Source organism: Sinohyriopsis cumingii, chromosome 18 (assembly GCF_028554795.1).
Source record: "Sinohyriopsis cumingii isolate HCF-2022 chromosome 18, ASM2855479v2, whole genome shotgun sequence".
Lineage (NCBI taxonomy): Eukaryota > Metazoa > Mollusca > Bivalvia > Unionida > Unionidae > Sinohyriopsis > Sinohyriopsis cumingii.
In genome coordinates this window covers 89,077,303-89,148,959 of record NC_142978.1, presented here as the reverse complement: position 1 = coordinate 89,148,959, position 71,657 = coordinate 89,077,303, and the positions used below count along the sequence as shown (strand labels likewise).

At 36.1% G+C, this 71,657-nt stretch overlaps 1 protein-coding gene across 2 annotated transcripts; it reads left to right on the top strand.

Moving 5' to 3' along the window:
* The first annotated feature begins 15,199 nt into the window (after positions 1–15,199).
* On the top strand, positions 15,200–71,434 carry LOC149777401 (ras-related protein Rab-34-like). Of its 2 annotated transcripts, none has more exons than XM_089942014.1 (10): positions 15,200–15,311; positions 19,352–19,479; positions 28,217–28,308; positions 36,507–36,572; positions 43,015–43,116; positions 49,370–49,434; positions 55,566–55,693; positions 58,002–58,092; positions 65,598–65,711; positions 66,915–71,434. In XM_089942014.1, the coding sequence occupies exons 2-10, from the start codon at positions 19,402–19,404 to the stop codon at positions 66,983–66,985; spliced, it is 807 nt and encodes a 268-aa protein (XP_089798140.1). In that variant the 5' UTR covers positions 15,200–15,311; positions 19,352–19,401; the 3' UTR covers positions 66,986–71,434. The 2 variants fall into 2 exon arrangements, with proteins under 2 accessions (XP_089798140.1, XP_089798139.1); XM_089942013.1 differs by lacking the exon at positions 49,370–49,434 and adding an exon at positions 46,099–46,163.
* The last annotated feature ends 223 nt before the right edge of the window (positions 71,435–71,657 follow it).

Sequence of the window (71,657 nt, the reverse complement as noted above, 5' to 3'; positions counted from 1 at the left end):
CAGGGCATTTATAGGTGTTTCTCGTCGGCCCAAAATGTTTTTGCCCGTTTGCAGCAAGACATTTTTGCCTGCCCTCAAGAAGGCTTCTTTAGGGTTTTGTTTGTCGATGATGACATTTTGGAGAAATTCTTTGCCTTGCGTCAATGCCGCATCTTTCAAGGCGTGCAATCCTCGTGTCACCATCGGTTTCAAGACTGGGGCCACCGAACGAAAGGCCGATTTTAGCATATTTCCTAAACCGTATCCTCGCTGTCGAGCATCCCCTCGGTACACTGGATACATGACTTACGAATCGTGAGAGAACCGTTTTCTAAAATGGAGTTTCACCGTGACTTTTCCTTTGGTGAATGAAATATTTTGTCCCAGATCTCCTTTTATAGCAACGTTGACCGTGTCCAAATAAGACTTGCTGACAGGCAAATAGTGAGGATGTACAAATTCGCGGTGGACGTGATAAGTGTTTCCACCTTCCTGGTCATTGGTTGTGGCACTATCCACTTTGAAAGGAATGACACGCAGTAACGGCACGGAGGTGTGTCCCACCACGTTATACTCCACCACATCGGAATACACAAAGATCAAATTCAGTCCTTGGTTCAGTTCTACCGGGCTTCCAAAAGCTCTGTAAAAATCCATATTGCTGTTGATCTTGGGGCTCCAATTGTTTGCGACCATTTCTGCATGTCCATCCAAAATTTCAAACAAACTACCATTGAACCTGAGGGACAACGTTTGGGTATCCTGAAATTTCATCAGTAAGCGACGAGCCACTTTATGGTACTCCAGGTTGACCCTTTTTTTGATTCTGTTCAGTGCTTTGCCAAAGGCTGACTCGAACCTGGAAGCAATGGTATCCACCAAATGTTGGCCACTAAAATAATAACCTGAAGGAAATTTCAAGGTGTAGATGCTGAAGGCTGGATTGTTGGCTGGTCTTGTGTCCCTTGAAAACCTGATTTCATTCATGGTTAGTTGCAATTGTTCGTTCAGGATTTCCACCTCAAAACAGTTTTGCTTTTCGGTGATGTTTTTGATTTGTTTTGGGTGAATCATTTCTACTAAAGCCACTTCCCAATGGGCTTCGTGATCTAATGGGATGGCCTGAGGTAATTTGGCCGTGTAACAGCACAACGTGTTGTGGGGAAACACCTCCATGGAACTGTCACTGGGCAAGGTTAAGTAAAATTGGTTTTGGTGACTCATAATTCCAGAGTTCTGTGGCTGTCAGAGGGGTTACTGGACGTCAGAGGAGTGTCTCCGCCCAAAATGGGGTTGTTGTTGTTCGAGTGGTGACTGACACTGGCACTGGACACAAGGTTCCCGTTGTTCCCGTTGGAAGAGAATTTCAGGGAGGGATTGGGAAGCACATAACCGATGCAACTGCTCAATAAAATGGTCCACAATTGTTTGTCTCCTTCTTGCAAACTCAAATTGGCGATGGCTGCACCGATGACACAATACACCACGAAGATTTGGCAGAAAAAGACGATTTGCGTTTTAGGCACACGTTCTCCACACCACACCCACAAAGGTTGTTTTTGTAAATCTTGCAGAGAAGAACTAGGTGAAGGAGTGGTCGACGTAGCTGCGTCTGTGTGAAAGGGCATGATGGTCACTTCTTTTTATAGTCGATGACTTGCGAAGCGTCGATCCAAGAATCAAAACTGGGTGGATATTCTTTCCAACGTACTTTGACTTCTTTGACACGTAGTTTGCCCACTTTACGGGTTCTGCGTTCGAGAATGCTTTCGATGTCGTACACGTCGTCTTCTTTTTTTGGTGACACGTTGTAACTCAAGCAAATAAAACGTTCCTTTGAGCACTTGTCCGTTCATGTCTTCCAATTTATAGACGGCAGGATGACGGCCATGCACTCGTCCAGTGACACGAAACAATTCGGTCGTCCAGTTAGGTAAGTAACCTTTGTCGAAAGTGCGTTTGGTTTTGCCAATGCGCACCCAATCTCCTACGGCCAACTCTCCACTTTTCTTGGGGACAGCCCTCGTCGGGGACATACTAAACAGGCGCTCAAACACCAACACTTCGTTGTCGGGAGTCACTTCTTGCGGGGCACGTCCAATGCTTCGATGGTAAGATTGGTTGTACGCTTGCACCAGGTGCGGTAAGATGTCGATGTACTTCAGAGTGTGGTGATACGTAAAATACTTCCACATGCGCTCTTTCAAAGTGCGTTGAAAACGTTCCACGATGCTGGCTTTGGTTCAGGATTCTCGGTGGTAAAAAAAATGAATGTCACGTTTCTTTAATTCTTTTTGGAAGCTTGGTTCAGAAATTCGGTACCTTTGTCCGTTTGCCATCGAAGAGGGTGACGACCGCTTTGTTTCAACACTCGTTGCAGGGCTCGCACTAACTCGCTGCTCGATTTGGAAGTCAAGGGCACGACCCAGGCAAATTTGGAAAATATGTCCATGACACAAAACAAATATTTGTAGCCGCGATTGTAGCTGGCCAAATGAGAGACATCGGCTAAATCGGCTTGCCATTGATGATCGATGCCTTCCACTCGGGTGCGACTTCTGGCAAACTTGCGTCGAATGCGTTTGTGTAAAGTGTAGGGAGCTTGTTCTTGTAACCATCGTTGCACTTGAGGTAAACGGAGACTTTTCAGTAGCATTTTGGCAGCACGATACAATTTTTGAACTCCTGCGTAACCTGCAGGATGGGAGGGATCGTAGTAAATGCTGGCAAACACGTTTTCCATTTTTTTTGTGTTTGTTTGTTAATAAGGCATCCACTCTTTGAGGATGCTACTCTTTTTCTCTTGGGGTATTTTCTTGGATTGCAATGCTTTGCGTGTGCGACCGGCAATAGGTGTCGAGGAGGAGGATGTCTGAACAGGGGATATCGGTTCTTGTTTCACTTCTGTCTTCACTTTCTTTTTCTCATCTGATGAAGAAGGAGTGGTCATCATCTTTTTAATGCATCCAATTCTGGAGGTAGGTGGTGTTGTTAACTTGCGTACTTTTTCTGGAGGAGTTTGAAACCCTTCTTCTTCTTCTCCTTTTTCTGTCTTGGTCACTGGTAGTGGTGGTAGTGGTACTGGTGATGGTGCTGGACTTTTCATCAAGGTCTTAAAATCTTTAATCTTTCAGAGTGGGAAGAACTGTTTCGTCTAAAGCTTTCTGGTGAAAGAGTTGCAGTCGTTGCAAGAGTTGACAGTACTTTTGCGATTTTTCTGTTTCGGACAAATCTTGGCGATCCATCAAGGACTGCAATTCGTGTTGTAACTGGGACATCTCGCTCAGATTGGGATTGGGAGGTAAATGCGGGGTGCGTTGTTCTTGCCAACGATGGTATTCCATCCATCGTTTGTAAGGCACTAAAGCTAATTTTCGTCCTTCCATGGGCTTGTCAGGGGTCGATTCTGAGATCTTGGGACTCCAGAGTGCCTTTTTATCTTGCTCCCATCAGTCCACCCATTATGGTTCCCAGGACTCCTTTCAGCAATGGGCCTAGCAAGAGGGGTAAAATTCCTCCACGTTGGACCAACATCTTCTTCTTTTGACGAATGGGAATTTTCTTTTGAACCATTTGGCGCAGAACGTGACGATGTTTGCCTAAGCATTGTTTCTTGTGTTTGGACAAAGGGATCGTGCCTTTCAACACGTTCAAACAACATTCGCACACGGTATCGATGACCTCTTTGGAAACTGATTGAATAAGTTTTTTTCGTAGGGGTGGAGAAGCTTTGGACAGGACAGATAACATGTCCCCATGTTTGACTAAACGTGGAGGCAGTCCTTTCCTTTTCTTTCCTTGGGGTTGTTTAGAAGAGGGATATTTTTTGGAGTGTGACATCTTCAGGAGCACCAAAACACTGATACCCCTACTCGGTCACAGGCTTTTTTTGTACTGGAACGCGTCGCCACTGGTTGTCTTTACGTCGTATCAACTTCAGGACAGGCATGACACGTCGTGTAGGGGTACGCAACGGACGAAATCGAGCAAGTTCTTGCTTGGACAAATCCAGTAAACTTTGTAACATGCCCGATCTTTCTTGGACTTTGATTTTGGGAGAAGGTACTTTGTGAGCAGCGGCCACTGCTACTAAATTGGAGGGTCCTGCCACTGGGGAAGTTCTTGGGGTTATCAACGGAGAAGTTCTTGGTGTGATCAATGTCTCCAAGTACTCTTCAGTTCTTGGTGACATCAACGGGGAAGTGAATGAACCTGAGGCTACCGGAGACACGGTCACTGCCGTGGCAGGTCGTGGTTTGCGAGTGTAAGGTTGCGTCCTGGCCGAAGTACCTCTCTTGCGACTAGTTTTTTGTGGACTTTTCTTTTTCTGGGGACTTTTTCTCTGCTTCTTTTTCTGGGGGCTTCTTTTCTTTTTCCGGGGTGGTGACTGGTAAGAGGAGGGTCCCGCCACTGGAGAAGTTCTTGCAGACACGGGTCTCCTTGGGGACCTGGTCTTTTTCTTCTTCTTCTTGGAGCTTCGTTTGACTTTTGTCTTGGTGAGAACTTTGGGGGCATTAGGATCCCATCTTAAGAGAGAGCGAATGATGACCCCTCCTAGAGTACCGCTCCCTCCAGGTTTCAAAATGATTTGTTTTTTGGTTTGAGTGTCGATGCGAGGATCGGCCAGTTGGGTCAAAGCGACATTGTTTCGATCAAAAAAGAGTTTAGTTTGATGAGGAATCTGAATGATCCCTTGTAGTAATTGACGTGCTGTCACCGTGAACCATCGTAAGACTTCTTTGAGACTAGCTTCTAAGACACGAGCCCGTATTTGTGGATTTTTTTCTCGACTGATGCCATACAAGGCACGAATCAATTTGACGGGAAGATGCGACTGAAGGGACGTCATGTTCAAACTGTGTGAGACAGACGAAAAGTGTCTGAGGTTTTTATAGATTTTTTTTGTTGAGTGAAGTTAAGTCGAGGACGGAGACGTGTACAGGACAGGCCCTCCGTCCTGGCACCAGTGGTGAAACAAGTGGGTACGAAATCGCAAATCATCAGGGGTTGTAGGTTTCAAATCGACGAGTAAATAGGCGTGGGGAGTTTGAGTGGCATCGTCGTACGCCTGAGTCAGCCAAGGCGTTTCTAACTGTTTGGCTAAGACTTGCACTTGCGATTTATCTCGAGGGCTTTTAAACAAGACCACGTAATGCGCATTGAGACTGATTGTGCGATGGGCTTTACTTTGTTGAAACAAATTTTGGGTGATGTAAACGACACTGGCATTACGATGATGCCTTTTGCGCGTGAACCACAGTTTAATTTCTTCTTCGTCTTCTCCTAACATGTCGTCGAAAATGACCAAATGGGTTTGACGGGAGTCAGAGACGATGTCATCGTCTTCTTTAGGAATGCCTTCCACAAACACGATGGAATCGCCTTGACTTTCTCGCAAGAGGCTGTACTCCGATTGCCACTCTTTATAACACCACACGATGCGCTGAGGTGGTCGATCGATCAAATGATGTTTATGGTCGATCAAACGTTTGACGAATTCGGTTTTGCCTGAACCGCTAGGTCCAGCAATGAGCATGTTAAAGGGATGGCGAAGATACAAAGCCTCCCAACTGGCACGATCTAAGTGTTCGTCGATGACTTTGACAGTAGAGGAAGAGGGTGCAGAGACAGCAGAGGTAGCCATAGTGTTAGGAATGTCACTTGTGACACGAAAACAAACAAGACGTGAGTTTATATACTTTTTTCAGGACACGTTTATTGAATGTTTCAAATATGAACAACACGAAAGACAAAAATACATAAAAGCCAAATAGTTATATACAGGAAGAAAAAACACATCAAAACGATCAAAGTGGAATATGAACAAGTCTCTGTACAACATGTTTTGGGTAACCAAGATGTCCTAGGGACAGTGTGTAATGTTCTTACAGTCTCTACATGAGGTATTGTCACACAAGTGTCCTCCCGGAATGACGTTTCAGGAATGTCCATGACAGTCCTGTTCTGAAGCGAGTGGTTGTTCTCGGTGACGGGTTCTTCTAGCACTGTCACTAACACAGGTTGAAAAGTAACTTTTTTCCTTGAATAACTCTTGTGCATACTGGGCCACTTCTTGGGTCCAAGCCTCAAAACCCCCCTTTTTCCAGTCACGAACATCTGTCCAATGGGGATGTAAGTCACAAGCTACACACACATCGTCATACACGTCTTCGGTAGCTAAAAGGTGACGAATCTTTTTTTCCTGTTGAGGTCGAGAAGTATCCAGATGAAAACGCAAGGCTTTGAGCAAAAGGAGTCTTTCGTGACCATTTAAGGCCATTGGGGTGGTAAGTACTGATCGTAAAGAGTCCACAAGGAATCGGCTGGTAAACGAAATCCCAGAAAACAAGTCACTAAGGCACACACTATGCGTCGTCCCAAATTGAATGGATACAGTTCTTGTAATAATTGATGGTAATGATCCACGGTTTGAATATGGTCAGTGAGTTCCTTCCACGGAATCTGTTCAATCACTTGTGACATAATCCGTGGCATGTATTCCTGATTTTATAGTCTCTTTATTTCGGAAGCAATAAAGGTACTTTCTAGCTAGACATCTTCGTTCTCCAGTAGGGAATCTAAATCTTGCCTACTGTAACCTACACTTCAGAGTTTGTCTAGATGTTTCGTCTTCCGCTAAGCAGATTCCACGTAAAATATGTTGGGAATCCTTTAACTCGTCTTCCTCAATACGTTGCTCTAGGTGAATCTCGAAGTAACCAAAATGACGAACATTTAGTTCATTCACTAACTGAAAGTGATGAACAAGGTCTGACCACTGAAACAATTTCTGACGAATCAGTCCTCTTATACCATTCAGGTACCAGTGGTTCAAACACCGGTGACGTAACGGATGCAATTGTTCTTTACGTTTGACTTGTATTTTGACCAGCTCTCGATAAATGCGTTCTCTCAACTCCACAGGCAAACCACGAATGTTCTCTTGTAAAGTATCCATGAATAGGTCATACTAAATTCTCTTTCTGACACAATAAATGTACCGTTTGCACAGACATGGTTTTAAATCATTGTCGAATCTAAATCGTTTAATCACTAATCTACGCATTAAAATTCGTTCAGAAGTTTCCTCTTTCACTAAGTTGACATTGCGTAAAAGATGTTGGTAATTCGTTAACTCTTCCTCTGGAATTGGATCCAGTAAGTTTACAATGTAGTAGATAGAATTATCAATACCAAACCAATTCTTTTTAAAACCAGGGGATCGTTGATCAATGTCTGTCCAATGGAACACTTTCAACTCAATCAGTCCTTGTATAGCCTTCAGGTACCAGTGGTTCAAACACCGGTGACGTAACGGATGCAATTGTTCTTTACGTTTGACTTGTATTTTGACCAGCTCTCGGTAAATGCGTTCTCTCAACTCCACAGGCAAAGCACGAATGTTCTCTTGTAAAGCATCCATGAATAGGTCAGTCCGTACAATTCACAATCTTCTCCTAGAGCAAAAGTAATCCACATAGTGAGTAATTTCTGACCACTGCCATTCAGGGTAACGTCCAAGAATGTCACTGAACTCTTTGATGTAAACGGTCTAGAGTAATATAATAGGACGAATGCACACTTGACCCAGAGAAATCTAACACACTGGTTGATTTTTTTCACTTTCCTCTTGTGAATTTCTCGGCACAAAAGTTCTACAGTCACCCAATGAGATTTCACTCTGGCAAACCCCTGCAAAACTTCCTTGTAAATCTTCTCTTGCAGTTCTTTAGATAATGATTCAATATCGTTTTTGAAATGAAGTTTAAATACTGGTCTCGGTGATGTCCAACATTTGACTCCTAACCAATTTGGTTTCTTCTTCAACGACATGGTAAGTTACTTCAATGTCTCGGTCCCACTAAGGGTAAGTAATGACAATTCGGTGACCATCGAGCGTGTTCTAGGTAGGCCGAATCTTGTGGTTCCCAGTGGTGAAGTGACACACCGCTTCGTAAAATTTTAAGCGAGCATGAGCTGTCATGTAAGACGCAATGATGACATTTCCAAAAGGGTCGTCTTGTACAAAGTCCAGATCTTCTTCGTAATTCACTAAGATCAAATTTTCGCGAACGACGTCCACGTGTTTCATGAATTTGGTTTTGTCGTCAATCATCTGGAAGTAGCGGGAAGGTTCGGTCAAATATTCCGTTTTGGGTAAACACGGGCGTTGTGCCATTTTTCCCCACAAGCAATTTAACATCACTTTGGCAAACGATCGCCTGCCTTCGTTTTTCTCGATGTGATCTAAAGTGATGCCTTCTTGTTCCCGGTATTTCTCTTTGAATTCTACTTGGTCTTCGGGAGTGTGACACCAGGAAGGATAGCCGCTGGCTTCTTGCTTCAGTTTCAAAAAGGCATCCACGTAGTCGGCGAAAATGCCTTTCTGCGTGGGGTCACCCTTGTGGTATTGTTGTGTCTTGGGACAGTGACAAATTTCGTACACTTCTAACAGTTGGTACCCCATGTCCAAAGCTTTGAACAATTCTACGCTGACCCACGTCCCAGTCAAGGTCCGTTCTTCCTGGGTGTGATGACAAGGTTGATCTTGGTTGCACGTTTCGGCACAAGTACGGCACAAAGGAAACATCAGTTTGCCTTGGCAATGGTGAGGTAAGACGGGATGGTACAAGTCCTTAGGAGGCAAAACTTTGCACTTGATCAAGCCTTCGTATTGTCGAATGTTTTTCAGGTCGATGTGTTAGGTGAACAATTGTGGGTTCCCTGTAGGAAAGCGACAATATTTGCACACGTAGGGATACAGCGAACACACGTCCAAGTATCTGATTTCTTCTCCTTTCTCTTCGTCAGCTTGGTACAGCAAACAGATGGCATTGGTCCTTCCTCCGTACAAACTATCCCTCGGTTTCAGGGGGTCCATGAACTGGTAACTTTCCACGAGGCTTTTAAACTCGGGATCGGTTTTCAAACGGTGATCGTACTCGTGTTCCCACATTTCCACCACTTGGTATCCTTCCTGTTCTAACTTTAGGCGTCGCTGACAAGTGTCCTGGTACAAGTCTTCCATGGTTCGTTGTAAAAACTGATTTTTAGTGCCACGGTCAGGGTAACAGACGGGACATCCGTGAAATAAGCAACCGTTAAACTCGTACACGATCTTGGGGTTTTCTAAGTCCCAGCCATCGACCGAATGCATTCCGATGGTCTTTTCGCCCCCACTGTTGCGTGCATGCTGAATCCACTTGTCTTCCTTGTCGCACAAGTAATGTAACCAGCGTAGGGCTTTGACCGAGTATTGACGTTTGACATAGTTGGTCGTTTGAGGACTGATGACAGCCACGGTGTTTTCAGGCATGAATCGTTGCCGGTACACTAAGGAACACGCTTTGGCAATGGTGCAAGCTTCTTTCAAAGGATCGACCCCTTCGTGTTCCATGAACAGTTCTCGAAATTTTCAATAGCATCGCCGTAAAATGTCCACGTCGGAACGACAATACTTTAGCATTTCTTCCTGAAAGTCGAAAGGGTCCGAGGCGTATGCCTGGTACCAAGCGTAGAAAGCTTCTCGTTGTTCGGTACGCATGTTGTCGGGGTCGTAATAGTGAGCCTCAGGCAAATGGGGTAGAACGGCGTGTTGATTGGCTTGCGTATTGAAAAAGTGTGGAAAGTACCCTTTAGCCATTTCTGTCATTCCAAACGTTTTAGGCATTCGACTCAAAGGCATGGCCAAGTAACTCATCGAATCTTTAAACTGTACTTGTCCCACTTGCATGAAAATGATTTTGGTTCCGTTCAAAGTGACTTTAGGACGCTCGGTGCCTTGTTCCGTATAGTATCTCAAAAGAAACTGTCCATCGTATCCGGAGAAATTGTGAGCCATCACCGTGGCATGACGATGACAATCTCCGTAACGTTCGCTGTCCTCTTGGCTCCACGTCTTGTCGATGGGGTCTAAAACCCATCGTGCGAAATCGGCTAGCGTGTTCTGTCCCCGAAAGATTTTTTCACGTCCTCCTGGAATCTTACTGTAGTGAAGGCAATGACTCACGATAGATTATTGAATGCACTTTTCGCACGCTCGATGAGCCACGCAGAAATTAGGAATGTGAATACCAGTCTCTTGCATGCATTCGAAATCGAAAAAGATGAAATTGCCTTTCTTCTTGTGTCCATCCTCTTTGTCTGGTTGGGGTTGGTATTTTTGCACGTAGCATTGGTGTTCCAAGACCACGATGTGATGACAAATGTGACATTTGTTCTTTCCTGAACATTCGTGTCCCTTGACAGTATTGGTATATAGGCCTTGTCCACAGGTAGGGCACAATCTCAGGAGTTGACAAGCGCATTTCTGCTGTGAACCTTGTGTTTTCAAATGTTGTTGGTAACAGGCAGGGCTGACAAACGTGTGCAGACAAGCAGGACAATGCACTGGTTCTTGCCCTTCGTTCAGAAGGGTGGAGAGGCCAAACATCCTGAGCATTTCGATGCACAATGCTTGTGTTGCTCTCGATTGTTATAGCCATAGTCACATTTCTCACAGTAATAACCGTATCCCAGGAATCCGGTGATACTGGTAATGGTATCGAAATGGTCATCGTGATGATAGACATGAATGTATTTTCCGTCCTTAAAGTCTTTCCCTCGAAACAACAGAGGTCCGCGCACTTCTTGAGGGTGCACTTTCAAGTTGTAGCGTGGAGCTAGGGCATCTTGCAATTTTTGCATTTCAGGAATGCCACAGGGTGTGTCTTCGGACAGTCCGGCTTGTTGTAACAGGAGTTCTGCTTCGTTTCGTTGTTTGGCTCGGTCGGATCGTTGAATAGTTTTCCAGGTTCTTTTCCATTCTACCGTGTCGTTCTTGTTGGCATAGTTTCGTCCCACCACGATGGCTCGGGCTAAACACATCTGGTCTTGAGGGTTGTGAATTCGGACGAGACTTATTTTGGTGCTGCGAAGCTCGTCCACCAATAACATCTTTTTGCGTCCAGTCCCTTGAGGAGGAGAGACGTGGGTCATGTCCAGTGTGGCTTTTCCATCGGTGATGTCAAACTGGTCATTGGATTGTTGTACGTGTTGAATCTTGTCCATGACTTTGGAAGCGGTCAATTATGCAGGGCTGCTAAACTCGATCCAAACAGGGGATTTGAAGCTGTTGTGTTGTATGGAAAGTCTCAAGCGATCGTCTTCTTTGGGTTGAGTGTGGTGAGCAAAGAATCCCACATCTCGGTGATGAACCTTTCTGCTTTCTCTAACGGTACTTCGGACTTGAAATCTTTAAACTTCACCGTGTATTTGTAAGCCGTAGTTCTAAATTTTCTAGAGGGACGCTTTTCTATCTCTCGAATGGAATAGTAATTTTCAGGGTTGACTAAGGGTGATGACCTTTGTTTAGAGGGTTCTAATTCTGATTCACTCATGTCCTCTTCAAAATCACTGGCATGAATTTGTGCCAAGACTTCAGCCTTGGTATGAGGCGATAGATCACGTTTCTGCCTCTTACTTTCTTCTTCTTTCTTCTTGAATGAATTGGATCGTTTCATCTTGATAGTAAAACGTCAAATGACTAAAGTTGGACTAATTTATAGTCATGGTAGACCAGCGTATATAAAGGGTATGTGTCTTGTCCTTTCACTATTCATTTCACTCTCAAACCGAGAACAACAATGGAAGAGACTACACAAATCGAACGTTTCATCAGAGTTTTGCGAGGGGTTATTAGAAAATTCTCTTCAGACCAGCCGACGGACTACTCTCCTTCCTTTCAAGATAAAAGTGAAGATACTTGCTATATCTGTCAGAAGAAAGGGCATTGATCTTCAGAGTGTCCAGACCGTCAAAAAAAAAAAAGGGATTAGAAAAGACAAAAGTCAAGATACCTGTTATTATTGTCAAGAAAAAGGACATTGGTCTCCAGATTGCCCATAAAAGAAACAAGAGGAGTCAGAAGAAGAAGAGAGGGATTCTTCAGAGGAAGAAGAGGAGGAAGAAAGCAGACAGGTGAAGAAAAAGAAACAGGAAAAGAAAAGAAGAAGGGAAGAAAGTGAGGAGGAAGAGGAGGAAAAGACTGTGACGGTGAAGAAATTCAAAAACCAAAAAGACTAAACAATGAGACAGAAGAAGTGTATGGACTTTTTAAAGTGTTCTGTTGTGAATTGTGATTTGTGAATTGGATTGTAAATATTTATGAAAGAATAAATTAGGTATAAAAAACGTAAGTGTCTTTGAGTTTTGATTTTAAAATAAGAACGTACGCTCACACATTCATACACACGTATATAGAGGTAAAATGTTTTTGTTTTTTTGAGTTATTGGCAATTGAAAGTCTATCTCTTTTCGAGAGACGTGGGTGGCCCTGAAAAGGGCCTTTTTTCTTGGTGTAGAGGTGAGTTTAAGCAATCAACTTTAACTGTCTTAAGCCTTTGCCACGGCCAAGGCCTACTTCTGGACTGCGTACTGTTGATGATGATGATGATTTGGTTGAAATCACTAAGGGTGGTACGGTAGGCTTAGTCACAGGGTTGGAGTGTTTAGCTCGGGAAGGTCATATTCTCTTCGGTCGTAATAAAGAAGTCTAATACATTTGTTTCAGACTTCTTAACTCCACTAAAATGTCTAATAGTACCGTGACCGTTTGATTTTCACACCCTTGTTTCTTTGCTGCTGTTTCTTGTTGTTGTTGTTTTTTTTCTTACCTCTTCTTCTTGCTGTTGTTGCTGTAGAAGAAAAGCTTGTTCCGCTTCCTTTTGCTGTTGTATAAATTTCTCCAATTCTTCTTTCTGTCTCTGTCTAAAATTCTCCACGTGCGGTAATGAAGAAGGTGACGAAGGTTCCGGAACAAATTCTTGCGAGGTAAGAAAATCCACAAAATCCCAATTTACCTCTTCTGAAAGTAAGTCCGGGTTCCCTTGGGTGGTATCCACTGCTGGTGCACCACAATTGATCGTTTTCTGAGTTTCCGTCATGTTGAATCACTGTCGCATGGATTGACGGCGCACAGGCACTAGCGAATCTATATAGACCACGTGACGTCACAGACTGTTCTCTTCGGATTGGATGCGGACTGACTGAATTTTGTAATGCGTGTTTGGATTGGTCAATGAACTCAATCCGTTTCAATCCTTCCTCTACCTATAAATAAGCGCAGTTCACTGTATTGATTCACCTGTTCTCGTCGCCTCAAGATGTGGACCACAGTCGAATCATCAACCCTTGTTTCTTCAGTGATGTTCAGGACAGACATGCTAATGTATGTCCGGTCCAAGTGGACAGTTGTCCACAGGTCAGACACCAGTCTGTGGATACGAAGAGTGTATGTGGAGAGACAAGGTTGCCTCAAAAGGACTCTAATTTATGGCCCTGCAGTAAGACGCAGCTTGAGGACAAGAAGATGCCGCAGATGCCCTTTATGTTAAGGGCATATTAACATAAATCCAAAGGCCCTTTTCAGGGCCACTCCAATCTCTCGAAAAGAGATAGACTTTCAATTGCCTACCCTATTTTTTTTATTTTTGTTATTTTTAAAAAAAATAAAAAAATCCCATGTTAAATTCCCCTTGTCCCTAGACAGTCCTACCATTTATTCCCATGTTAAATTCCCATTGTCGCTCAACAGTCCCACGATTTATTCCCCATGTTAAATTCCCATTGTCGCTCAACAGTCCCACGATTTATTCCCCATGTTAAATTCCCATTGTCGCCAGGATACAAACTTTTTTCTCTAATGTTAAATTTTCCATTGTCGCCAGGGTACAACCCCCCTAGTTTAACATTAAAGTCCCCTTGTCGCTAGGGTATCCCTATTCACTACTAGTATGTTTTTGTAGGTCATATTTATGTTGGGGTTGTTATCTTTAAGGAAATCTGGGTAAATGGTAATGGGATCCAATTTTATTTTGAGCTTTTTGAAATCCCATTCTAGCTTCCTTATTTTTTAAGCAGCTATTGAATATATGTGGCAGGTCTTCAATGGTTTTGCAGTGATAGCAATTAATATTAGCAGGCTTGAGTCCTAGATGTTTGCCAAAACTTCCTGCCAATTTTGTTTTTCCGGTTACGATGTGATTGATAATGTTTTGGTCCAGGCTGTTCACTTTGGGTGGTTTGATGGACCTATTGGTTTCTGTTATAATGGAGTAGATTATCCTGCCTTTGGTAGTGGAGTTCCAGTGCTCCTGCCATTTCTGGTCAATATAGTGTCTTGCCATGCTTTGGGCTTCTGTTATGCTATATTAGGGTTTTTATCTTTTCTTGCAGAATATCAAATAATGACTGTTCTGTGTTTCTTCTTCCTCAAAATGTTTGCCAAGCTGAAGTCATTGTTTTTTTTTAATGTAAATCCCAAGTTAATTAATTTTTCAATATGTTCCGACTATGTATTGAAAAACGCATATAACATTTTTTGGCCTCTTTGATAAATCTGGATGATGCATTTAACTGAAATAGTGATTTAATCTTTTATATAACTTTTTTAATTAAAAAACCCCCCAATCTTCTGACAGATTGTAACCGCGAAGAGAGAAATCCACAAGTTATTTCAAAATATGCTGATCTATCTGTGAATATTTAGCCATCATTTACCTTCCTAATTCCTCAACACAATAATGTTCTCTGCTTTTAGTTGAAATACAATATTCAATGCCATAAAATATTCCTTGCTACGGAAAATATCATGTAGAAAAGAGAATTTCTACTCCGTTTAGTGGCGGTCACTAATTTCATTTCTTTTTCAGCACATCATTTTTGTAGTATAGATACAATAAATAATACGGGCCTGACCGAAAACTTTACCAAGCAGATCGTTACCATAGTAGCATCATAGTTGCGAGTTCATCGGTTATCCATATTGGTCACCACCTACTATGTCCTGTTACCATCCTCTTACTTGGTCACATTCACTGATTATAATGGATGTGCGTTTACACAAATGGCTTTTTTACCACTGTAAATAGATGGCATGGAGGGTAGAAGGTCGTGACCTATATCAATACTCAAAATCCAATAAGCTTATTATTATATTACTTGACTTAACATTTGATTTCATTATTTCTATTTAAGTGTTAAACGGTCTCAAAGATTGAAACAGAGGCTTTCAGTTGTCAAAACGAAACCTTGTGTGCTTTTATTATACTTATTCTTATATTGTTTTTACATGTCTCACTTGTCTGTTGAATTTCACAGCTTAGCAACGGTATTACCTTTGACTCATCAGTGCACAAAGTTGTCACAGGAGCATGCTCTAGACTTAGGCATTTCCGGTTCCTTTTATCACTTTACGAGCTCTCACCTGCCCACATATCATCGACTTTGGTGGGAAGCGCGCAACTACTTGCACTTTTGTAAAGTGAAAAGTTTAGTGGTTACATTTAAATTAGGTAAATAGAGGAGGATGGCAGTTGTGTTTATCAAAGTGAAGACACAATTGAATGGGTTACATTTGTCGACTGATGAACAAGTCGATATATTATCCTAGTTTCGTTAATTGTCAAGCTGTATGTATCAGTTGTATCACAGGTGTCTGACGTTTTATCAATAAAGTACGTCGAAATATCTGACAACATGAAATCACCTTATCGGTAGTGAAAACGATAAAAGTACGGCGAAATCTATGACAATATGAAGTCACCTTATCATTTATATTACCGATTTCATGTCAGCGATTTCGCCGTATTTTATTGATAAAACGTCAGACTCCTGTGGTTGTATGTACACAAATTAGACAAATCCAATGGATCAAGCGTAGCAAGCTTACTTTTAGTGGCGGTTTGTTTGTAATGATTGACATGCTTTTCGTTCTACTATGGACATTTGTATCACGCACATCATTTTGCGTCACTAGCGTGAGAAAAACGTGTCATTTTGACAGTAGATTATAGGGCCAACACACTTATATGTTCATGTTCTCTTATTTGAATTAAGCCTTCTATTAAGTAGACAATTTTCTGAGATATTTTGGCCATTTAACTCTAAAAAAGAACCATAGAAACCACATTGTAACAAATTTTAACTTAGTAACCAGATTATGTTACTGTAATTTCAAGTTAGTAAAAATGCTTAATCAAATACCCTTAATCATTTTTTTAAAATTAATTTATTTATACTTTCTAAATGTTCACAATAATGGCACTTTCAACGATTACTAAACGTGTTTGAAACACTCCCTGTACCATGCACATGAGGGCAAATGCAAATGTCTTCAGATGATACTGTTTGTCTTCATTTCTTCGATGCAGATAAAACATTACCATAACTATTCATACATAACACACCAAGATGCATAAATTTACAGCCATGTCTCCTTTATAGTCAGTATATGAACTCGACCCTTATTTCCTACAGAATCAATACAGATGTGAGTACAACTATTTTTAAAAGGAGAGGTTTTCTTAATGTAACAACTCACTTTAATATAGCTTCATTGCAACAGTCCATTGACAGATTGCAAATTTATGGTTTATTTATTTGTCTACATTCTTGTAATAATTTTAGGCACTGGTTAAATAGTATCTGCTTTGCTGCTTTTTTCTGTATTTTCACAAGTAGGTGTCAAGTCAGAAAACAACTTAGACCATAAAATGCAACTTGGGAATTCCACAACATACTACATAGCATTGTCCCATACATTTATGACCTTCATAATTTGCATTTTGAAGTTAAATCTTTAATAAAATAATACCTAGGCTTTGCTTTCAATAAATTGTATATTTTTATGAATATATTTGCCCGATGATTTACAAAAACAGACATTCTAATAAACTGGTACATCCAAGACTTAGTCATGTCTGCCATTATATCCTGTTAGTTCACTTACAGTTTCACTGATTCACTTACAGTTTCAAACTAATTTTATGATGTAGTAGTCTACAAGAGGCAGTTAATATATATCCAGATCACCGATTCTGATCCTAAAACACAAATTGCTATTTACACACTTGTTAAAGTTTTGAAGTACAAGTTTGTATGTTTTTATCATCAAAGGAATTAGCATGCGGAAATTGGGCAGTGATAGTTGCTACCTTAATCGGGAAATGGTTAATGTTCAATCATCTATCAAAACACATGTTTGTCAATGGGCAAGAGTTTGTTTATGAACATAACTGATATCAAAACTAGGCCTAGCTACTGATGTCTTGATGAATACATTTCGCTACAACACTAGAAACTAACCGGGCTAAGGTGATGGAGGCATCTCAGAAAGTATGGTTAGTCAATGTACCTCTTAAAAAATCACAGGGTGAAGTCGTTTTCGCTTTCCTAACAGAAGACATTTACATTTTTTAAGCAACTTAGTTGTCCATTTCACCTGGTGTCCCCTGGCCTTTCCAAAACACTATGAAAGTTAGAAGAACTGTTTAAATCTCAACACGTCTTGAACATGTCATGTCTCTTGATTCTGAGGTAATGTGCACCACTTATTCTGCTACATTTGGAAATGAAGACAATAATAAAAGCTAAAGTTGTTTATTTGATGTACTCTTATAAATAACCACATGTTCATCTATGGTTCTTTCTGTGCCTGAATTCAATCATCATAGATATCAGTACATTTTCCCATCATGTTCTTTTGATGTACTCTTATAATGGCAACATGTACATCAAGGGGTCTTTCTGCCATTGAATTCTGTCATTGTAAATTTCAGCACAGCTGATTGATCAATACATATTCCCACAAAGTGGGTGGCTGAAGCAGGACTGGCAAGTCTTGAATTTTCCGCACACCTGTTACATGCGTATGGAGGACTCCCGCCTCAGTGATTTTCTGTGTCCCAGATAAAAAGATTGGCATCCAAATACACGTGATTAAGCATTTCTGAGACCTCTGATCATATATATATATATATATATATATATATATATATATATCTATATACAAACACATTTTGATATACTGCATCAGTCAATCGCCTTATTTATGACCAATCAGTAAGACTAGTATTCTCTTCAGTGCATCACACTTAAATATTAAACATGCACAGTAATGGGAATATTTAGTGATAATGGAAAATGAGCTGACATTCTTTAAATGTGGAATAGTTGGTCAGTTTTTATGCCAGTTTGATATTGAATCTCTGATGTAAACATGTAAACATCGTTGCCATATATGTTATGCAGTGCAAAATATAGCTTGAAATACCAATGTCGATTCTTAAATAGAAACTAGAGAAGTCTCATCCGTTTTATTATTATATGTAATATATATATATATTATGCAAAGGTGAATTTTAAGCAATGATATGAACCCCTCATGACATATATGGTGCTAGGCATAAGCTTCTGTGTAGTATGTAAACATTAACAAACCATCTGTTATACCCATATTTGCGTCATTCAGCTGTTAGAGAAAGCAGTCATGTAATGGTATATTTTAAAAGATGTATGTGGGTGTCTGAATTCATGCTCCAATACTGTAGACATCTAGTAAAGAAGATTTATTTGTAAAAAGAAAGTTTCATATACAAAACAGATACAAAAGCATACTTTAAACAGCAATGAATATGACAATTTTGTATTTGCATTTGCTGTGGAATATGCTGCATTGTGAACTATGATACAGTTAATATCAGGCATTGGCATTGACACATTTAAAAATCTGGATGTGACTCTTGGATTTAACTGCTTAGATGTAAGTTTATTCCTGATATGGAATTTCTAGTTGGAGCTCTGATCAAAATGCAATGGGCATAGAGTAACTGCAGTTGGCATAGATTAACTGTAATGGGCATAGAGCAACTGCACTTGGCATAGAGTAAACAGGACACAGATTTGAGGCACTTACACATGGTTCATGCAACCTTGAATTTTTGACTGTCAGAATAGTTGGTGTTATTCTTGCAAAAACTTATTGACTTTTGGCAAAACTCGTGAGGGAATCAAATAAGTGTAAACTCAAACTTGTATCATTTTTTAAATTCACAAGTATAGTTATTTATGTATTTTCCAAAAGTAATTAGTAAATAAATCAAGTGGATTTAATATTGTGTGGATCAAAGTACACAAATAGCTTCCAGATGGAGTAGCATCCCTGTAATGGCACAGTTCCATGCTTTTCTTTTATGTGAATACCTATTTATGTAATGCATTGATAAAGTGAAATTTCCATAAATAATATTCCTTAAAATCTTTTGGCTGTCCTTGAAAAGTCTTTGAAGACTGCAGATTCCATGTAAAAAGCTCTCTAGAGCTGTAGGAACCATGTTCAAACTTCACATTAATAACCATTCCATATAGTTATTGAATACCTCTGAGCATCTAATAATAGACATGTTAACAGATTTGAATTTGTAAAATCATGCAGACCAAGTAAGCAATAAAGCTGTCAATCATAGTTTTCTTAAAATGGAGTGGGAAGCAGTGCAGTTCACATTGATAAATGCATACATTACTGGTAATGTCCAAATTTTTATTGATCTTTCAGTTTGAAATTATCCTTGAACATGCTAACCTAGAAGAGGTGGAATAAAAGAAATGTCCAGAATGTCTGCAGGCAGGAATGTGATCTCTCAGCACATTCCTTCAAACAGAATCATAAATCATTTCCCAAAGGTAACGAGTATGATCTTGCATGCTTATTTGTTACAGATAATTTTTGGGGGCAAGCCTTGAAGAAGCTTAAACAAAATAAGTTAAATAGTTGGCAAGGACAAATGTAAATATATATTACAAGAGGTCTCAGTAGGATTTTAAAACAGGGAGTCCAAGACTCCCATTTTGGTAAAAATAGGAGTCCCACTAGCAAAAGTTGCAGTCCCCTCCCAGAAAACTATGCAAATTAGAAGAACTATTGGTTGCCATTGAGTTTAATTTCTACATTCTTTATAACACTGACATAGCTCTGGTTTGTCCATCATATTGAGACTGAATTTTGTAAATCCAAGGAAGGTCTTATTCCAAGCACTAAGCTCGGCATCACACACTTTCTTTCACTTGGCTACTGTTCCATTTAGACTATCAATTCTAGCAACTTCAGCACTCTGTTGAATCTCATTAAAATTTTTGTCAGTTTGCCGTTTAACCTCAAAATACTTATCCAAATTTGCAAATGACATTTTGTCTCTAAGTCTCAACATGTCTTGATTCCGAGGTCATGTGCACTGCTTATTCAGCTACACTCAGAAATGAACACAATAATGAAAGCTTGGGTTGTTTATTTGATGTACTCTTATAAGTGACCACATGTACATCTCTGGGTCTTTCTGCCTTTGAATTCAAGCACTGTAAATATCTATAAATTTTCCCACCCAGATGCCAGTCAAAGCCTTTGATCTTGCTGACCAGTTATTGCATCATGGTGTTCTGATGTACTCTGTTAATGGCAAAATGTACATCAGGGGGTCTTTCAGCCACTGGATTATGTCGTCGTAAATATCAGCACAGCTAATTGATCAACACATTTTCCCACTCAGCCACCAGTCCATGTCTTGCCACCCACCAATTGTATCATGTTCTTTTGATGTACTTTCATAACGGCAACATGTACATCAAGGGGTCTTTCTGCCACTGAATTCTGTCATTGTAAATGTCAACACAACTAACTGATCAACACATTTTCCCACTAAGCACGTAGCTGAAACAGGAATGGCAAGTCTTTGAATTGTGCACCTCACCTATTACATGCATACAGAAGACCCCTGCCTAAGTGATTTTCTGCATCCCAGATAAAAAAAAGTGTCATCCGAATACGTGTGATTAAGCATTTCTTAGACCCTGTTTCTGGGCCACGAGTGGTCTAAAGTGCTCTCCATTACGGATCACTGCCATTTCACCTCTGTTTGCACAGGTTCAAGTCTCAGATTCAGCCAATGTGGGTATGTGAGAAAGCTTGCCAGTAGCTTCTCGTGGGTTGGTGGTTCTTTCCGAGGTTTTCCCGGGTTCTTCCTCCACCATTAATACTGGCCACCATGTATAACCTATCGTGTGCTGAAAAATATCGTTCAGCCCCACAACAACAACAATGACACTGTTTCCCCAAAATTCTACATATTTTAAGTTGTCCATGCAACTTAATTTTGAAATATCAGATATGGGCTAATTTATTCCATATAAGTTGAAATAGATCCTGTGTAAAAGAATAATTTTTCCGGTTCAGTTTTGTTACTTTTTGTTGGCTTAAATAGTAACACATTGACTGGATTATGCAACAGAAATGGGAGTTAACTGCATTTTCCAGGGACACACTGAGGCAGTCAAACCTGTAACCCTAGGAGCTCTATCTGCTTGGCTGCTGATGCTTCCTTACTGGTTCAGAGAAAGAAGTACACGTAGGACACCAGTGAAATCATGTACAGTTTTTTCAAAGTTGTTGACATTATCCAGCTGTTGTTGTGATTATGTGATAACAGAAACAAAAGAATGAACTTACCTGTTTATTGAATGTTGAGATCAGTAAATGTAAGTGAAAACTGGAATCATTACTTGGTTGGTGATGTAACAGGCTAGTTTTTGCTTTTTCACTTAAGATTATGACATGTTAGAGGACTTTTCAAGTAATCATCAACTTGTAATATTTAAGCTGACAAGAGTTTTATGCATCCTTGTTGCAGTTTTACTTGATATATTCTTGTCTTAGGTGCTGGTAATTTAAGTTTATTTTATTTGTTGCATTCATGAAAGGATTGCATTCCTACATTGTGTTTTTGGAATCGCCAATATCACATAGCAGCATCAAATACAATTAATATAAGATGTGTAATTTTTTTTCATTTTCCAATATTTTATAGGTAAGTCATTACCTTACACAATATTTTTAGAGAACCCTTTATCACTGGGCTGTGGAGAGTGTATTACATGTTTTGTTGCCATTATGCAAATTGCCTTGCTCAGGATATTTTGATATTTTCAATCATACCAATTGCACATGACAACTCTCATCTTTTTTCCCAGACAAAAATACTATGAGGAAATCATCCTTTATCCAGTTACAAAATGTGTTATTTAAACTTGAAATCTAATGAGAACCTAACAATTGACATGAAGGCAACTGCTTATCAATAAGGAACAGGGACTTGAAAAACTGAAGTTCTTGAAAATCACTTGAACCATTTGCAACTTGAACCATTTCTATATTAATTTAAAGCAGAATATGATATCCATTGAATTCATTTGTGAACTTTATAGAGTAAAAATTTCATACTTGAGCATTTGTTAACATGGATGCAACCTTAGGAAGAAAGTAGGCTTATTTCACTTTTATCTGCCAATCCACAAAATGGTATGTGCTTTGTATGACATCAGAGTGTCATAAGTAGGTAACGAATGTATATCATAAGATGAACACTGCTTGATGTAGACAGCTATTTTTGTAGCTGTTGCCAATATTATATAAGAATCTGGGATATAATATTCTGACACAAAAGACTGATTTACAAAATTTGGAAAAATATTGGTGTTATTTTCATTCACCATGTACCATGAATTAGGTTCACACATAGAAGGCTTTCTTTGCAAGGTCGAACACATACTTTCCTTGCAAGGTCAAATATATGTACTTACTTGCAAGGTCAAACACATGTACTTTACTTGTACGATCAAACATATGTACTTTACTTGCAAGGTCAAACGCATACTTACAAGGTCAAACATATGTGCTTTTCTTGCAAAGTCAAACACATGTACTTTCCTTGCAAGATTGAACATAGGTCCTTACTTGCAAGGTCCGACACCTTCAGAAGTCGAAAGAGGTTCACATACAGTTTGTCAGATATTGGAATGTAACACTTATGACATGGATGTAGCATCCAATTATGACAAAAAATAATTTGAAAATTTATTATTTCCAGTGCTGAAAGAAAATGTTTTTTAGACACAGGCCCAGGGCTGGTGACATAAATAAACACATAAACCCTGACTGAAATTTCACAAGCCTGGACTCCAATTTCCACATGCTCAAAATTTCCCCATTTCTAATATTTGTCACACAATGTTGCAATAGTTACAATTCGAATATAAATTCACTGGAGTTCAAGGGGGTTTGAAGTAATGCAAGTGTCATTAGTGTTCATCACTAGCTCACTAGGGACTGGATGGTCCAGATGTTCAAACTTCTCTGCTGGATTCTCTGAGTGAATTCTGGTCAGAACCAAACTGACATATATCGATGTTTTGCTTGCAGCATAAGCAAAGAGTTAATAGCCCCACCCTTATCTTTGTTTTGTTTTGTTTTTGTTGGCATGCTTAACAAAGTAACACCCCTTCAAGCAAGAGTTCTTAAAATTATTTTTGTTGGGCTTTGCTGATAGTTAATTGCATCCTAAGTTGGCATCAAAAATGAATTAAATACACTTTAACACTATTCCAACAACTGATATGAGCATGCTTTGCATTCTATATATGCTGTAAAATCCGACTACAGAAATGTTGCCACTGTTCACAGACTTGTCACAAATATAATACAAATGACTAAAACATTCTCATTGAAGTCAATAATATATAATAACTTTGAGCATTTCTGATTTACCTATAATAGGTTGTTCCAGTTCCTGATCCTATCTAAGCAAATTAGCACAATGGGCTCACCCGCTGCAACCTTCAAACACATCTCACTAGCTACTGTGAGCCAATTAAGTAATATGTGAAATGTTGGTTTATACCTGACATCTTTGCCTGTAATTGTTGCTGTTTAACCCTTTACCCCATAGAGCATAGTGACAAAGTGCAGCGCACTATAAATAGAACACCTTTACCTGTTCGACTCCATATGCATAGGCTTGCCTGTTAACTGTTAAGCAATGTAGTGTATGTTATGTTTAATAGCAATTTTAACCATTGTACATTTTTGGTACACATCTATTATGTGTGGAAAAGTTTAAGAGCAAAGTCCGATTCTTATAGCTGTGTAATTATTTTTCACGGAAGAATTTTTTATGTGCTATAAAATCTTGAGAGAACTCGTTCACCATCAAGTCAGTGAGACCGTGTGACCAACCGTAGCTGCCATTTCTCATACTCAAAAATTTACAAGTTTTTTGTCCGCATCTACATCACTAAGTCATCTGAATTTGATAATTTATAAAAACTAATTGCTGCCTACATCAATATCAGAGCCTTTACCTAAGTTATTGAAGCTTTCATAGTTGTGATTCTAATTGTGAAAACTTCTTAAGTACTGAATGAAATCCGCGACCTCCATTTTGGAAAGTGGAGATTACGAACCAGTTACTTTAAATAGCAGATATCGACCAGAGCATAAACAGTGACCACATGATCTGACATAACTGTCATTTGCAGAAATAAATGTAGTATTTAAAAGGGGTTTATCCCAGAAGGTGGTGCTACAAAAACTGGCTTAAAATGGCTGATGTTTACAGCAGATGTCAAAATGTGATTCCATGCGAATGGAATAGACATCAAAAGGCGTTTCCATGTGAATGGAGTAGAGGTGTCCAAAGGCGCTTGCATGAGGTAAAGGGTTAAACTGTCCAAGGGATAGTTTTACATCAGCTCCAATCATGACTCTTTGCTGTTTATGCATGCTACATTTAACAGGCATATACTGAAAGTGGTGTTTTTTTGATATATTTTATTTTAGAAGATTGCTGAAAATTGTGTCTTCTCGAAACATGACCATGTCAGAAGGATTAAAAGTACAGAATCATATTTTTAGCATGACAATCCATGCGTCAGTTGATTAAAATCGGATCTGAATTTCATGTAGGATAGTGGTGATCTGATTTAGATTGCACATACACCACTCCCTCAATAACTTGCACTCTGATAACTTGCGAACCCGCTTATAACGCGGTGTCAGGTGTGGATCCCATTTTTTAAACCCGAAAATACCCCAAAAATATATCCCAATTTATTGAACTCAAAGAAAATCATGATCAAAATTGGTAACGGAACTTTGATGTATCACTTGTTTTATCGTTGAAAACGGTAGATAGGACCTTGAAATTTTAATCAACGCTATGAAATATCAAATTTAAAAATAGCTCATAGAATTTTTTACATTTTCTTTCCAAACGACATTCCTAGTACACCGCAGTTAATGCTATGTGAGGAAATTTCAATCAATGTAAATGTCACTTACGCCGAGTGGATGCAGTACTTTAATAAATAAATACAAATTAAATAATTTTTTTTATCAATTGAAATTTGTGTTCTAGTTTCATTTTTTAGTTCCTTTTAAGTGTAATCGTCATAAGTGCAATGTGTCCTGTTGTAATTAAACGTAAAATGTGTCAATCTACCGTAACAGCTATGTCCACGAGCGTTTCTCTGAGAACCTAATTAAGTGCTAACCGTGTTTTGATAACTGACTTGCAGAAGTATTTGTTGTATTGTTGCACTGAATTAAAAGCTGGCCACCTTTATATTATCACGTTAACTATGTCTTTTGAATAAAAAAAAGGAGGTGGAATAAAAGAAAAGTTAAAAGGCACAAAAATCGGACTAACTGAAAATCTAGCGGCCTCGGTCGTATGTCGGGTGAACTTACTTCATTTGATCAATCGAACACTGTAATAAACGTTATTGTGTATGTAACAGAAACTAACTTAAATTAACCAACTCTTTTATAACTGTGATCAAAGATAACAAGGCAGCAAAGCAAAAAGAATACTTCGTAAAATAAAGAGCTTGATTTCACAGATACAGACCATTGTGGTCAAGCGAGTTTCAGAGAATTCTTGAATGGGCATTTAGAGATATCCTCAGGGATGATAAGAAATTTCATTATTACTTTCAATGAAATCATAACATTAACATTGTACTAATTGAACAATAAAATATGGAGTTTCGACGTAGACTGGTCACGAAATAAATGTGTGTCTTTTTAAAAAAAAGGAATCTTGTTTGGTGGTGTATCAACAGTTAGTCTAGTTCCCAAATTGTGAACTACCGATTTGGCAAGATACTATTAAATACCACTACAGGAACCAGACTCATCAAGAAAACAAAAAGCAGTGATGTAATACACAGATTTTTCGCATACACGTGATGGTTGTTCAAACCAGTTGGAACGATCTTTCATATGTTGGATATTTTGAGAAAAAAAATGTTATTTAAACAGAATAACGAATAACTTCATTAGAAAAAGCACATTATTAAAAATTATTATCGACTTGATTGTAAAATGAGGATTCAGTCATTAAACAGCCCAGTCTTTAACGCCCCCCCCCCCCCCCTTATGGTTTTCTCGATGTCAAAGCAATTCTTTCAATTTTTGGAGGTCCCTTGGTAACTCGCGCCACGCTTATAGTGTGGTCTATATTTGTGGACCCCGTTGTGTGCGCGTTATTGAGGGAGATGTGTATTTTGTGGCAGGTATGTCAACATCTTGAAATGTTATCATGTGCATGATCAAAGTTACCTCAGGCAAATTATAATTTTTTTCGACGAGCCCGATGGGCACCTCACTTGGAAATCAGGACGGGCCCGATCTAAATTTAGAGGGGCCCCAGGTGTCAGGCTATCCGATTTTTTTAGCGCTGATTTCATCTTGAGGATCCCTGCATGATTTCAGATACCACAGACACAATTAAACTTTGGAATATCTATGATACTTTATTTCACAATTGTTGTTTTTAAATTTCTTTTAGCAATATTCAGCTGGATAGCAACAGTCTGATAGCCCAATGCCTGGTACTGCTCTAATTTCAATCTGAATTTGCCTCTATATTCTATGTGAGGTGCCCATCAGGCTTGTCAAAAATGTCCATCTTGCACAAGAAAATATTGATTGTGCTGATGAAATGCATAAATTTATTTTGAAGATGTTGGAAGACTAATACATTATTAATATTTTTATACCCTTATGAAGATCTTCTGTTTATCATACTTCAATCAAAAGCGGTAAACTTTGAGTACAAAACAAAGCACGTGATCTGTGAATGAGAAACGGGTTGCCTGTGTACTGTAACTAGTGCTCATATGGCTTTACCATACATATAATTCGTAATTGCTGTTTTGGATATTTATGTCCAGAAACCAGTTGGAACTGGTCCTGTGGGGACTGAAACTCTTCCAGTAATTGTTGCAGTGGGTGCAGTGATGTGTGGCCACATAATGCCATTAAGATGAGTGTGTATACACAACAAGCTGATATTTGATTAGTTTATTGTTGTAATCTGGAGAGTTAGGCCAAATGTAGCATGTTTTTTTCCAGGTATTATAAGTAATAAAGGATCAGATGTGGTCACATTGGCTTTTTTGAGTCTCTGATTATAAAAATCATTGGAACTTCAGCAAAGTTTTAGAAAAAAGTAAGGACCAACTAAAAATGATTTCAGCAAAACACTTGCGTAATTGTCATGATATTTTCATTTTGTTTAATTGCTATTGTGTTCAAGATTTTTTAAATTCAAGATTACTGAATAATTTAGCTGTCCCTTGCTCATGCTCACACTAATGTAATGAAATACTGGTTAAACACATTAAGTGGCATCTATGAACAATATCAAAAGTGTAAACAGAAACTGTATATAAATCAAGACACACTTTTGAATATAAACACAGTTGATCCACTGAATAAGAAGGAACAGTTGTTTGAGCAATTAGACAATGGATGACCTCAAGACCTGGAAAAAAAATTGTGTGAAATCTTTTGAGATTAAAACAACACAAGTCAGTTTAATATGATTTTGGTTTTAGTTTTTCGTATTTGAGGTTGCAACGATGTGTGGAAAATAATATTGAAAAAGGGCCAGTCGGAGTCCAGGCTTGTGGAGTTTGAGTCATGGCTTGTTATATTTTTTAAGTCACCAGCCATGGGCCTGCGTAAAAAAAAATGGTATACAGTACTATAAATAGATGATAGAATCAAGTAGTAAACAAAGTGTTGTGTTTGTCCAAAGGAGATTGACATTGGATCCTTGGGTGAATGTACTTTGGAGTTCCCTGGGAAGCATTAAAGCACAGAAGAAAAATAAAGAGATTTGAACATTTTTTTAATCATAATAACAAACTTAAGGAGAAAGAAACTCTGCCAAATAAGAATGCTTACTTCCAAACTGACACATATAAGATGACTGTATCACTACCTCGCATACCTCCAATCCAACATACACTAAGTTTCCTAAAAATAATATTTTGGAGATTTTGTCTAAGAATGAAAATACTCAGATATAAAACTTTGTGACAGTACACATTACAACAACATTTTTAATAATTAAAGTGCTTTAATATTTTAATTTGGCCTTTCTGGAGTCATATAAATATCGTTGAATTTTCTGTATGAACCATAAATAGTAATTTAGTTCTCAACAACAGCTTTTAACTCCATCTCTTATCAGCTAATTCAAAAATTTACATTATGGTCACACAACAGATTTTTGTTTATTTATAGCCTTTCAGTGCTGATGCTACACCCTGTCAGAAATCAGACTTCCATCCAAAAGTAAAGATAGCCTGCAGTGACAACAGAACAGGAAGAGTGGGGTATGTTTCCTCATTGTTATGGGTACATACAATATTTCCTCATTGTTATGGGTATGAAAAATGTTTCCTTGTTGTTATGGGTACATACAATATTTCCTCATTGTTATGGGTACATAAAACATTTCCTCATTGTTATGGGTATATACAACATTTCCTCATTGTTATGGGTACAGACAATGTTTCATCATTGTTATGGGTACATACAATGTTTCATCATTGTTATGGGCACATACAATGTTTCGTCATTATTATGGGTACATAAAATGTTTCGTCATTATTATGGGTACATAAAATGTTTCCTTATTGTTAGGGACACAGAAAACAAAGGGATATATTATTTGACATAGACATATACAATCAGACTAAAGATGCCAATCGGTGCTTGGGTACCTACCAGTTGATAATAACCCAGGTAATAAAATAAACAACTGCATACCCATTTCTTAAAAAAAGTTTTACAAGTTCAGATTGAGCCACAGAATAGTGATTACTCTTTGAGGCTTGTGTCATGTGTGCATATATTCATCACAGGGGCTTGTATGGTTGCTTAAAATTTTCTTGTCATACATGTAATATATAATAATGCAAAGGAGGACACTTCTCCTTTCTTGCACAACCTATTTAAGAAACAACATTGATATTTCAAGCTAGACCATCCTAACTTCGTTCTTGTCCACGGTTCATCTGCCATTTTTCTTGAGACTTAAACATGCTTGTTTTGAGATCCTGAAGACATTAACTACCATATTTGCCAGCCAATATGTCGATGTGGAGTATAAGTTGAATTCACTAATTTTGTAAATTTTCAATCCTTTGTCCATATATAAGTCAATTCTAAGTATAAGACGAGGTCAGGTCAATAGCTTGGTTTCGTATTTTATACCAGTAACTTTCGGTTTCATGAATATTAATGGCATCACTGTATGATATTCCATATTACCGGTAATCGTGAAATTGCATCACCAGTGCTAACATGCTTGTGATTTTACTCCTGTACAAGGCACTGCTATGTTCCATTATCAGTTGACACAGCTGAATAAACAGTCCATGATATCCATTGCAACAAGAGCCACATGGCTGTGCACACTATGTACATGTTAATTAAAGGTCTAAAGCTTTAACCTGATTATTCCAGTTGAAACCAGTCTTGAGTGCAAGATTCAACAGATGAGATAAACTCAATGAGGCTAACAATAGGGAAATGAGGCTATCCATAGGGAAATGAGGCTATCCATAGGGAAATCAGAAATGTGAAGAAAATTAAGAGACAGAAAACAGAAAAGTCACAAATGAACAATAAATAAAAATACTTTTTATATTATACTTTATTATATCTGTGAAATGCTATATCAAATTTACACAAATGAACAGTTTTATAATATTATTTAACATATCAATTATAATTGAAAGCACATCGATGTTGTAATTCATTTTATTACCTGTAGTAGAACTGTTCCAAATTCTAATTAGGAATAAAATAATTAAGAGTTCACTTAATCAATTCCAATATCTGCAAATCTCTCGAGGTCTTCATCTTCCGTATCGGAATTAACAATGGCTGCTATGGCTGATAATCCTCTCTCTCTCTCATTCACTAATAACAAAAAAATTCATTTTGAGTACTTTTATTTTTTTTGTAATTAGATTCTTGAGTTGAGAGCAGAATGAGACAGAAAATATATGTTTACTTTGTACGTTTGTACCATTAGGTTGTCAAGTAGTGTGTATTCTGTAGAATTTGTTCATGTATGATCCCTTTATTTTTCGTACATGGTCTGAACTGCAAAATAATAATTATTTATTTTACATACAGTAGTCCCCCTTTTGAATGGCCCCCTGACCAACGGCCACCCGCTCCTTACGGCCAGAATCCATTGGCACTGACGAGTTTGTGTTCAAAAGTACCCCTCATGAAAGGCCACCCAGCTAACGCAGCCAGCATATTAGTGCAATAATATAAAATTTACCCCTCACAAGTGGCCGCATTTTATTTTAATATGTATCCAGAACCAGTATTTTATTCATAACGTGGGTTGAGTAATCCGATTTGTTTCCCGATGTCAAGTTTTCGTTACTGAAAGAAGTGTTGACTAATGTACATGTACCACTAAGGTTAATCTAATATCATTTATGCCTCATGAGAAGCCACATTTATTCCATAAAGCCAAGAAAGATTTTAATCCATACAAAAGGGCAAGTGCATGTACTCCAATTAGACATACTGCTGTGTTATCATAAGATGTCCAGTTTAGTCACTGATAATTGTTAAGATTACAATTATTGAAGAAAAAAAACAGCCGAGAAGTGGCAGTATCGATGTACAATACTCAAGTCAGCAGGAAAATGGTTTGATAGTCTTTATGACTTCCTTTAGTAAGATGTTGAGCTTGTTCACTTTGATAATTAGTGGCTATTACTACAGACAATAATTGTCCAAATTACAAATCCTAACAGCCGCGAGGTCAGATCTGCGTGATGTTAATGGTACATATTGAAGCCGTTTTGGCTTCTCTTACTTAGTGTAAAGAAATGTATAACAACAATAGGGTAAGGGATTGTGACTAACGAGTCACGTGACAAGATCACTTCCTTTAAAATCACAGCAATTTGTTTAGATGCATACAAAATTGTTTTATCAGCATTGTAGTTGGCAACATGAATAACTTACTGCAAAAAGATCAACATGTCATCGAGGAAAAGAAAAATTCTTAGTTTAGAAGAGAAAGTGAAAATAATTCAACTGACCAAAGGGAGGAGTTGAGGATCCTTGCAGAAAACTATAATGTCAGAAAGACTCAGATAAACAATATCGTGAAAGATAAGGAAACAATTCTGCAGAAGTGGGAAGTTGAAATGGACGGCGAAAGGAAGATTGTTTGAGCCAGGAGATGTTTGTATCCTGATTTAAATAACAAGAAAAATCAACAATTTTGTCAATTGAATTGTGATATGATGACTTTACTGCAAGTAACAGATGGTTGACCAGATTTCAAGTGCGACACAATATTAAGTGTTCTGTCTTTAGTGGAGAATCAGCTGATGTTAATAATGAAGTTGTCGAAAATTGGAACAAAAGACTAAACAATATATGCAGGGGATATGACTGTAAGGATATTTCAAATTGTGACGAGACTGGTTAGTTTTTTAGACTGTTGCCAACACAGTGACAGATGATGTGATCTGTAACATAATTATAGTTTTAAAACTATATCAATGGTTATTCATAACATTCTTTTGAAAATGATGAAACAATTTGTTTTACATTTATTTCACAACATGCATGTGATTTTTTAGTGAAAATATTAAATGTTTTAGAATTAAATGTACTTGTGACTTTCTTCATATGTATTTACTATTTGCATTTGTCATCCCCCTCTAGAAAGGCCACCCTCATTATAAGGCAATTTCCCTGCTGCATTTGGGGTGGCCTTGTAAGAGGGGGACTACTGTATTATTTTTTGTACACTGAAATTAAACATTTTTTCTTGTAAGAAAAATTACATGAAATTAGTTTAAACCATATTTATTTGAGAAACCTAGTCAAATATAAAATAAACATATGATTTATGGGGATTCAGTAGAAAGCATAATCTATGGTATTTTATAAATAATCATAGAACGCTTGAGTTAATATGGATTACTTCCCTTTGTAGGATCAATTAGATTAATGAAAAAGCTATACCACTAATTGCTCACATGTGTCTAACAGTATACTGGAAAATCAAATATCATTGGAACAGTTGCTAAAATGTGATAGGAAGATTGAGGTATGGTTTAAAAGGATGAATAAAACAAAATTATTTCATTTTTTTTTTTTTAGGAACAAACAGTATGCTTTGAATTAGTACAGTACACTATAGAGTATAGACTGTAAGTGTGCTGTATGTTCTGGTGAATTTTTTACTGGTAATTGTTTTCTTTTATTTCATATTTGTGAAATAAAAAAATACACTCAGAATGCAAACTAAATAATGACAAAACTTATAAATATAAACACAGTCATATTAGTTTAAAACAGTTTATTGACATAGTAATTTTAAAAAAATTTGTACTTCAGTGTTTTCTGTTTTCAATTATGCCGATTATAGAGCAATTTTAATTAGCATACTGGGTATCCATATATAAGTTGATGCAATTTCAATGACATAGTCCATATACAAGTTGATTCGGAGTAAAAGACGAAGACCTGACTTTCAAGTAAAAAAGTATTGACTTGTAGGGTGGAAAATATGGTAAGTCAATACGTTTTGTCAACAGCGACAGTAAGTACTGATTAAGAAATATTTTGACGAAATATGATTTAAATACATGCTACAATTCAAATAAAAGAAAGCACATTATAAAAATCTGTTTTAACTAATGCCATTTTTGCCTCAAGTTTGTGGCCCTGGTGCAAGTGTTAGCTTTTCAAGTCAGGGCTGCTATTCACATGTTTGTTTACATGACCTTTTTATTAGTGGGAAACCAAAGACATATATTTTTATCACGGCAAAGGTAACACAATTTTTGGTTTTCGTAACATGTGCTTCTTATACCATGTTGGGAAGCAATGAATGAAATGGACAACTATACAGAGTGAAATTTTGAACTGAAATATTTAAAATATGAGGGGAAAAAAACTCTCTGTATTTAATAACATTGAAAAAAAAATATAATAAAAGTTTACATGTGGTAATGTTTGCATGAATTTTTACATGAAACAGTTCCAAGAAAACAGGTTTTTTGAATGTGAAACACATTTGTCATAGATTCATTCTATTTTGATACTATATATGTAGCGGACCAGTCAAAATTGAAAATAAATGGCGCCATACATCATTACCCCCAACCCCCCCCCCCCCAACCCCAAGAAACAAATCCCCAGGATGTATCGATTTGGATCTTATATGACTGAAAAATGTTAGAGGAGAGGGATTTTGTTAAACTTAAAAAACATGTCCACTGGGCCATTATTAAGGGAATAATCATGGCAAGTTAAGGATAATACAACAGTCCTCATTTGTGGACTTTACGTCTATTCACAAAAGTTACTGTAGACATGTAGACTAGTTAAAGTGAGTGTTATGCATAAATAATATATTAATTTCTTTTGTGTCTATACTCATGTACTAACTACTAATCTACATGGATTTAGCCAATTTGTGACAAAAATTTAACTGCAGATCCAGGTAAGTAGCAAAAATAAATATAAGTTTTTCATACAGTTTTCTGTAATTATAGCATGTAATATATATTCTGCTCTTTTTATGCTCAGATTATGCTTTTTTGCCATTTATATTAATAATAATTTGGCTTATACCTGTGTGAACCTACAACAATGTGGTTCATGTTCACATTTAATACAATTTTCTTTGATTGGGAACCAGGTTAACTGATCCTTAGGACTGATAGGTACCAGGTAGAAATTTCCCCAAATTTTGACATCTCCAATTATGACATGAATGGACAGCCAGCCTTTTGATCAAATACCAGCATTGGTATGTTTGCACATCAAATTATAATCAATTGGTCAGAACTAGAGCATATGGCAGCTTGCAAAACCAATTAAGGCAAGTGGACCAATGTGAATTGTTTTATTGGCAATTAGTTTGTTTTATTTAGTGGAATGTTTAAAAAATCGGAATCATTTATGACTTCACTGGATTCATTTATGATAAAATATCTGCTTTTATTTGATCGTGCTTTAAATTATAATCAATTTGTCATAATGGAAAAATATGGATTCTTGCAAAGTCAGTTTTCAGCATGTGATTGTATTTTATTGGCAATTAATTTGCTTCAGTTGGCAAAATGTTTAAAAATAGTTTTAGTTAATGGATCATTAAAAGGATGAGTGGAAAAGTGAACTAACAATTCTTTGATGTACAACCTTGATATTTGAATAATATATAACTTTCATATATGATTATATTTTTGGATATAAAATGATTTGAGCAGATGATAACAGAATATGTTGAGAACTTGAAAATATAATAAAGCATAAAATAATCTGTTTCATATGCAAAATATACACACAGTAACACACAGAAAGAGAAACACTTTTTACAAAAATTAGCCGGTTCGAGTCTCGGATTCAGACAGTGTGGGTATTTGAGAAAGATGCCAGTAGCTTCTCTTGGGTCGGTGGTTCTTTCCAGGGTTTACCCAGGTTCTTCCTCCACCGTTAATACTGGCTGCCATGTATAGCCTATCGTGTGCTGAAAAATGGCGTTAAACCCCACAACAACAACAACAACAACAAAAATTAGCTTGTGTGTTTTTTACAAAATACTGTACAATTATTTCTCATTCAGCACAAGACAAGAAATCTTAAACATCATTTGTTTCCACCAATTATGAGGAATCAAAGCTATACGCTCATGACTCTCCAAAAGAATTGATTCGAGAGATTTTAGTTTTAACTCTTGTGATTTTCATTTTGACTATTTAAATTTTGGGGTCAAGGGTCAGCTGACTCTTCAGTATTGAAATCTGTAGAAAATCCAGAAAGGTCTTAAACAGTTTTTCAGACAATGCCACCATTATTGAAATAAATAATAACATAAAAAAGGGTCACTTTGTCTCAAAAAATGTTATGAAGCAGAATTTGACCAAATTTGGCAGATGGCATCCTAGTATAGTGGGTATTCCATTTTGTTCATATGGTGTCAATCCACTGTGAAATATAGGTGCTATTGTAAAAATTTGACTTTTCAGATATGGCTTTTCAAAACTGTATGACAGACTCTGATTATATTTGACAAAGAGCAGAAAGATCTTTCATTTTTTTTTTCTTCACAAATGATGCAGATTTGCCATCAATTATGGCCACAGCAGCTAAAAATATGAACAGCATTTAAATTACTCCCCACCCCATAAACAATTAGAAGATGTTGACTAAATATGACAAACATCTGGCATTAAAGCCTTTCATCTTTCTACAAATTGTGCCAATTTGATGTATGGTTTGGCTGTAATTACTTGAATTAATTGAAATATAAAAACCTTTGTTGATGCTTTTTCAGAGACGGACATTGGTAATAGTACTAGAAAAAATTTGAGTGACTTCTCAATGTGTTGAGCAGAATGGAATCAAATATTGCCAGAAAACAGTGGCATTAAGAGGTTTCAAGCTGGTACTAAAGCAGAAACTCATTGAAATGTCTTTTAAAAACTGCTCTTCAGAATTTAACCAAATTTAACACAAAGCATTATGACCTGGAAGTCTTTTGATTTTTATTAAGGGTGCTTATATGCCTTCAGGTACACCTGCTATTACTAAAAGTTGCAAAGCATTTACACAGCTTTATCAGTTCTCATACATCTGGTAATCCAGATATCAAATCATATGTTGTAAAAAAATAGATTTCTTGGCCAGCTTTACTTACATTTGGTTGTTAGCCAGATGTGAGCCTGGTGAGCAATCAAAAGTCATTGTGTGTCTCTTGCTTATGTAGATTTGAAATTCTTAAGCTATAACGAAATAACCAATGACACATTTTATGCATGTCACTCTGCACAATTACGGTACATTTTTACCCTGAACTCCACACTGGATGCAACCTCACTCTGCAAAATTAATTTACGGCCTGTACTCCACAGAAGTGGGTAAAATATTACCAAATTGCATGTTGTTTGTAAATATTAATAATAATTGTATCAGGAAGTGAAATTAAGGTCTATTAATAGGGTACAAAAAGTTGGACATTATTATATTCTGTTTACAGGTTATGATGGAATGCAGTGACTAATTTTCATATGAAGTTCACATACTAGCACACTGTTGAATTACGTCTTGAACTGACTACACCTGTAAAACCTAGATACTGTATTATACTGCATAGATGGGTATAAATCAGTGGACATAGCTACATGGTATAAGTGGAAAATATTCAATACACTTTGTACTGTAAAATGAAAGAAATATTTATCAAATGTTTTTAGACTTTTCCAGTCATGTGGTTCAAATCAGTGATTTTGTGATATTTTGCTGTCTTTTCTCTAACTCTCAACATACTTTGATTATGAATTTTTTTCTTCTGCAGGCTAAGGATTATATTATAGTTACTTGAAGGTATTGTTGATTTTTAGTTGACTAAAGTGTTTTTAAAAATAGTTAGGAATTTTATGGATTCTTGGTGTATTAAAAATTATTAAATATGAACAATTACAGACTAAACAGTATTTTCATTCGTGTTTTCTCTTTATTTTTCCTGTAGGTTAAGGCTTACAAAAGCTGTCCTTGTAGGTGATGTATCAGTTGGAAAAACAGCATTAGTGCACAGGTAGGTAGACGAAAACTGTTCTCCGCTTTCTTAAAGTCAGAACACAGTTTTAATAACCTTGTTAAGGTGCAGTTCATTGTATTATTGAATGTGAAATTTGAACTACAAACTGTAAATTAACAAATTGTATCATGACTTCTCTTGATAACGAAATTTAATGTATGATATAGTAGCATGAGTGTTGCATTTTTTGTGGATTAAAATTTACCTGGTCGAAATCACAGCTGATTTGTGGCAGGCCATAAATTGATGAATGTTTTTAAAGTTGTAATACATTTTTTGTTGGCTTTTGTCATTTTCATTCATAGTACTGCTATTGCATTTATTAAAGTTGTATTGTGATTTTTCATTGTCATTATGTAGCAGGAGACAGATATCAGAAATAAATAATTTTTATGTCAAACATCTCAGAGTTCATAGCTGTATGATTACACTTAGATAAAAGGAGACATCAAATTGATGGCATAATGTAATCAGCTTATTTTAAACTGCATGGTAAATATTTTTGTTTACAAAAGTGGACTTCCTAAAATACCTACTGTATCATGTTGTGGGCTCTAAATTTAATTTCTGTAAGATATATTCAGAAATGTAAACACCCCCAAAACTGTAATGCCTACAAAAAAAAAATATTGTTCAGAGGATGTTCCACTATTTTTTACTACATACCATTTTAGCATACAATTTTGTATGCAGTTATCAAGTCATTTTTTCCATGAAAAAAATATCTTGGTTTTGGTATTTGAGTCAAGTGTATGATAAGTTAGCAGGATGTAACAGAATGCATGTTATTTGTCATGGAATTCAGAATCTACATGAATTTCAGGTAATTCTTAGGTAATAAATTTGGCATTTTTTCAAGAGTATTATAAATGTGAATTTAAAGGCCCACAAAAACATAAATCTTTTTATGGAAAACCATTGAACTCCATTCCCAAAGCCAGGAATGTAGGTACTAATGAAAAAAAGGGAAGGGGGATGAGGAACCACAAACTTAATACACATGGAAATAAATGAACAGTGTACCCTAAAAATTAAATATTAAGTGAGCCTCATACAAAAGTCTTCCTCAAAACTAAACTGTCTGGTTCTCGTGAAGTTTTGTTCTCGAATTTTAGCAGCATTCAGAATTGCACACCACTTCAACACTGACTCTTTTCTGGTGGATTGACCAAAATTGAAGTTTTAGTAACAGTAATACATCACCAGCTGCTATTGCATTGCTTTCCTTTCAGTGCCACATCCAGGCTACATTACATGAATTCTTCCTCCTGTTAATAAGGAAGGTTCTAGAACTGAACATAAACAAGGTCATGTTTTTCTTCTATATCACAGCCCACATGGGTTACTGTCCTCTTTTTAGCTCTACTTTTCATAGACCTGAAATGAGCTTATGGGATGTCTGTCATCCATCGTCCATCGCTCGAATCCAGCCCTACTGAAAGGCAAAGGGCAGTAACTCTTACCCATCACCTCCGCCTGCCACCACCAGGTGTTGGAAGTTTTTTTTAGCTTTGCTGCTGTACTGATAATATCATACATTTTACCTCTGACAATTCTCATTTATGAGTTAATTTGTCATTATTTTTGCTTACTTAGCAGTGAGGGTGGTATTAGTGAGTTAGTAACATGCTGAATTGCTGATTTTGCTTTGTTTTTCTCTTCTTGTTTCTTTTCAGTCCAATTGTCAACTAAATGCATGAACATCCAAAGAAAGGAAGACAACCATGACTCTTATTTGTACTAAGTTTACATGATCTGTGCCATGCAGTGTTTAATACATAAAGTCTGGGCTCCAGTAGTCCAGATGGCAGCAAAATGGAAGAAAAGATAGAATAAATCAAGGAAAGATAATGTTGACATCTAAAGTCAGGTGCCATTGTAACTCCTGTGTGTTACACTGTGTCCCCCCCACCTAAATTTCATTGCTTGCAACTGTCAGCCACAGTAACATCAGCAGCAGGGAATGAGGATAATATTGGGATGGTACAACTGTCAGCCTTCGAACAGATGTGCCATCTGGTCCAGGAAATGATGATGAAATTGTTGATATCAGGGCATATATTAACCTTTATTTCCCACGCTTGCTTCGGCGCCTTTATTTCTGACTCATTGGGGGAGTGGCCCCCTCCCCCAATTTTCTGCTGCCCACTGTAAGTTTGCATGCATTGGGTTTGCACTGGATCCCTAAAATCTATTTCATAATACAGCCTTGCCATCACTGGCTGTGCAACAGTCACATGCCATCCAGCCATCCTTTATTTGGACCATTTTAATATAACGGTCTTGCCAACTGGTGTTTATGGGGATATTAGTGACAGATCAAAAAGGTCTTGCCATCTAGTGATTATGGGGATATCATAGTGACAGATCCATCCATTTAGCCATACCATTGGCAACATACCCTTACTATGATAGAGATTTCATTGAGAAATCTGTCCTTCTAGCCAGGCTTCTGGAGTGGCCAGTACTGGTGATAGCCAGAGCATCTTTTATAGAGCCAGCATCCAGGCCGACCATATGCCAGGTAAACCAGCCACCCATTCCAGCAGTGCTGGACTAAAGTATATTCACTGCTTATCCATATGGGAAAGTTAGTCACATTTTCAAAGAGAATGGGAATAAGGCATCTATGCCACCAGGAACCAGATCTGGAATTTCACATAGTGAGTGTGACAAAGCTTCTTCATATCCATCATGCTTAGATATGACCACAAATTCTGTCCACTAATATGTCAGATTTGGGTTGGTTGTTCATCTGGTACCAGAGTAGTAGTTCTACAGGGATCTTGGTCCCAGAATTATGCAATCCTTCATATAAAGCACTTGAAAATATGGGCAGTGTTTCTAGCCCTACAGATTTGTGTTAAAATTTTGATGGTTGTTGCAGGCAACATATCATTAGTTGTGCACCAGGTGGCAAGCAGGAATACATGCTTCTTCTCTTTGTGTGGAATATTTTTGGGCAGCACTAAGGAGATCACACTCTGAGTTTGCCATATTTATTGGTCCTGAAGTGGCTTTGTGGTTCTTATGGAATGGTCACTGCACCAGGTAGTACTTTTCCAATTGTGGGAGATCCCTGGGGGATATATTAAATAACAGACTCTCTTTTGTCTCTGCAGTCATAGATCAAAGGACCTTTGGCAGTAGACACCTTCATTGTAACATAGGATCTGTTTGCATGCATGTTTCCATTTTTCAGAATGATTTTTCATGTTCTCCACCATGTCTGGTTCTCCACAACTCAGCTTGTCCAGGTTTCTGACTAAGAACCAGTTACTTTCAACAGCTCCACTTCCTACTGAGATCACCAGTCTAAGTCAGATCTGTGTTGGGGATGATTAAAATCGACTCTTTGCCAAGTTAGGGCCTCAAGGTTTTATTTGGCTTCCTCTCTAGGGAGAAGGAATGATCGGAATTGTTGCCTCTTACCTACAGGGGTTCCTCTGATATTCAGCATCCACTATTTCCAGGTGGATTGTCAAAACTATCAAGGGAGTTTATCAGTCCCTCACTGAGAGGGAACTTTGGTTTCTGAGAATTAAAGGCGATGAAATAAGTGCCTGGGCTTGTTTGAATCACTCATCCAAAGATGATGTTATGAGAGTCACTTACTGGCCAACTCACACTACCTTCTTAATTTACCTTCAGTCTTTTTTGCACTAAAGCAAAGGCATTGTTGTAATGTCACAAGAGGCTCAACGTTCTACCAGCTTACAATAGTGAACACTCTTACTGTAAATGTAAGTACAATAGTTTTATACCAGATTTGTTGTTGTCATCAGCCTCCCTCCTAAAATAACAGGTTATGTATTACTGGTGTTAAAATGTAGCTTGGAGCATAAAACTGAATACAGTTATGTAATCATTACCTGCTATTTCTGCAAGGATACATTCTTCCCACCACGTTCTGATGTCCTATATTCTAGGTCCAAGTCAAAGTGGTTGTAACCCATATGTGGGCTGTGATGCAGGACTTTGACTTGGACCTTGTTCTTTTCAGTTCTAGAACTTTCCTTAATAATAGGAGTAAGGAATCATATAAAAGTGTCTAGCTTGGACATGGGGCTAGACATCCTTGAAAGGTAAGCACTGCAGTAACAGGTAAGTATTACATAATCAAATTAGTTTACCCATCTTGCCCCCTTAAAAAACGAAACAGAAAGGGAACCTATATATCTGGTTCATTTGGCTAATGGAAGACTAGTAAATGTTTTGGAGAACAAGGAACTTGTTTTAGTTGCTGGTCCTCTTGGTCAGAGAGAAATATAGGAAATTGGGAGTGCTAAATTTATCATATATTCTCATGTTTACTCCATTGACTTTACATTGTCAGCATCATGCAATATTTCTCCATACTGCATTATTTCATACTGCACAGCATGTGTCTAAAAATAGTAGTGTTATAGGAACTACTTTTTATTGTAAAACACTTTAGATTTATTCAATTTTTCTGTGGATGAATTAAAGCTGTTTGGTCCATTTGAAAGTAGAGATGATAAAGTTGATGATGTGGAGGAGTTCACTGAGTCACAAAAACCTTTCAGCGAAACAAATGTTTGAACATGATATTCACAATGTGCACAACAATGTTAGACATGCAGTATTGAAAATATCATTCTGATCATATAAGGGCTGTTCTAGTAAAATATACTCGGGACCCAGGGAAGGCACTTTCAGTTTGAAGTAGTCGCCCATAGATTATAGAGTTTTGTATCATTTTATGCAAACTCTCTCAGTACTCAAACTACCCTGGCATACATTTTGAAAAAAAAAACTGCCTTCCTGGGTACCATGTATGTATAAATGGAAAAGACCTAAACACTTACGCAGGAGAAATGTTGATGACTGTTTGCACATTGAATGGACCAGACTATGGGCCATGCTTTCTAGGGTTTATAAAAATAGCATAGAAAAGCAATGAAGGATGAGGGCTATCCTGTCTCTCTTAGGGACCTCCCATATTACAAGTCAGTTCAAACACTAAATTTGAAAAAGAAAAGAAAAAGATGTAGTGTTTTGTCAGAAAAGCAAGAGCCTCAGAGCCAGTAAGCCAGGACGATGAAAAGCCTTAATTCTGCTGCCAAAATGGGCTCACATCCCATCTGCTCTGCAGTTTTCTCCATTCTACTTTTTTGACAAAATGTTGGAGAATTTAATACGAATCATACAGATTTTGTAAATAGCTTGGGTCCCTTCAACAAAGATCAAAAATGAAATTAATTTGATACATGTATTTCCTAAGAACAAAATTTAATTCTGTGAGTTCTTGAGAGTTTTAATTAAAAGAATTTTATATTTTTTCCACCTAATGATTACAAACTATTAGTAGAGAACAGAAACACATGTGCTTCCATTAAAGACAGTCCATCTAGTCAAATGTACATCATGCGGAATTGGCCCTGCCAATAACTCGAGTCCATCACAACTGTAAATGTTGAGTTTAGTTATATTGGCAGAAAAATAAAATCCCTCCACTCCTGACCAACTGGAAAAGTTGTTTCAAGTCACATCCATTCACAGTATGACTCTAGATTTCAGTTTTAATTAGACCAAAATGAGATTGCTTTTTTAAATGAATGACTGAGTGTGCAATATGCTACCAAGTTCAATGATTGCTATGTGTATATGAATACTTCTACTGTGGATTTGTTTAACGGCGCTTGTATATTTACTTTGGAATGTAGCAGAAATTCAATTACTTCTTATAGTGTTCTTTTTATTATTCAGTCTTATGTAGAAAAGCAAAATGAATTTGTAATTAAAAGTTTACAATTTCTTTTACAGGAAACTAGTTTTTCCTGAGCTGTACTTCACTCCTAACATCATGCAGTATAGCTCAGAAAAAAGCCTTTTATTATAATTTGGATCCAACTGCAAACTACACTGTCAGAGACCTGCCATTACGGGCAGATCTGGGTGTGTGCACTATGTTAGGAATAATCAGTAGAACAAACAACATTGACCCTGATCTGCTGATGCATGATGTAATGACAGATTGATGTAGTTCAACCCATCTTATATACGTGTATATACTGTAATCTGTTTTGAAAATAAGCAACCTAATCTGTTTAACACATATCTTGTGTACATACAATGCAAGGTGCAAAGAGGAAAAGCTTGTGTCTTCAGTGAAATAACACATTCAGAATTGTCCCTTGAATATCATTGTATGATCATGAAAAGAAGTAGCAAGTTATCTGCGAATGCAGTATTGAAAAGTGTCAATTTAAATTTTTTATACATTGTTCTAATATACATTTGTTAGTTTGGTTACACAAATCATTTTCCAATCATCGCATGAAATGTTTACTAAAAAAATAAACTGACCTTGCAAGAAGCTGTTCTCAAATATCAGCCAAACTACAATCACAGAATAACACATTTAAAGATGCAAATTTGAAATTTATGGTTTGATTCACATTGATCTGTATTTCAGATTTTGTCATAATGCATTTGAAAAAGACTACAAAGCCACAATTGGTGTTGACTTTGAGGTGGAGAAGTTTAGTGTACTGACATGCCCATTCACACTGCAGATGTAAGTACTGAGAAAGGACACAAATTTAGCCCAGAATATATTTGTATAGGTTCTTTACATATTTTATATATATTCCATTCTGAAGATGATGCTAAATGAGTCTGATAAGCCAGTTTGAGGAAACAAAACCCAAAAACATTTTGTATAAAGAAGCTGGAAATCAAGATTTGTTTAATCTCCGTTTTAAGTCACATTTAAGGACCACATTTATTTTGATTTTCTTTAAAGAGCCATATTTAAGATACATTGGAACATGAGCAGAGAGGTTAAAGTTTCCTTAAACCTGATGTTCAGGCCTCAAAATTTGGACCTGGGACACATCATCCGCTCCCCACATAAAATGTTATGAAGGCTATATAATTATGTTATTCTGAATGCTAATTTGAAAAGTAAATTATGATTTATTCTGGCTTTGTTATTCAGAGTGCACAATTAATACTTAGTTTGCAATTAATATGAAAAATATTTTAGTAACAAAGTTCAGTTTGTATCTGGACCCATATGCCTTAAGATTTTACTCGGCTAAAATGTGAATTAAAATGTCTGGGACTTGGTGGTAAAGTAGAAAATCCTCAACTTGATTCAGACATGTTAGAAAATATAAGAGTGGTTTAAAAATGTCCAGATAATTAAGTCTGAAATTGGGCTTCTGTAATGTCAACATAAAAAGTATTTATTTGTAAATTACCCTAAGTACAAGAACAGGTGAACATGGAATTACTGAATGTCAATACAGTTACTTTTAAGATTGAAGATGAGACTTAGATAATCATGGGAGACAAAGGTGTTCAACTCCTCTGAGAGAAAGTTCAGTGGAGTTTCAAAGATAATTGTACCTTCTCAACTTCGCTCTGAGTAGATTTAAGAATATATTTGCAATGATTTATATCATTTAGAATTCACATTATGGAAGTACAAGAGAAAGGTTGCTTAAGCTGGGGCAATAATAAGGTGAAGGTGAAGTATTATCTTTCAGGTACTGAAGGTGGTGAGTATCGTAAGGTGAAGGTGCAATGTGAGTTCGCCTTCTGACGAAGGTGATGACAGGTGGTTTAGTAGCAACTTAATGTTACTGAAGTAATAGACTTACATCTCAATTTCCTGAGGAGACAATTTGTATGTTTCCTAGAATTATCTGAATCGTTATGATCTCTCACCTTCACTTAGATAGGTTACTTGCAGTGATAATTTCCTGAAGGTGAAATCATTTCAACCAGTATAGTAGCAGAAGTCACCTCATGAATAATAAATAAATTCTGGAATTCCTGTAATGTCAAGCAAGGATACCAAATTTCATTAGGAGCTAACCATGGCAACTTGACTATGCTTATCTAACATAGCTTGAGGCATTGTAGATGAAATAGGTCATTGGATTCTTTACTTCTGTCTGCTTTGAACACTGGACAAGGTCATAGTGAAGCTCTCCAGTACACATACATGGTGCCATTATAGAAAAAGGTCAGCAATCAGATTGCACAGCGCTCGATGACCAAAAGAGTGCAAAAAATGGTGGATTACTGTGTATTGGCAGCATGTGCACAGCAAAACATTGGAATTATGAAATAAATTAACAATGTCCTGGCTAAACTGTTCATGATACAAGGTAATTTCATTATACTGTTATGACTAACACATAAAATATGCACAATATAATAATATGAGATTACAGTACATACAGAATCTGTTTATCACATGCTGTAAAAACATTGTGAATCAGCATGTCCCAATACACAACACTGGCATCAAAATTAACTTGCTAAAATGCAAAAAGGTGTGTCCTATATGAGAACATAATGCATACTACGATACATAAAGCACACACCCCTCTCATCTAGGAAATGATGCATAATAATTGCATTGTAAATTCAATAGGTAACTGAGGTAACATTCATTACACTACCAATAATGTTTTGATAGAATATAGCATTGGTTCTGATAAATTAAATGGTCAGATTACTGAGGTTTTGATGGACATGGCATTGGTTCTAATAAACCATATGGTCAGTTTATTGAGGTTTAGATGGACATGGCATTGGTTCTAATAAACCATATGGTCAGATTACTGAGGTTTAGATGGACATGGCATTGGTTCTAATAAACCATATGGTCAGATTACTGAGGTTTAGATGGACCTATCATTAGTGAAGATAATCTAGATTGTCAGATTATTGAGTTTTAGATACCCGAATTGCTTTTGTATTGACAAGTATCTCGTCCCAAATTAGCAGAATAATAACTTGAAATTTTAGTCATATTGTGTGATTTAACAAGTAGTATAAAATGACTGTAGTTCATTATTCCACCATTATTCTGTGTGTTAAATAGAAAGTTGAAGCAAATACCAGAATTTTGGCACTTGCAAATTAATTTTTTGTATATATTTATAATACATTGGTTATTTGTCGTATCACAACATTTTAGAGTTCAGATAAATGGATCTATCACATGTCATTTGATGTTCAGAATCTTTTTAAATTATATAACAAATTTATAATGACAAGATTTGCATTGCAAGGGACCATCGTGTTGATCTCAGCATGTCAGTGGGTGATATTGTGATACCATCCATCTGTTATTTGTCTGTCTGTCCTTCAGTCTGTAACTATCTCCACAGAATCCTGGTTAAAATTCACTTAGTACATAAGTTGGCCACGTGATACCTGTTCACAAGAGGGTATAGTTTTGGAATCCCTCCTATGGCATACTGGAGTAGTCAATGGTCCAGTGTACAAAATTACATTTCCATTTGCATTTTGTATCATTTCTTGACCAAACATAAAATATGCAGTCATAACATGAGGACACATAATATATGTAATTGATATTTGGATTGCAACTTCTGGGTCATGGTTGTATGGAGAGATGTGAGGAATATGTAATGAAAATTGTGTATTTGGGAGAGTGGAAGTAGTTCTATTTTGTAGTTTTAAAATCTCATATTTTGCTGAAGTCATACACAATATTCCTTTTGTCTGTTATCAGTTGGGATACAGCGGGCCAGGAGAGATTTAAATGTATAGCAGCCTCCTACTATCGTGGGGCCAATGGTGAGTTGTGAGGGACAAAGTTAACTTAGGAGCCACAAGGCCTTGGCTTATGTCTGTTGCATGCTGTTTATCTGCATGCTTAGTGATCTTGCATTTAAAATTGCATACATGCTATCTTGTATGCATATTGCAATCCTTGCATCTTGCAAATTTTTGCCTGAGGTTTCTTTTTAAAATTATTTTTTTGTCAGTGTTTGTTTTCTCTGATAGTAAATTTGCTTATTTGGCTTCTGTTACTAGAATTAGAAAACCTTTAAAGAACTTTTGAAGACACCCTTAACAAAATTTGACCAAATATAACAGCATCCTTGCATAATGGCATTTCAGGGTTGTACAAATAATGTCCAGCTGACATCAGATTTGGCCACAATTGTTGAAATAGATGGAACTTTAAATGACTTCTAAAAAATTGCTGACAAACCAAATGTGAAAGCATTCTGACATGAATGCCTTTTAGCTTTGTATGCTTTGTTCCCTTCTGACATCAGATATGGCTACCATTACTGAAGGGAGGACAACCTTTGAACGACTTCATGTCAAAAGCTATTGACAAACCAGATGTGACAGAATGCCTTCTGGCGTGAATGCCTTTTAGCTCTGTGCACACTGTGCCCATCCAGTGTCAGATATAGCCACAATTAGTAAAAAAAATATATAACTATCCTTAAATGACTTAGAAACTTCTGGCAAACCAGATGTGACAGAATGCTTTCTGGCGTGAATGCCTTTTAGCTCTGTGCACACTATGCCCATCCAGTGTCAGATATAGTCACAATTAGTAAAAAATATATAACTATCTTTAAATGACTTAGAAACTTCAGGCAAACTAAATGTGACAGAATGTGTTAAGTCCATGATACCTGTAAGCTTTGTGCACATTATGATCATCTGATTTCAATTATGGTTACCATTGCTATAAAAAAGTAACCTTTAAATGACTTTTTGTCAAAAGTGTTGACAAACCAAATGTGCTGGAATGTCTTCTGGCATGAATACCTACTTAAAAACTGCTGACAGATCAAAGGTGACAGAAAGCATTTTGTCAAGAATGCCATCTCAAGCCCCTTTTAGATGAAATACCCTTGCATTTAGGTAGATGTCAGCCAGTTGTGCCATCTCAAGTCCCATTTAGACCAAATGTCCTTGTATTAAGGTCATTGTCAGCCACATGTGCCATCTTCATCCCCTTTCAGGTAGATGTCAGCCAGGTGTGCCATATCAAGTCCCTTAGGGCCACTTACTAGTTTAAAGCTTGACATGTGTAGATCAGCTTCTGTATTTTACAAACCTAAGTCTGCTTTGTCCTGTGGTTCAAGTCAGAGTCGACACTTTTGATTATATCAATTCACATATGCATGATACTAATGACCAATAGTGCATGGTATATTAAAAATAACTTGCATTTGATGTTTGATTTAGTTTACACCAGATGTGCTAATTGTGCTTTGAGATGACTCAGATTATACTGATCCATGTGATGGTGTGGTTTTTCTAACAATTGTTTTATATTATTTAATTCTTTTTGAAAAACTCTTATGTATGTAGTTATAACAATTTTGCTTATGCCGTCTTCATAAAGCCTCATTTTGCTAGTCCTGACCTGGAAGTTTTAGTAACAGCTAGGTAGGTGTGTTTTTTTCTGGTATACCATCTGTAGACGAAGTTTGGTTGTATACTGGAGTTGGATTGTCCCTCTGTCCATCACACTTTTGTTTACTTGGTATGTCCTGAACCCTTTACGATAACGTCATGAAACTTGTGTGCTTCAGGATCTTGAATAGACACTGTGCCCAGTTAAAAACAGAAATGGAGTCTCTCTGATTTTAAGTTATCCCCATCTGTCCATTTAAAATGTCCAGAACAAACTGAGCTATTGTCATGAAACTTGGTATGCATTTGTATCATGATATGAGTTTGTCTTACACAATATTTAACTTTGTCACATTAGTAAGTTTAGAGTTATCTCCCCATTGTGGATAAATTGCATTTACATTTCAAGTCTTGTAACTGGGGGGTGAGCAGGGAAGGGGTGTTGATAAGCACTCACCTGATGACAAATTTAGTTCTTTTTTTTCTGATGCAAGCATTATGACAATTTTACATTTTGCATTGGCAGTTAGACAATGAAAAGTTTCTTGAAATCATTAGAATTAAAAGTCAGTCACAACTTTTTTTTGTAATGGGTTGGTTAGAAAACAGCAAACAAAGGATTTGTTAAGACATGCTTCATCAACCTTCTACCATTTTGATTATTTATTCTGCTCAAGACTGAAATAAACTTAAGTATGCATACCTTGCATTCCAAATTGACTTCAGTCTACACATCTTGCATAACAAATGAACTTCAGTTGACATACCTTGGATACCACATGGACTTCAGTCTACACAGCTTGCATACCAGATAACTAAAATTGTTGATTCTGGAGGGTGATCAAGTGCCATAGGGAGCACACAGTATGGCACAAAACATACACCTTAATAGATTAAAGAAGACAGGTTAGTCAAGACTGGGAACTCTAGTTTCAACATACTAATGGCTTCCGGGGCCCCGAGTGGTCTAAAGTGCTCTTTGTTATGGAACACTGTCATCTCACCTCTGTCTGCGTTGGTTTGAGTCTCGGATTTGGCTAATGTGGGTATGTGAGAAAGCTTTCCAGTAGCTTCTCGAGGGTCGGTGGTTCTTTCCTGGGATTTTCCGGGTTCTTTCTCTACCATTAATACTAGCCGCCATGTATAGCCTATCATGTGCTGAAAAATGGCTTTAAACCCTACAACAACAACAACTAATGGCTTCCTCTGCCATTGGTTCTCCCTCCTGTTTTAGCAATTTGAGTAGTCTGATGTGCAGGGTGTGGTCTGAATTAGTGAATCAGAATAGTCGTCATTTAATTGGACAAAATCTTGTCATAACAACTGGAGATTTGGAATACTGTGATTTCATTTTATTTTGGATGGTATTTCAGATTGTGAGAAAAACGCCATTTCCATAAATAGGAACATTCTGAGGTGTTTGAATTTGTGGTTTATATACAGCAACAATGGAATCCACAAACATTTATACCTGATGAAATTTAATAATTCATATTACAACTGGGACCAAGTTCTTTTCAGTTTTAAACTTTCCAGAGGGTATTATAGGAACAGTTCCCTTTCACAATCCAGAACTTCATTGAAACAGTTCTTCCTTCCATCCTTTCTTTATCTAGCTGGGATACTGCTGGACAGGAACGTTATAAAAGCGTAGCAAGAACTTATTTCAGAGGGGCAAATGGTAATCAGTTCTCTTGTATTCTTAACGGAATTGGGTGTAGCATGACATATGCTTTCTGAGCTTTATTGTTACATGTTAAATAACTTTTGCATGCTTTGCTTTATTGTTGCATGTTGTTACATAACATTTGCATGATTTGCTTTATTGTGATGTGTTGTTACATAACTTCTGCATGGTTTGCTTCATTGGTTTGCTTATTGTTACATATTTTTTGCATTCTTTGCATTATGTCTAGGTGATGGGAATTTGTCCACCTGGTATTTAGTGATTATACTGATAGCATCTAGATGTCTCAGATTTTAGGCATCAAATAGTTTTGTATATAAAAAAATTATTTCAGAAATATTTCTTACAATATAGCTTAAAAATTATGTATTCAAATAAATTTATCTAAAAAATACATCAAATTACAAAATGTGTGTAGTTGAAAGATGTGTACAGGAAGTAAAGTTGCAGAGATTGAGCCAGAATTTCCTGAAGAATGTGAAAAATATAACTTTTTGAAAGATTTTAAAAAATTTATGCTTTACATTATTTTCATTCATTTTCTGTCTTCACTAGCATTGTCGTATTAGAGACAGATCCATTTTCTTTTTTTCCCCCATACATCACTCAAGATTAATGTCAGCTTGAGTGAGAACTAGAGTAACATGTCTGCCTGAGTGAGAACAATGGTAACAAGTCAGCATGAGTGAGAACTAGAGTAACATGTCAGCTTGAGTGAGAACTAGAGTGACATGTCTGCCTGAGTGAGAACAATGGTAACAAGTCAGCATGAGTGAGAACTAGAGTAACATGTCAGCCTGAGTTAGAACTAGAGTAACATGTCTGCCTGAGTGAGAACAATGGTAACAAGTCAGCATGAGTGAGAACTAGAGTAACATGTCAGCTTGAGTTAGAACTAGAGTAACATGTCAGCTTGAGTGAGAACAATGGTAACAAGTCAGCATGAGTGAGAACTAGAGTAACATGTCAGCTTGAGTTAGAACTAGAGTAACATGTCAGCTTGAGTTAGATCAAGATTAACATGTCAGCTTGGGTGAGAACAAGAGTAACATGTTAGCTTGAGTGAGAACAAGAGTAACATGTCAGATTGAGTAAAAACAAGAATAACATGTCAGCTTGGGTTTTAACAAGAGTAACATGACTGAGTAAGAACAAGAATAACATGACAGATTGAGTGAGAACAAGTGTAACATGTCAGCTTGAGTTAGATCAAGATTAACATCTCAGCTTGGGTGAGAACAAGAGTAACATGTTAGCTTGAGTGAGAACAAGAGTAACATGTTAGCTTGAGTGAGAACAAGAGTAACATGTTAGCTTGAGTGAGAACAAGAGTAACATATCAGATTGAGTAAAAACAAGAATAACATGTCAGCTTGGGTGAGAACAAGATTAACATGTCAGATTGAGTAAGAACAAGAATAACATGACAGATTCAGTGAGAACAAGTGTAACGTGTCAGACTTGAGTGGAAACAAGAGTAAATTTTCAACTTGTAAAATAATCCTAATAGTTCTATCACAGTCCAGAATTATAGACAATTCTGAATGAGTTCCAAATCTTGAATGTGCGAATATACCAGTAGTTGATATATCACAATGATATTATCCAGAATGTCATTAAGTGAATTCACAATAATCCCAAAGTAGTTTTTTTAGACCAAACAATCAATGATCAATTTGTAATTCCAGTGAATAATGTAAATAAATGATTTCTCTCAAATTATATCTGAATACAAATAAAGGTGATCTCTAAAGCTGATATTAAAAAAGGAATAAATAATTTCCCAACCAGTCCCTTATATAGACTGCCACCTGACCTGGATATGGATCATTTTCCCATTCATTTCACTTCCAGAAAGTATCAGACTGTTAAACAAGGTCAGACCTGAACTAAAATGAAAATAAACATCATAAAATAATCATGTATAAAATAGAATTTCCCAGGTAAAAGCCAAGGTTCTGAACTCAATCCAAGTAAACATGTTGTTTACAAATGATCATTGTCTTAAAGTATAATTTACAGTCATGGACAAAAGTTAGCCATGTAGTATGTTGTTTACAAATGACCCTTACAATCTACAATCATGGACAAAAGTTAAACAAACAATATAGATATACATAACAGAGTACAAGATTAATATGTCAGCATGAGTGAGAAATTATCAAGCTATTTTAGACTTCACTCAGTTGCATAAATGATCTCAATGTTAGCAACATTTCAGTTTCACACATTTTTTAAGACTATATTCTATTTTAGTTCATGAACCAATTACAAAGATATTTCATAATTAACTAAGTTGGTTCATGGCGAAACATTTCTTACTACATATAAGCTAAATTTGAAAAATAGAAATTTGAAACTGAAGTGTTTGAAAAGAGAGATCATCTGTATAAAACTTTTAGAGATAATGTCTTTGTTTTACCAACTTGGCTTACTTTGACAAATGCCAAGTGAGCTTATTTCAGAGCTGCACAGTTTAAGATTCATCGATATAGATTTTTTGGAATTAATACCATTACAATCAGAATGTCCATTGGTCATCATGATATATAGTGTTTGCCAACATTTACAGATGGCAAAAGATGTATCACTTTTTATCTGACTTGTACAACCTTAAAACATCATTGAATTTGAATGTTGCCTTGAAAACTTCTTTAATTTTTAATTACAGTTTTTATCCTTGAGATGCCTTTAAATACGTTCCCTTAAATTCCTTCAGGTTGTCATTGGAAATAAAAATATTTTAACTGAATATATATAAACATTTTAAATTCAGAAAGTTTGTGATTGACCTATGTTTGAAAAATAATAAATAAATAAGATGGGTTAAAATTAGGCAGATCATATGATACCTAACATGGATAGGTCACAGATGGAGTACCATTTATGCAAAGTAACATTTGGAGAAACATTAATTTTCATGAGGAAAAGATGCTTCTTGAAAGATTTTCAAATATTGAATATGCCTTGAAAAGTCACTGGAAGAAACCTCTCAGGGATTACAAGCCATGTGTAGCATCAGTGATCATAAACAGTGAGAAGATTTTATGTGAAATTGAGTAAAAACCATTTTAATTACATCATTTGCTATATATAGTCATCATTGCTTTAGGCTTCGAGCTTGTTCCCTGATATTCTTGGCTTCTGTCTAGGGCATGTTAAGGAATGTGGTAAAGAAAACTTAAATTGTTAATAAATTAAGTCCCATTTCTCAGACTGTTGCATGTGGAGTGACAAAATTTCATGATTCATTTATCATAAAGAATTCTCCTCATCATGCTGTGTCAAGAAATATTAATGTCCACTTCATCTGTCCGTGCATCCATCTGTCTGTTAGCAGATTCACGAAACCACATGGTAGAACTTTGTATTGCACTTTAAGTAACCATCTGCAAGAGGGGGTCATCCATGGCTCTCACTCAGTGAGGACACTGAGATATGGTCAAAGGTCAGATATATAAAAATCTCTGTCTGGGTTCAAGTCTCAGGCTCGGCCACTGTGGGTACATGAGAATGCTTGCCAGTAGCTTCTCATGCGTCAGTGGTACTTTCTGGGGTTTTCCTGGGTTCATCCTCCACCACTGATACTGGCCTCCATGTATAGCCTATCTTGTGCTGAAAAATGGCGTTAAACCCTACAAGAACAACAACATTGATTGGATTTCTCCATGTGGTCTAGTTAAACCCAACATCAACAACAAAAACAACTGTCACAGGGGCATATTCAAATATTTTCTGACCAAACTTTGTATATATAGTCGTAGAAAGATTTTACTTTATGACCATTAGGACAGTGCCTGGGTGTGTGGCTTAGCAACCATATAAATAGGGTTGGGTGTGGAGGGTTGTGGTTTTAAAATTTGCAATAAGATGCATGGGGATAAGTGACTGGCAGGTCATTGTAATTGTACTCTTGTTTTGTTTACATTTTGCTCGGGGCCCTGAGTGACCGAGTGGTCTAGAGTGCTGTCTGTTACGGATCACTGCCATCTCACCTCTGTCTGCGTGGGTTCGAGTCTCGGATTCAGCCAATGTGGGTATGTGAGAAAGCTTGCCAGTAGCTTCTCGTGGGTCGGTGGTTCTTTCCGGGGTTTTCCCGGGTTCTTCCTCCACCATTAATACTGGCCGCCATGTATAGCCTATCGTGTGCTGAAAAATGGCGTTAAACCCAACAACAACAACAACTACATTTTGCTCCCTAAAGTAACAATTACATTCATTTTCAAGAATAAAAATGATGCTGCTCTGGTTAATTGATTTCATTGACCATTGCTCACTTCGAGTCAAATGGCCAATTGACGAGTTCTGATTTGTGTTATTGATATTGGCTAAAATTCAGTTTAATACCATTTCCACTCTTTTGGGCATCAGTCATGTTTAGAAATAGCCTTGGTTTTGACAAAACACTATGTGGAAAAATTAATTATTAATAAATTGTCAGTCAATTAATTAGTTTACATTAGAGGTGAAAATTGAGTCTGGATAGTAATATTCAGTGATTTAGGGATCATACATTGTTAGGGCAGCTGGGAAATCTTAATCTTTATTGATTATTTAGACTAAAGATTACTCGGATATCATTCTTATCTCTGTTTGGTATAGTTGTATTACATTGATTGGATTTCTTCGTATGGTCTAGTTGTGTTACATTGATTGGATTTCTCTGTATTGTCTAGTTGTATTACATTGATTGGATTTCTCTGTATGGTCTAGTTGTATTACATTGATTGGATTTTTTCGTATGGTCTAGTTGTATTACACTGATTGGATTTCTCTGTATGGTCTAGTTGTATTACATTGATTGGATTTTTTTGTATGGTCTGGTTGTATTACATTGATTGGATTTCTCTGTATTGTCGAGTTGTATTACATTGATTGGATTTCTCTGTATGGTCTAGTTGTATTACATTGATTGGATTTTTTTGTATGGTCTAGTTGTATTACATTGATTGGATTTCTCTGTATTGTCTAGTTGTATTACATTGATTGGATTTCTCTGTATGGTCTAGTTGTATTACATTGATTGGATTTCTTTGTATGGTCTAGTTGTATTACATTGATTGGATTTTTTTGTATGGTCTGGTTGTATTACATTGATTGGGTTTCTCTGTATTGTCTAGTTGTATTACATTGATTGGATTTCTCTGTATGGTCTAGTTGTATTACATTGATTGGATTTTTTCGTATGGTCTAGTTGTATTACATTGATTGGATTTCTCTGTATGGTCTAGTTGTATTACATTGATTGGATTTTTTTGTATGGTCTGGTTGTATTACATTGATTGGATTTCTCTGTATTGTCTAGTTGTATTACATTGATTGGATTTCTCTGTATTGTCTAGTTGTATTACATTGATTGGATTTCTCTGTATGGTCTAGTTGTATTACATTGATTGAATTTCAGTTTTGCATGGTAGGAGTAGATGTGTAAATCTGATGGCAAGACAAAAGTTAGAAAAAAATAAAAATAAGTTAGCATAAATCAGTGCTATTATTCTTCTTGTTTGACTAGCTAAATCAGGGAAACATTTACACTTTTACATCCAAGTAAAAGAATTCTTATGAACATCACAAAACTGCTTTATTTTTTAAAAGGTTTAAAAATGTTCATATATTTCTGAAATGCTCAAGTCATGGGTATGAGTTTCTGTGGTTGGACACTAAAATATTTGATGAATTGCAAGATGTTACATGCACACTGTGGATGAAGAGTGCACTTTGATATTGTGTTTCTTAAGCAGAGGTGTTATAAATGAATAGTTTCTATTGTCAAAATACAAATAGTGATGTTTTTATAATGGTAAAATAAAACTAAAATGTTATTATGATTAAAGTATGAACTGAACATTGATTAAATTTATTAAAGCTTAGTTTGCTATTTATGATTATTATCCATCAAGAATGCAGTATTATTCTGAGCTGTTAAAAAGTATCAAATAATGTTAAAAGATTTAAAGAAATCTATGGTATATTTTTTTCAACAGCTTTGTATATCATTCATTGTTAGAAGATGTTAAAAAAAGAAAGAACTATGATGTATTTTTTTTCTAGTCTTATGTACAAGTTGACATTGAAATTTTACTCAGACGGTCTTTTGCATTAACTTGACGTTCCTATTTCTCCAGTTGTGATCGTTGTGTTTGACCTTTCTGATGAGAGCACCATAACCAACTTGGTTCGCTGGATGGATGACGCATGTGAGAATGCAGACAAACCCATTAAGTTTATAGTCGGGTCCAAGAAAGATTTAGTTGTAAGTAGATTGAAACATTTCTTAATGATACCAATGTACATTTTTCTTAGAAGACCACATTCCACCTAGTATATCCCATTATATTTATTGGTATTTTAGGAACTATTTAACACTGTCAAACACATCACATAAGCAATGGATTTTCCAGTTTGTAATCTAGGAGAAAAGTGTTATTGACAAAGATTGTTCAGGATCGATTAACTCAAATGTTCCGTGTTTATGTGTCATGAGGTTGTTCAGTACTTTCGAGCTGTGTAACGTCAACATCATTTACGATATACCAAAGTATCTCAGAAAAATAGATTTAGTTCTACAATGGTACCAAATAATATAGACTTTTTACTAGCATTTTAAAATACAATGATAGAAACCTAATTTTTGAGACACAATTTTTTATATTCTTAACATTACCAGTTTTGGAACTGGAGTTTGTGCCCAGATTTTAGACCTTTTTTTGGCCTGTGATCTAAAATAGATGAGTCCAAATTGTACATGGATAGGTGAACTGTTGCAAATAGTAGGATAAGTTTGAAAAGTTTAGCAAAAAGTGGCCAGGCCCAATACACAAAAAAAAATTAAATGAAGTCAAATATTTGCCCTTCTGCACATGTGTGAGAAAAATAGCAAATCAGAATATCTTTTATACACCTGAGCATCCAGCTAAAGGAAAATCTCTCAGGAGCTGATGTGTTTGGATGCATTGAGAAGTAACCCCAACCCCGACTCCCATTTTAAGCAAAAATGTCTTGCTGGTCCTAAATAGGAAATGGTGCCAGTGTGACATTGAATATGGCCACCAGAGCATAGAGCTTGATGTTTTGTACTTCTGAGAGAGTGATGAGTGTAAGGTGAAGTTGTTTGCATTTGCAACATGCAAACTGGAGAGAATGTTGGCATACCTATAGGTTACTTTCATTATTGTGGCTAAAATTACTTCGGATATTGTGAAAATTGTACATGATCTGAGGACACAGCTAACCAATATGGCCACTCCCATGTGCTTGAAAAATGAGGCTGAAGTAGCCTAAAGTACACTATCTTTATCAGTTATTTAAACACAATTTTGCCAGACTAGACTATGCCAGCTTTTCAAAGTGCAGTGAACATATGACAAAAGGTATAAAAAAGTTGTAAAAATGTTATTGGCTTGTTTTTTTTGTTTACAATTTGACTTTGATGTCCAGGAAATGAAAATGACCAAGCAGAGCTAACAGGTACTTTTTATGGGTGCACATCTGAAGTAAGGCCAAGCTGTATTCTCTGTAACTCAAATTACATCATGTCGAATAGATACACCAATATAAAGGGAATTAAAAGTTCTTTCAACAATACCTAAAACATAAAAGGTCTTTTTGAAATAGGCACGATAAACAGTGAGGAAAACCTAGGAATTTTTTTTCTTTAACACTCTAACTCTGTTCAAAATATGAAACTGCTACTCATCCTGAATGAGAAGTCTTATCAGCTTGGACTTTTCACCTGAAGACTTCTCTTGATGATTTAGTTAGTCTCAGTTAAATTTGTGTCTTTCTGATATCCAATATTACCACCATCTTGAAAATCTTGTTATTGTTACGGCTTCTAGATGGAAAGTCCTACCAACATGGGATTGTCACCAGAATACTAATTATAGTATGTAGTAGTTCATGAGTGAAAATGGTGCCTATCACACCTCATGTATGGCTACCGCAATAAACATGTTTAAAATTTCATCACTAATTCTCCTGAATGGATGCTCATAACATTGGGAATTTCATCAACAGTCTTTCAATGGTGTCCAGTTTGCCCTGGATGAATATGGTGTCTGTCTTGCATCCAATATGGCTGCAACAATCACAGATTTTAAATACATATCACTCAAGAATATCAGAGATTGTTTCAGCAATGGGCATTTCAAAAGAAGAAATAGTCCTAAATACCCGGAAATTTTCATTGGGGAGATAGTTCCTTTGAAGGACTCTTCATTTTCCTTCCTGGTTTATACTAAATAAATACATTTGCTTTCTCAACTTGTCATCAACATATAAGAATTTAAAGAGTTCTAAGCATAATTTAAAGTGGCTTATTGGGAAGTTCCCTTTTCTAGTTGGCAATCTTAATGAGGGAACTACAGTACAGTTGTCAAAATAGCAATATTTTTGAAAATACGCAGTTTTGTAATAAAGAAATAGAGACATACAAATAAAATTTTAACAAAGACATACTATGAAAAATAAGATGTCATAATTTTTTTTTTACCCATTTGACACTACACCCATTGATTCATTTATATATTTATTTATTCATTCATTCACTTTCCTATATTCAGTCCCCAGCAGCCTATTCACAAGTCGAGAGTAGGGTCAAGATGATTGCCAGCAATTTGGGGGCAGAATACTGGGCTGTGTCTTCGAAAACAGGTACTTTTAAAAAGAAAGAAACCAGACTTGATGGTCTCTAATATTTTAATGTGCCACAAAACAGCATATTTACAAGTAAAAGCGAAGTATAGCAAATTGAAAGCAAGATATAAATTTTCAAATTATGTAAGATGCAGACTGTAGAACACTTATACTGAGCATATAATTTGCTACAGAAAATTTCTATCTCATCCTGATGAACTGATCAACATTATTTGACGATGTACCACCAGAGAAAACCCTGAACATATTCAAAGAATGATTTTTAAAAAACAAATTATGTCCCTTTATGTTCAGGGCAAATCGTTCAACCATTTTCTTTTCTTTTATTTTCTGTATTTTGGTGTGTACAGCATGCACTGATTTACAATGTACTCCCTGATTTGTGACCCAGATTGAAGGGAAAAACTTAGTTTTGCCATATAATGCACATTTTGAAATCTTTATAATTTCACTCAGTTTTTATAGTACAACAACAGTCAGCCATTTTGGATAATGCACTGGTCATCAATTTTTGCTCAGTGTTTTAATTGTTTGCAAAAAAACAGTGCTTGGTTGTTTCTCCATTCTTTATTGGCATTATGTGGGATCCAATCATGACCATTAATTTTTTAAAAGATATTGTAAAAGAAAAGAAAAACAAAAAAAAGTGGCATTATTGAAAGAATATCTTATTGATTTTTATGTTTGGCCCTTAAAATGGCCATTTTATGGTTTGTCATGTTTACTGAATTTGGTCTATTGGCTCAGATCCCAAAAATTCCACTTAGTCCTCATCATACTAAAAACGTTACCATATGCCATTGTCTGTCATCAGTCTAGACATTGCTGCATAATAGCTCTTGTCTTCATCTTCATTCTTGTTCTCTGGGTGGTCGTCATGCTTTGTATCTTCCTCCCAGAAGACATAATTCTCCATGACACCTATTTTATTTGAGTTGCAGAACTTTTTCAGTACATGGATGATGATCAATGTGCGATTCACCTATCTTCTCTGCACCAGTTGGGCCACAGAGCACCCTTTTGAAGCATCGTCTGCTTGAAAACAACAAAAGGTTGAAGCTTTCTACCATCTGTGGTACAAGCAAGCATCACTGTTAAGGAATTATTCTTTTTGCTAGTTGTGGTAATATGCTGATGTTGCTGGCCCCATTTATTTGGACAGTGGTGTTGGGTGGTGATTTTGTTGGCCCCTTTCATATGGACATTGGTGTTGGATGCTGATGTTGCTAGCCTTTTCATGGTGTTGGATGGTGATGTTGCTAGCCTTTTCATATGGACAGTGGTGTTGGATGGAAGATTAAATGTCAAAGGCATCTGGTTGGCATTTGCTGTTCTATTATTTGTATTATTTGCTGTATTTAATGATTAATCACTAGCAGTTTGTCCAAATAATCCTCTGGCAGCTTCTGTGCTTTATGTAGTCTGTTTTCTTCTGCTTTGCAGTCAATATTGCTTGAAAGCAAATCTCTCTGGTGGAGAATGAGATTCTGTCTTTTGTGTGTGTGTGATTTGGATATTTAACGTAGCTTTAAAAAAAATTCAGTCTTATCACTATGATGTCCACAGTGTGGCAGTGTATAGTGATGTCTAGCATTGGGGCATCATCCCACAGACATGTAGCATGATGTCCCACCCAGTCACATTATACTGACACCAGGCTGACCAGGCCTGACACTAACCTCTTAATGCTGAGTGTCTAGTGAGGCAGCTGTTAGAATCATTTTTATAAGTCTTTGGTATGACTCGGCTGGGGTTCGAACTCACAACCTCATGCATCTGAGGCTTTTGTCATGTGCATTTTCTTCAGTATTTCTTTTTGTCCTCACTGTAGCAAATGACTCACATATACCAGACTCCCTCCAAGTGACTCTGTTACCGTGTGCTTCTTTGTAGACAGTGATAGCTTGTTTTGATCAGTGTACGAGTTTCTTACATGGCCCATGTTGATACTTTGACTTCTATATATTTGCTATGTTCAAGATCAAACTCTTTTAAGATATATTTCAGTGTCCAAGAGAGTATTTACCAGTACAACGCATTATAATTGTGTTTGGTACATCAAAGCTTTAGCTGGCATTGTTTACTTTTAAAAACACCACAATGAGTCACTCAAACATTATTCACTGTATTGTAATAAATAAGTATCAGTTGCTGTGATTTATGATGAGTAAAACAAAGAGCCAGATTTATTTCCTAAAGAAAAGTACATAATTTGAAAATTTACCTAAACAAAGCAATTTTATTATGCTAAGCTTATCAAAACTATAGCTGTCACTGATTTTCTTGAAAAGACCATGCCAATTTAATGAAGCATTGACCATTGTATAGTAACAAAGAAATATAAAATATTGTGATTATGATGAGAAGTAAAACTGAGAACTAAGTATGTCAATATCATGCATTAACTTGCCGCATGATATATATCAGTTTTTGTAGCTGTTGTCATGAAAAAGATATATCCTAAATGCGTGTCTGATGAGAACATCAACTCTGTATTGTAGCAAAAGAATTATCAAATACAATGGTTTAAGATGAGAAATAAAATAAAGAGCCAAGTTTATTTTCCAAAGGAATATAAATAAATTGCATATTGTACTAAACAAAGCAGTTTAATATATTTAGAACAAGAAAAGTTTGAGCTTTCACTGATTACCTTAGAATGATCACACTGAGTCACTGAAGCATTGACCACTTTGTAGTCAGAAAGATATATACTGGTGAAATTGGATGAAAAATAAAACAAAGAAACATGTTTATTTTCCAATGAATAAAAACTATTTGCAGATTTCATACATTAGTATAACATATTATATTTTGTTTCACAATGTGTAAATAGTACTGTAACAAACCAGTCACAAAAGATGTCCCCTAAATGTGCCACTGACAAGAGCATTGACAATGTTTGAATTCTTATATTTTAATTCATCCAAGAATAAAGAAGTTAATGAATGAAGATAAAAAATTATTAGATCCATACTTATGGAATACTGAACATTTACAGGTATGTTAATCATATATTTGTTCCAGTGCAGTGTGATAATTTGCACAATTTTAGAACAAAAAAAGTTACCCATTGTTATGTACATGTATTTCTGGTCATGTTACAAAAGGAAACGCTACACATTGATGTAAAAAAAAAGATTTTATTAACATAAGTAATAAAGAACTAGACTGAAGGTTTATAAGCATTATTAATTCTTTAATAAGGCCAGTACCAGTAAGCAATTTGTTGCATTGCATTGCAACAAATTTATTATTTTACAGGGAGCTGATGTGACAAGTAGGCAGCTTTGCCCTTTTGTTAGATTGCTGTATTTTGTACTATAAAATGTCTGTCTCCTTCTGTGAATAAGAAAGTTATGTTTAAAAAAATACTTGTTATACTCACTGATAATAAGTTATATTTTTTACAATTTTAAAATATTTTGCTTTTATTTTTTACCTTGTAAGAGGAAATATTTACTTTTATTAGGAATGACGATTTTAGCAATTTTATCCTATATAATTTTAGGACCTTAGTTTTTCTTGGCACTGTAGCCAGGAATTTGCTAATGTGCCATTAAACACTTTTATGCATGCATACAGTATATGCATCATAGATTTCAGAAAATCCATGTTTCCACAGTGAAAATAAATTTGCCCATTCTCTTGTCCCTCAAGAACTCAATGATGTTCGTTGTGGATGTCCATATCATGGCACATAGTGGATAGATTAAGTTTTATTGTCTGATTTGGAATGTCACAACAATATTATTATGTAGTTTTATATTGTTTGGTTCTGTGACAGTAAGAAACCTTTTCATTCAGTAGTTAATGTTTACTTTGAAACATCGGTGCTAAAATAACATTGAAGCTTTGCACCTTCAGTGGCTATTAGGAACTGTGAGCACATATACTTAGCACCTTCAGTGGCAGTCAGGAACTGTGTGGGTATGTTCTTCAATGGCTGTTTGGAACTTTGAGCATATGTACTTTAGTGGCTGTTAAGAACTTTGGGCATATGTACTTCAGTGGCTGTTAAGAACTTTGAGCATATGTACTTCATTGGCTGTTAAGAACTTTGAGCATATGTACTTCAGTGGCTGTTTGGAACTTTGAGCATATGTACTTCAGTGGCTGCTAAGAACTTTGAGCATATGTACTTCAGTGGCTGTTAAGAATTCTAACACATGTACTTCATTGGCTGTTAAGAATTTTGAGCACAGGTACTTGCTTTCTGACCATTGTTGACTAAAAAGTTACAAAGCTAACGTGTAGGAGCTGGCATCAAGCTAAGAATGTAATTTCTTGGTTGGTGCTTGATGATAGATTGACTAATAAAGTGATGAGCAAAGTAAACTTTTTCTTGAAAATCACCTTGTTGATGCAATGGTTGGCAACTGATAGAGAGCACCTGTCAGAAAATGCAGATGAATTCAGCATATTTAATAATTGTCTTGTTCTTTACAATTCTGTGGCATGTTCTAAGTCAAATCAAAGAGTTACAGAAGAATATTTTCTTGATTTTGATATATAAAGCTACATTGTTTTACATGTATTGAATATACTTTAAATTGTATTATATATGCATGCTGTTAATAGTATGGCATTAGTTTGTATTCTCTGTTAGTTGTAGCTGTTAGTCATCAAGCTGTCATCATTTTCAAAATTATTATTGCTCCATGTGTCCTTGAAAAGCCTGACATTTGGTAAAATGAAATATGCTGTTTCCATTATAGAGACTTATTTAAAGGGCAAGTGCAATAAATGATGACTGTCTTACATGAATGTGCTGATGATAAGATGGAGCAATTTGTTTTTATTTATACCATTTTTGTGGGTATGCCACTTTTGATAATTTGTTTTATGTGCATCCTGTAAATAGTCTTGAAATTAAAGTGAAACTACGATAAATGAATGGCCAGTACAGCAAGTACTTATTTAAAATATGATTTACTGAGAAAAAACATTGAAGGTTTTGCTTTTGCTTAATGTAGACCAATTTCTGCATGTCCAATTCCTTGTGGGTACATATAGTAGATAAAAAGGGATGTACATTGTAGTTAGGCAGTAGTTAGACAGGGGTGGTGAATACTCTAAAAATTTAAAACATTTTATTTGACACCAGCCTTGGATGGGTTTATGGTGTCATGCAGTCAGTCACATAGTCTCTTGTTTGTTTAAAGTCAACTTCCATGGCAAATATTGTCAAATCAGTAAGGGGTGTGATAAAACCCACTACAGTTGCAATAAAATCCATAACCAAGTTAAACTCGTTTGGATGGATATCCTCCAGATTTAGTAGATGTCTCTCAGACGTAGCGGACATCCTCAGTCTGTAGTAGACTCTTGATATGTTGCCACCTGTGTCCACATCCACAGTATTGAGTGGGCAATCTGAAATCCATGATGAGTGTACTGTTCACACACACACACACACATAGAGAACTATGATGTTTGAAATAACAGATTTTATGTATACATTTGCTAAATAGCTTGAATGCAAGACTGGTTACATGTTGCTTCTGCACATGTTCTTTTACCATTTCTACAATTAAAATATGAAATAAAAAGCACGACATTTGAACTTATAAGGCCCAGTGTAATTTATCAAATTTATCCAGATGAAAACATTTTCTGTATAATCCAGAAATGAGAATGTAACCAAAGTCCCCAATCTATAACTTTTTCATAACAAAATTAACTCAAATTTGAGTTGCAAAGAAGAATGTGAATTTCCTTTAATATTTACATTTTAGTCTTTAAAATTTGACTGTTTTGAGTCATCATTTAATTTCTTGAAGACTGGTAAAGTAGGATGGGATTCCTAACTGTTTACTGTTACAATTTTACTGTAGTTTGTTGGGCCGGGTACTGTCTGAATTTTCATATTGTAGTATATTGCAGCAGAGGATACTGCAGTATATGTTGTAATATGTAGCAAGATTTTGTTATTTGTTGGTTCTTGGGGGCTGAAAAGAGGCTTTAGTCACAAGGAAAAAGAATTCAATCTCACGCAGAAGTCCCAATTAGCAATTTTCTTCCCAGTAGATTTAGATCTTTACCAAAGTGATGAGTTCAGACCCCATTTCGGTTTACTCAGGTAAAATCCCTTGACTGGGAAATTATTTAGAAAAATCAAAGTGAGAAAACAAGAAGTAAAAGTTTGATCTTGGCGTTTCCAAGCTACGTGTGACAAACTCCTGTTTAATACACATCTTCTCAATTTTGCCGCTTAGGAATGTCGGCAGATAATGGCAGTCAAGTTCATTGTCACGCCAATAAACTTTTCCTCTGCATTACATTTTCAACAGATGGCAAATTTATTAATTACTCTACCATATTTTTGAAGCATTTTGGCCAAAAATGCTTCCTGACAAGTGTTATATTTAGTTAATACAATATTTCAGACTACTCATATGCCATTCTGGATCATTAGACTGCTACAGGCCAGATATAATGTTCAGTTAAACCATTTTCTCAGCAGACATGTTTCAGGGCTATTTTTGGGTGGGGTTTATAACAACAGATACTACAAGAGACAAAATTGATGGAGACATTTTATATACTATTTTGTTAGCAATACAACAAAAACTTGTTGAAGGACAATATACTGGTAAAACTGCACACCATTGGTTGTTTTTCCCTCGAGTATTTCACAGAAATATGAGCAGTGTTTCAGGTACTCATTTACATGCGGAGTCCTTTTTTGTGAAATTGTTGCACACCTGAGTTCTATTTATTCCTTAGGCTCTTGAAATCTGATCATATGAATCCCACAGGTTTGATGTTGACAATTAATTGCAATTTATGAGCATTCTGAATAATTCTTATCTAAAAACAATGGCATCCAGAACAAATTGTGACCTTGCATCATTGAGGCAAACTACTTCTGGTATTGAAGCAGGAACGGCATCTGCTTGTTGGAGGATCAGCAGATTAAAACAGGAGGCTGTCAGGTTCTTGGAGGACACCTGCTATAGCCACATGCATACTTTGTTTCTTCTAAACTATTAATGTTAGGTTGTGATGGTATAGCAAACTGTGGAGAAAAAAAATTAATTGAACTTGGGGAAACTACCATCAGATATTTCTCTGGGTGTCACTGAACAGTCATGGGTAGAGAAATAACTCCATTTTATGTTTTATTTTTCAAACCAGACTTGTGAATATGGCATTCAAGATTAAATTGGAAAGAGACAAATAGAGAGATAATTAGAACAGGACTGGTGTAAAAGTTGTTTTATGCTTAAATACTTTTGAGTTTACATTTGTCAATATGAATTGCTTCCTCAAAGTCATGGATGCCACCATCTTGTAAAAATGTTTTATTACACAAAGAAGAAATATGAATGAAGAGCTTAATAAAATCATAAAAAATATGTTCGCTTCTAGTTTTTCTAAGTCATAATCAGCTCCATTTCAAAAGTACAATCACCTGCCACAGTGATAGATTCAAACAAGATTTTTTATAATGCTCTGTCAACAAATCTGTCAAAATCCTAATTGGTTTTTTATTTCAGGAGAAAATGTACAGGATTTCTTTTTTCGAGCTGTATCCTTGACATTTGATGAGGCTGTTCTCAGTGAAGTAGACACTTCCCAAGCACCCAGTGCCAGGCAAATTGGAACAATCAGTAAGTGGAAAGTTCCCATTATCCCCATGCTTTAGTGTTGTAGTTATTGTGAAGAGCTCTGTCTGTCCTAAACTACTTGTTGGAGATTCACCAAACTTGGTGTGTAAGTTGCCTTTATGGCAGTCATATGTGACAGGGATACAGTTTATTGCCTTATCCCCTCATGTGTGGGTCAGAGGTCTGATATACAGTAATTGCAATTACTATGACATTTTATATATTTTTTGTTTTTGACCTGGCTTATGCATAAAGTCAACACATGGCATTTGATAATAGAAACACCTGATTTTGGAATATGATCCTCGGGTTATGGCCTATGTAATTGAGGGTTATGTAATTGTATGGGATTTAAGGTTATGACTGTCTGGTTGACAGGTCACGGTGCAGATCAGGCCTGGTCATAGGGCAAGGCGAATGAGGCAATCGCTTTGGGCCTAGCGCTTTCAGGAAATCAACTCTGTAATGTATTTTTTTCCCTTGGGGGCCCCACTCATTGCTTGCTGTCTTGGGCCCCACATGCTGCCTTGGGCCCTGTGCATCCTAGGGCCAGGCCTGGTGCAGATGGTGGAGGATTAGTGTAATGGTGATTTGTCATGTTGTGCCAATAAAGTAGCTCCACTGTTGAGTGTAAATAAAATTCTTTTTAGGATGTAAATTTGAATTTTCTTAATTTGTTTTTTTTTTAAAATAAAGATTTTAATATTTTGTCACTTAGGGCTGTTCTATTTAAACATATATGGTACCCAGGGAAGGCAGGTTTTAAAAAAATATATGCCAGGGTACTTAGATTTTATAGAGCTCATATTAAAATGATGAAAAAAATTCTAAATTGCATCTTTGAAAGTGCCTTCCCTTGGGTCTGATGTATGTTTTAATGGGACAGCACTTATCATGATCTTCACAACCTTTGCAATTATGAACAAGAGTTGTCAGATACAAGATATTTTTTGATGATTCTATTTTTTAAAACTTTTAACCTTTTTTCTTTTATGATACAAAGCAGATGGAGGATTTTTATAAAGGAATGAGATTATACTGCAAAATAGTTGTCTAATATCACCAGATCTAATACATGGAAAAGACAGCTTTTGGTATAAAAAGGTACATATTTGCTATTTTGGTTTCAGGCAAGATAGCCTTTAATAGGGATGGGAGGAACTTGTCATGTGCTTGAACTTACCAAATATAACTTTCATTTTTCAGAAGTGGAGCGGACAGATTTGTACGAGTCAAGGAAACGGAAGATGGATCTTAAGAAATGTTGTAGCCATTGAGTAGTTGTGAATCAACATTACAGACAACTTCCATATAAAAACCATACATGGTCCCATACTTATACAGCACAGCAGTAGTTTCCACTCAAGCTCAGATATTGTGTTTGTATAATATCATATATGCAGACATTCAGTAAAACAAACCATTACAATTTAGGAGCTTCCTTCCAATAAATCATTTTAAATATTTTGAACCTATTGTATGTTTATCAGAAAGTGTATTAATCTAATAATTGAGTTTTAATGCACACTCAAGTTCAAGAGCTTTGAGAATATGGGGCTTGGACATGAAATAAAATTTGTTGATGTCTTGTTTGGATTTTTTTTGAGAACAAGTCACATGATTAAGATGTATGATTATTCAATTTCTGTATCAAATAGACATGTGAGACTTAAAATTTTAGTACATTAACTAGTCTAGCACTAACATCTTATACTTACATGCTTTATTAAGTTCCTTATACAGTGTCTAAATAAACTATAGGAACCAAATAAACCTTGGCCTATTTAATGGGATCCATGACCATACCAACATTACAAGAAGGCAGCTTTATAATGAGGGGATTTGTAGGGAGGGACGACTGTATACAAGTGCACTTATAAGTTAGTAGATCTTATGGTTTGGTAATATTAATTTTGCCTCTTTCCCTTTCGGTTTAACAAAAATTACAGCTAAATTAGTAAACAATTATCAGATTTTAAAGACAATAATTTGATCACTTTCAGATGCAAAAGGTTTTCCTTGAACAGTTTTTAGTGAAATGTGTAAGAAAGGTAAATGAACATTGATAGATGTCACTCATAAATAACACACATAAAGATAACAGTATATAAATAGGTGTCACTCATAAAATAAAAACCAAATAAAGGGAACAGTATATGTGTCACTCATAAATAACACATAAAGATAACAGTATATGAATAAGTGCCACTTATAGGAAGAAAAAAAAATGAACAGTATTTACAGGTGTCACTCATAAATAACACAAAAAACAAACTTATAAATGTTTGCAAATAATGTACATGTAATAAGGACACTTAATTCCAAGGTAAGATTTGGAAAGGATTTGCATTACAAAAGGGGCTTTCTTGCCACTTGGTATATTTGAATAAAGAAAAAAAATAAGCTTTGTAAACATATTAGGTATCAGGCGGGAAATTTTTATAATTTTTCTGCCCCTCTTTCTTCTTCATTAGCAAATTTATAAAATATTTGGGATACAGTCCAAATTTAAATGATACAAGTGGTGAATGCCCAACAGTCATAAAATGGAATCCGAGCAGGAAGTTGGCATCCTTTCACAAGGCATTCAGTCACCACTAGGTAATTCACATCCCTTTACAAAACATTTGTAGTGCTGTGGTATGGACGAAAATTTAATGTTATTGTGACTAAATCCTTATTTGTCACAGGAAATCATCTGTGCAGATTAAGGAAAGCAGAATTAATAATCATAATAAAAATCATACATTTTTTCCTCATTACAGTTTGTTAAAATCATAAACAGAAAAGATTGTTTCTTGTTAAAGACTTTGTACTTAGTTACAGTTGCTCTTTGAAATGTACGTGATTGGTCCACATCATGGCTATACCAAACTGGAGTAATGTCAGTACTCATAAAGGTTAGCAGATGTGACACATGGCACATATCTAACACTGATTACATTCCATTTTCAAGATTTCAAGGTTTATGGTACTGTATTATGACATATTACCCATGAATAGATATAATTGCCAGAATAATCTTTGTTAAGGTCGTGTTTATTTGAGCCTTAAATAATGTCGAGCTATTCTTTTAATAAGTATAATACAGAGTAACTTGTGTTTTCGGATTGTTTGTTATTTTGGTATTCATTACAAGAAACTGATTGGAGTATATTTTAATTTTAAAAGTTGTTGATATATGAACAGTTATGTGGACTCTTTTGGTCATTAGGAAGATCTGAATTAAATATGCTGTATTTTGACTTACCGTTCGAGACAGTACAAAATCTCCAGTATTTTGAGTGTTTTGAAAATGTTGAAATTAATGCTTTGAATGAAACCGTCCGGATGTGTTGTATCAGCTCAGGTAGATGTATCATTCTCTTGCTCCTAATGTTTGCTTGATTACATTTATGTACATAGATAATGTGTCAATTCTATTTAGGTTTTGCTTAATGTGATCATATATTTCAAATAGAGAGGTCATTGTTTGATAATTATTAAAGCAGGTAAAGAAAATCCGTCCAATTAAATATCTTGTAGTTGGGCATTTTCATGACAGATATAGGTACCACTTTTCATTTGGCACTTTAAGACCAGATTCTTAGTCTCCCAGTAAGAGTAAAGGTGTTTAAATGAAATTTGGTAGGCATATATGTATTTATAGATGGCTTGATTAGATTTTCAGAGCATGATAACAGTTTTTCTGGTTTGTACGGTTTTTATATTTTGGATCTGTGAAAAACAAATGAGAATTGGTAGTCTTATGTAAACATTTTTTTTATTTTGAAGCTATTTTAGCAGTTTTTCCTGTATTTTTTTAATGTTCTAAAATGAGATTTATTTTTGTGCAAAAACATAATTATTAAGCATAAGTCACTTAAGAATGAGAAATGCAATGGTTGAGATATTTGTATTTATATGTATATATCTTGATTTGATTTTTAGATCATTAAAGTGATTTTTCCTTTCCTTATTAAATTTTTAACATTTTATACTTAAACTTTGTTTTGAAAATCTTTGTTAGTGGAGTTTGAACAATCATTCCCCAAACATATACTGATACAAATGGATTGTTCAAGTCTAATCTATCAGTCCCCAAACCTGTAGTGATACTAATGGATGGTTCAATTCTGAGTCTGATCTCACCTCTTCATAAAATCATGCAGTTGATGCAGACAAATCTCCACAACATGTCCATGTACATTTTAGATACTAACTGTTAATTCTCATTACTCCATAGGTATGGTTAGTTGAAAGGGACTCGAGTGTTCTGGATTTGTCATGTGACAGTCACATGCACTGAGAAAGCAGACACATATTCATAATAGGTACAAATATTTAAAATTATCTATTAATGTAGATTTCTCATTCTGTTCATCTAAGGCATTATTAAACAAAACAAAGATAAAGTCTGAATTTGAGTCACATGACCAAAACAACTGAAACTTTCAAATGAGCAGAAGTCACATCTGATTGGTTGCCAGATAAGGTGGAACAGCTAGATGTAGTTATGAAATTCTAAATGGTGATGGAAGAATGTTTTTTTTATATCTCATTTATTTAAAAGTTTGCACATAGGATTCGATCTGGAAATATTCTGTACATATTTCCAAAATGCCCCGTTAGATGTCTGTTACTAAGAGTTGCAAGAAATACTGGTGACTAAAATGTATACTGGTATGTTGCAGACAGACTTGTCTTCATAAATTGCATAATTTTATCAAGAGGTGAGATAAGACTGATATTATTTATTAGTATCATTAGTGGTTTTGGGTCTAATTTACTAGTCTTCATACAGCTGAGCAAATTGGCTCGAGGCAGAGAGATTAAATTTGGCATGGTTGTTTTTAGTCAAATGTCAAAAACTTTATTAGATTTTCATGGCGAATCTTAATTGTCCATACATTTTTCTACCATATATTATTTTTACTTTAAAATTTATATTCAGTTGTTTTATGAAGTTAATAAAGATCTTTTTTTTGGTGATGGGGGTGGGGGGGGGCATAATTGTCCAATTTTTTTCATAACACCTTAAATTCACTAAAGTGTTAATTCACTGTTTTGATTTTACAAAAGATTAAAGTCCAGGCCTCAAAAATTAGAGTCCTTCTAAATCACTCATTCATTTTATTCACCTTGATAGCCTTTTTTCTTTCTTTCTGTCCGAGTCACAGATATCAGTTGTCGTTTGGGGTGAAGATCAGTTTTTTATTTCAAAATTAATCTCATCTAGTTTTGCTAAAGTTTTTGAATGGCTTGTATTTTCTACATTATTGGTTGTATTCAATTGAAACTTTCGTATAATAACACGATGCCTAAAGTTTGTACATTGATACAGCTTTCCTGTTTTGCCTCAGTGTCCATGTTAAGATTTTGTTTAAAAGTTGTTGTTTTTTAAAAGTTGTATATCTTCTACATTAGTCACTGAATTGAAATGGACCTTTGATATAAAATTATAATACGTCTAAATGTAATGTTAGGTTTTCCAGTTTTGCCTTTTAATGTCTTGTTTACTTAGCAGGACTCTGTGTAATTACAACACTGACCCTGTGTTAGACATGGTGTACCACAGTACTTTTGTAGTGTTATAATATTTCTAAATGTATTGTTATATGCTTTGTTTTCTAGTCTTGCCAGCTTCTAGCTGTGTCCCACAGAACTTTGCTGAAGTACACTGTACCTTGTGATATTTATCATTACAATGATGTAGCACTTCATTTAATAAACATAGTTCACACCGATTAGCTGCCATTTTCCTTCATATCATAAGGTTGTTTTCCCTGCAGTAAATTTTCTGTGATTTACATTGTTGGTTACTCTTAGTTTTGAAACAAATTAAATGGTAAAAAGTGCACAAGAATTTCATAAACATCGTCCTGTTTTAAAATTTCTGTCGTTACAACTATTTCTGTGTTATGAGGTTTCTTCTTAGGATAAACACAAATACAAATTACTACTATCAGT

Bases quoted from the DNA above. Each gene is read 5' to 3' on its own strand.
- LOC149777401 (XM_089942014.1), top strand. From the start codon at position 19,402: ATGTCCAGAATGTCTGCAGGCAGGAATGTGATCTCTCAGCACATTCCT. The intron at 28,309-36,506 runs GTATGTTTCCTC...TTTTTCCTGTAG, and splicing joins AACAGAACAGGAAGAGTGGG to GTTAAGGCTTACAAAAGCTG. The intron at 49,435-55,565 runs GTAATCAGTTCT...CTATTTCTCCAG, and splicing joins TTATTTCAGAGGGGCAAATG to TTGTGATCGTTGTGTTTGAC.